Source organism: Ruditapes philippinarum, unplaced genomic scaffold (assembly GCF_026571515.1).
Source record: "Ruditapes philippinarum isolate M1 unplaced genomic scaffold, ASM2657151v2 ctg58_1_1_1_1, whole genome shotgun sequence".
Taxonomy (NCBI): domain Eukaryota; kingdom Metazoa; phylum Mollusca; class Bivalvia; order Venerida; family Veneridae; genus Ruditapes; species Ruditapes philippinarum.
In genome coordinates this window covers 486,825-550,566 of record NW_026857083.1, presented here as the reverse complement: position 1 = coordinate 550,566, position 63,742 = coordinate 486,825, and the positions used below count along the sequence as shown (strand labels likewise).

General features: G+C 30.2%; 1 protein-coding gene and 1 long non-coding RNA gene across 2 annotated transcripts; one reads left to right on the top strand and one right to left on the bottom strand.

The window, feature by feature from the left end:
- Positions 1–3,293: 3,293 nt before the first annotated feature.
- On the bottom strand, positions 3,294–40,409 carry LOC132748715 (phosphatidylinositol 3,4,5-trisphosphate 3-phosphatase TPTE2-like; the record flags this gene model as incomplete). The annotated part of the gene is given in 12 exon segments (XM_060738327.1): positions 3,294–3,399; positions 3,942–4,022; positions 4,542–4,692; positions 5,288–5,369; positions 5,913–5,973; positions 6,710–6,774; positions 7,548–7,714; positions 8,235–8,333; positions 10,854–11,057; positions 11,839–11,983; positions 14,040–14,357; positions 40,205–40,409. Coding segments are annotated over 11 exon segments (1,441 nt in total), but the record flags the coding sequence as incomplete, so codon positions are not given.
- An 11,053-nt stretch (positions 40,410–51,462) lies between these two features.
- On the top strand, positions 51,463–52,808 carry LOC132748714 (uncharacterized). The gene is made up of 4 exons (XR_009628309.1): positions 51,463–51,594; positions 52,160–52,237; positions 52,405–52,504; positions 52,723–52,808. It is a non-coding gene; the product is annotated as an uncharacterized LOC132748714 (long non-coding RNA).
- Positions 52,809–63,742: the final 10,934 nt, after the last annotated feature.

Genomic DNA, 63,742 nt, shown 5'->3' with positions numbered 1-63,742 from the left:
CCAATTTTGACCCCAGGGCTTTTATTTGAACAAAAACTTGGTAGACACTCATTAGAAGATGTTTCATGCCAAATATCTAAGCCCTAGCTCTTTGAGTTCTTTAAAAGAAGATTTTTTAAGTTTTTACTATATGCATAAAGGGAAAATCAATGACCCCCCAGGGCGGGGCCAATTTTCACACCACGGCTTTTATTTGAACAAACTTGGTAGACACCCATTAGAACATGTTTCATGCTAAATATCTTAGCTCTAGCTCTTTGGGTTCTTTAAAAGAAGATTTTTTAAGTTTTTACTATATGCATATAGGGAAAATCAATGACCCCCCGGGGCGGGGCCAATTTTGACCCCAGGGCTTTTATTTGAACAAACTTGGTAGACACTCACTAGAAGATGTTTCATGCCAAATATCTAAGCTCTATCTCTTATGGTTTTTTAAAAGAAGATATTTAAAGTTTTTTCTTTCGGTTGCCATGGCAACCAGAGTTTTGCATGGAATTAAATTCTTTGAACAATTTTTAAAGGTGACCACCAAAGGAACATTCCTGTGAAGTTTGGATGAAATTGGCTTAGTGGTTTATGAGGAGATGTCATTTAAAGTTAAAGTTTACGGACGGACGGACGGACGCTGGACGAAAAGCGATCACAAAAGCTCACCCGTCACTTTGTGACAGGTGAGCTAAAAATAGTATTTTTTAAGAAAATTAAGAAAAATTCTATATTCAAGGGGAGATAAATCTAAAAATATTGGTGCAAAAGTTATGAACCTTGTCACATAAGATGAAGTTGATGATAAGGAATATCAATTGAAGTTTGAAGTTGATAACTTAAGAAATCAAAAAGTTATAGTGAAAAATATTTTACTGCACCAAAACTTTAATCTGAAATCTGGACGCGGACGCCAACGGGAGTAGGACAACTCTGCATATACTTTGTATAGTCGAGCTAAAAAACTGAAGAAAACTAGAAATGTGTCCATAGGACACGGATGCCCCCACACGCCACTGTTCTGTCAATCTTATGACTCTAGGTCAAATATTTTTTGGACTACATGTGCCACAAGTTGAAAACTAAAAATCAACAAAGGACCATAATTCTGTTAAATTTGGTCGCAGCAAAAATTCCTTCCTTTACTACCATTATACTACATAGTGTATAATGAAAAAATCAACAAAGGGCCATAATTCTGTTAAATTTGGTTGCAGCAAAAATTCCTTCCTTTACTGCCATCTACACATTAAGGTTGTTCATCCCTGGAAGTTTAAGCAAAATCTGCCATCCGGTTTAAGAGGAGTTGCATTCACAAAATTTCTACATAGTATATAGTGAAAAAATCAACAAAGGACCATAATTCTGTTAAATTTGGCCGCAGCAAAAATTCCTTCCTTTACTACCATCTACACCTTAAGGTTGTTCATCCCTGTAAGTTTCAGCAAAATCTGCCATCCGGTTTAAGAGGAGTTGCGTTCACAAAATTTCTACATAGTATATAGTGAAAAAATAAACAAAGGGCCATAATTCTGTTAAATTTTGTCGCAGCAAAAATTCCTTCCTTTACTACCATCTACACATTAAGGTTGTTCATCCCTGTAAGTTTAAGCAAAATCTGCCATCCGGTTTAAGAGGATTTTCGTTCACAAAATTTCTACATAGTATCTAGTGAAAAAATCAACAAAGGGCCATAATTCTGTTAAATTTGGTCGCAGCGAAAATTCCTTCCTTTACTACCATCTACACATTAAGGTTGTTCATCCCTGTAAGTTTAAGCAAAATCTGCCATCCGGTTTAAGAGCAGTTGCGTTCACAAGATTTCGGGACGTACGTACGGACTGACGGACGGACGGACAAGTGCAACGCTATATGCTCCCACATTGTGGGGGCATAACAAGAAATGTGTCCATAGGACACGGATGCCCCCACACGCCACTGTTCTGTCAATCTTATGACTTTAGGTCAAATATTTTTTGGACTACATGTGCCACAAGTTGAAAACTAAAAATCAACAAAGGGCCATAATTCTGTTAAATTTGGTCGCAGCAAAAATTCCTTCCTTAACTACCATCTGCACATTAAGGTTGTTCATCCCTGGAAGTTTAAGCAAAATCTGCCATCCGGTTTAAGAGATGTTGCGTTCACAAAATTTCTACATAGTATATAGTGAAAAAATCAACAAAGGGCCATAATTCTGTTAAATTTGGTTGCAGCAAAAAAATACCTTCCTTTACTACCATCTACACATTAAGTTTGTTCATCCCTGGAAGTTTAAGCAAAATCTGCCATCCGGTTTAAGAGGAGTTGTGTTCACAAAATTTCTACAGAGTATATAGTAAAAAAATCAACAAAGGGCCATAATTCTGTTAAATTTGGTCACAGCGAAAATTCCTTCCTTTACTGCCATCTACACATTAAGGTTGTTCATCCCTGGAAGTTTAAGCAAAATCTGCCATCCGGTTCAAGAGGAGTTGCGTTCACAAGATTTAGGGACGTACGGACGTTCTAACAGGAGAGTAATAATGTGGCTACTCTATTGTTCTTTTTAGCCACACAAAAGAAAATAGCCACATAAAAGCATTACGGAATGAATGACATCAAAGAGAAAGAACAGTTACCTATTGTCCCTCTAGCCACATAATTACTGTCCTGTGAGTGCGGACAGACGTACAGACAGACGTTCCAACATTTTGGGTTTAGGGGCTATTTTCTTTGTTATTTTCTTTGTTTTCTTAAGGGCTACTAGCCCATAAACCCTTTGATCACGGAATGAACCTATTGTTCTCTTTTGTTCTCCTTACTGTTATATAGCCCCTAAACCCAAAATGTTTGCTTGGACGTACGGACGGATGTACTCACAAAATGGTACTTATGTGACTTTTCCTTTAATCTTTTTGGCCATTTTTAGTCACACAAGGCTTAAAAAAAGACACACAAGTAAAAACGAAATGAATAGGACCAAAGAGAATTTACTGTTACCCATTGTTCTCAAAGTCACACAAGTACCTCTGGGTTCATACGGACAGACGGCTGTCCTACCAACTTTTGATATTTAAGAGGCAAATCAGCTCATAAACTACACCTGGACGCAAGTCCATAAGCTGAATTTAGCTCATAAAAACATAAAATTGCTCACAATATGAATTTTATGAGTTTTTGTTCTTTATTTAACTACCGAATGAAGCTCATAAATATCAAATGTTTGCTCGGACAGACGGACAAGTGCAATGCTATATGCTCCCACTTTGTGGGGGCATAAAAAAACAGCATTTAATGAACATAAATTACTTATTGACGTACCATACCTTTTATTGCATGAATTCGGACATTTGTAATTCGGATAAATTTTTCCTTTGGAAGAACACCGTTATATTTATTTCTGACTTCACCAAAATATCCAACATACCGACTCTGAAAATATAATTATCAAACATCAAATCAGTATACAAAGGATTCATATAAATATGACATACAATAGTGCAATTGAACCGGAAAAAAATTTTTGCACGAATTATGATAAATTTAAAATACAATGTCATTGCAATATCAAAATAATTTCCTTCTTTGCCCAGTGTTAACTTTGTAGAAAGTTTTACGAAGTTTTCAAAGTATACCAGCATATTACCTAACCGACTTTCCTGGATAACTGACCAGTAATTACCAATTTCTCTACAAATGACTGACTGCTAATTCCACATGATTTCTGAATCAGCCGTGAGGGACAAATGACCGTTAGACTCAGTGTCCAAGATCAAAGAAATTAGAAGTTGCTAAAGAATTGAACCATCAAGCCTTGGATTACTAATCCGATGGTCTCCCTATTGAGCCTGCCGAACCTTTACTTATGGAAAAAAACCTTTTCTTCACTAAAGGTTTACCACATATCAAAGTATGGACAATTTAAGTGTTAATCATTTAACAAAAGAAATAACTGGGAAAGTTAAAGGACCTACCTGACTTGGTGTCTCAACTCCCTGGAATGTTTTACCATGATCCAGATCTGTACGTCTGTCACCAAAATAATCTAAACTATCCTGCAACATTTATAAATCATTGTCAGTAAATATGTTAAAATTTGCTTAAAATAACTGGAATATAATTATGAAGGCATGTATATTCTTATATTTATAAAACACTTGTGATATTTTATAGATGATGATAAAGAAATAAGTTTAGTAATACATCATATAGTAAGTAATCAACATAACACACTTATAGTTGTGTTGGAAAAAAATATTTGATAAGAATCACTAAACAAAATTTCTGTTAAACAATGACTGAATAATTATTTGACAAATTTTGGAGTAAAGATTGAGTTTTTTGTGTTTTTAATGTAAATTGGCCCCTTTGGTTCAAAATGTGTCATCATTTCCTCACACAGGAAACTTTACACTAATTGGTAAGTTCTGTTTGGTTTTAGGAACAGATTCGAAAGAGTTTCTATAAACTTTTAGTTCCAAACTCAATCAAACTAAAATGAATCTAACAATGGCAGACTCTCTGCCAAGCAGGGGGCAATATAAATTATCAATATAAGAAAAAGCTTGTTTTACCTGAGCTTCTTCAAACTGTCCACACTCGACAAGCCAAGTACAGATCAACGTTCCTGTACGCCCTTTACCACCTTTACAATGAATGGCGACTACATTCTCAGGATCCTCAGATAAATATTCATGCATGCTCTCACAGAACCGCAACATCTCCCTATAAATATCAAATGTATTAATATACCTCATATTATTTATTATAAAACCTTATGTGATATCAAAGGGTAAAAATTCATATTGTCATACATTACACAATATATTTACTATTTACTGGTATGTGAAGTCAGAGGGTAACAGTCAGTAATGTCACATGGCAATATCACTTCTGGGCCCTCCCATACTCAGTAGCAGGCAACACTAAAAATACTGGACTGACCAGTGTTGTTTTCAAAGTAATGAAATATTGAATTGACATAGGTCATTTACAAAGAAGTACAATATTGGACTGACCCGATTCCCTCACACAGTAAAGAACGATCAGACTAAGATTGGATTGACCCGAGTAATTCACAAAGTAATGCATAATTGTCCTGACATAAGTCATTAACAATGACATAAAATATTGGACTGACTGGAGTCATTCATAAAGCAATAAAATATTGGACTGACATAGGTCATCAACAATGTAAAATATTGGACTGACATGGGTTATTAACAACAATGTAAAATATTAGGTAGACATGGGTCATTTAACTAATACAATATTGAACTCATCCGAGTCATTTAAGAAAAATTTGAAATATTGTACTGACCTGAGTGTTGGCACATTGTGATCATCAATATAAATTCTCTCTACACTATCATCAAAATATGAAGTATCATAATCACGTTCACCTGTAAGTTAACAAACAATTTCACATGGTGAGCTTTATACTTTAACAATTTTAACACGACAATATTTTATATACCAACAATTACATATCAAGCAGTATTATTATTCATCAGCAAATGTAACATGACAATCTTTTACAAAATTAAGCAGGGTGACAAGTTATATCCTACATTACAGTTAAACAAATCCTTTTAGATCATAAAGATGTCAACACTTCACAAAATAAAGTTGCAATGAATGTGTAACAAACAGCTTTTCTGCAATATCAATGTGTAATCTAATGAATAATCAGTAAAAATTTTATTATATGCAGTTATGTAACATTTTAAACTTCTAAAATTGTTCACTGGACCTGTCCATTACTGATTAAAAAACAAACATATTCAGGATATCAAGCTGAAAACTTGAAACTGGTCAGCCAACAGTATAAAGTCTGGTCAGACTGCATGGTAGAGCAGACTGGCCTGGCTTTATACTGGTGGCAAAGGCTAATCTTTTCAGTTCAAACAGTTTAATAAAACTTAGAAAGGAAAATGACAACTTACTACATGCGTTGTAAAGCTTAAAATGACCTTTATGTTTTGCTTGAAAAAATTTAGAAACCTCCTGCAAGATAAAAAAGAAAGAGTATAAATATCAATAATAAAAATATTGAATGACATACTTTAATACTCTACAAAATTTATGCTGTCTGGCACCTTGTTCCCACAGAACAAATCCAGAACATTTCTTTTTTCAGCTATATGAAAATTTTCTTCATCACTTCTTTACCTGCTCAATTTGTACACTGGATTTGTACTTTGAATACTCTGTTCAAAGTTTAAGGGATTTCTTTATCAAAATACTAAAATTGAGTTACAAACAGTATAGGGCCTGGTTGGATGACATAGGTTTGCAGGCTGGCTTGACTCTATACTGGTGGCAAATGGTAATCAATTTCTGTTCCACAGGTTGAGTGTTAACATTTATAATATCAAGATAATACTTGCATCACAAAAATTCTTTAATTAACAGTGCTAAATTTCTTAACAGCATTTTGATATCATTTAAATATGAAGGAGAAATGGCATTACAGACATATTTAAAAACATCTAAACGTCACTGATATTGAGAGAATTAAAATGGAAGCTCTCTCATTTCTGGGGAATAGTTTGTATGACTTGATTGAATGTCTTCAATGGTTAATGAAATATTAAGTTGTATTCCTAACTATAAACGATTTCAAATCATATGCCAACAACTGAGTGATTAAGATGAACTAACAAGTCTTTGTTTATCTAATAATTCATGTTCAGCTAATAATTGCTATAAAAGCATGAAGAAAGAAATCTTTTCCACTTACTCTAATATTATTTCTATACATAGACTGTACACCGGACGATGGAAATGACATGGCAATTACCCTTTCTGAAAACAAAACAAGAAATAAACTTAATAATCAGTTTCATATAAAAAATTTCATAAAATTTGAATGTCATCTCTTGTGTTTAATGTCAAATATTCATGTAATGATCAAGTGGCAATTTTCATGGAGGCAGATCTCCGTTGCTCTCCCGAACATAATTTTTTACACTCAAGATACATAACACTGGTAGGACAACCAATCATTTGTTTAAGCTAGTTATACTTGTGCTCACAATTCAATAACAATAATATTACAATATAGATTTGTCAATTCAAATATTTTTTTGGAAATAGAGGAAACCTGAAGAGTAATATATAAAAAATATGTCCATGGATTAAAAATACTAGTAAGTATATAAATTGTAATATTTTCATTTTTTTTTAAGTTTATAAAGCTATATTTTTGCGATCTGAGGACTGTAAAATTATTATTTCCGTTATGATTAAAATTATTATAGAATACCTAGAACAAAAGAAATGTGTCAGTATATTTTATTTAAAGAGAGTGGGCATGCAGGAAAATCATCATCTAATTTACTTAAAATAGCAGCTGAATATTTTGTTCCAGGACATTTTACTCTGTTTACGTATAATATTCATATATATCAAATTACATAGACATTCTATGTTACAAATCTTTCAGTAAATGACAATAACGTCATGAAAACAAAATAATTTTCCTGTTTTAAAATTTTATAAAATATTTTATCAGATATAGCTTTATACACTTTAAGTCCATTTTACTATATAAAAGTTACAATCAATATGAAAATTACCCATAATATAACAGAGATCAAGGTCAAAACCATCTTTTACATATCTACGTTTGTTCTGAGACACGATCCTACGAGACGCTATAGCTAAATGTTTCCTCTGTTGAGATATTAAGTAAATGCCGCGGACAATTCGTAAAATTCTTATGCCTCGACCTATCACCCCTAATCTGGAAAAAAGAAAAAAATCTTGTCTAACAATGTTAACATATATATGATATCTACAATGATGTAGTAATGTTTTAATCCTGATTTATTCATAAAAATATTAGCTAAAATCTTTAAATGTTTTTCACAAAGTTAAATTCTAGACATAAATAGAATACTTATTATATAAAAGGAAATAATACATGAAAGTAAAATTAAGTAAAATTGACTGTAATAGTAGTTATACTTTTGATATCTGCTAATAAACAAGTGATGTGCCTAGGCCTAGGTGAGTACAAAAACTCTCCAGATTCTTTGATTAGGGAGCTGATAATATAATATGCTTAACAATGAATATCTTATTAAAGATGTATAATACAATAACTAAAAAAGTCAAAGCTGTTCGGACATAACTGATCAGATTATGCTATATTATATGAATAGAAAAATAGATTATGTAACTGGAAAAGAAAACATACAGTCACAATAAAGTATTAAGCACTGTCACCCTGGCATGTGAGGAAAGTGTAAACAAAAATATACCTTGGTACTGAGGTGTTACTAAGGACAAGGTCAATGACAAAGGTTGCTATGACAACTATCATATCAAGTATATCCATCCAGCAGTGAAAGAATAACTCTCTGAAATAAACAATGGTGAAAACATGCAAGTAAATAATGGTTGTATAACAGATAAGTAAATGTCCAGTGAAAAAAAAGGATGGGTAAACGTCCGGTGAATATACATTTATTCAATGGCAAGGTAGGTGAATATCTGGTGATGCAGATGTTGAGGTGCATTTTTTTAAATATCAGGCCATGCAGGAAAAATGGGCCCAAGGGAGAATTGGATGGCCAATTATTGGAAAATAAAATTTGGAGAAAAAAAATTAATCCTAAGCTTGCTAGCAGCATCTGAATATTCCCATGCAATCTATGCAGACCAAGATCAGCTGGCACTTACATGCCTTCTGATCATGGTCTGCACTGTTTGCCATTCAGTCAATACATATTTTGTTATTTTCCCTAAAAGCGATGAATGGTTACGTCTAGATTGAAAGATTGACCTGTCTGATTAAGATATAGAAAAAAAATCAAACTATGGCAGATGTTGAATAATAACTCAAAATCTTGCTGTCAGTGACAACAAGAATCCAGATACCAAGTAAAACAAATATAACCTACAAATTATGGTATATATATATTTGCTTTTTTTTATTTGACATATTCACTGTGGTGAAAATGCTTCCCTTGGATTTGAAACTGAAACTTGTGAACACAAAATCAAAATATGGGTCATAAAGGATTGAGTGAATGTGTGTAAACCATGCTCGGGTCATGTGTATACCTCGCATATTCACCCTTGGATACCAGAAGATCAAGTATAAATGTACCCAGTATAATGATCATGTCTATAATATCCACCCAATGGTGGAAAAACAGTTTTCTGCAATATACACACAACAGAAAAAAGATTTATCTGTTAATACTTTTACAACAATATCAAAATTAATCGGCCAAAAATTTAGGGCCTATACAAACTGGCAGTAAAAAGTAACCACTTCCAGTAACAGATGTGTTATGCTTAAAATGACTTAAGAATGAAACAAAAATTAATATTCTTGAATAATATTTGCATAATTTAATCTTTCAAGGTCGTTTAGTGAATTCCAAGCTTTACTGGTCCATGAAGACTTCAGGTGGTTGTACATCTACTCCCTACTATACTGGTCCAGGCAAACTTCAGATGGTCGCACATTTATCATTTCAAATACAACCTCAGGCACATAAGTAGACCCACCTACATTGTACCTTCTGTAATTTTAGCTGGATAGTTTTCTTATATGAGAGAATATGATGCCCTAGCAGGTTTCAAATTCAGACAAATGACTGAAAGTCTAAAACCTTAACCAATCTACTGCAGATGTCCAAAATTTCAAAATTATGACAGTGTTTTTCTTTATAATTATGGATCTGGGAGTGCAGTCTATTGCCAGCTCTTAGATTATAAGGCAGAAAATATACACAAGCACATACTCTTGAAATTATTTCACAGCAATTCTTAAACTTTCAGCATTTCTGGACAAAGCATGTATCACATAGACAAAAAAAGCCTTAAAAATCCCTGACATTCACACAGCTTTATCAACTTACAACTCAAGCCATTTATTATTGCTGTAGGAAATCATCTTAGTATGATTAACTGAAAACTGCAAATCTCCTCCTATCAAAATAATCAACCAATTTGATGCTTTTAAAAATATCATCACCTTAAATGTTACATTAATAATAATTTACCTTCATTAAAAACAAAGAGTACAATTTTTAGATAAAAAAAATTCTTATTTTTACTTGTGCTTTGCGCATTTGAAAAATATTTAAACATTCTAACTTCTTAAAGGAACTCCACTGAGGTCCAAAAGCCTAAAACATGAAGTTTAAATTTCTTATAAAGCTCTGCCAGGCCACTTTAAACATAAAAGTATTCAAAAGAAAAAGAATTATCAGAGAAATAAACTGAAAATCATATTTGTGTACTATTATTAGCCACATACATGTATTTGTGAAAAGCATTGCAAGGCTTTTCAACTTTGTGTAATTTTCATAAAATAATTATTCTGGTTAGATGGAGGGAGCGAATGATCTGAAATTTTGCACACAAGTTATTGTCATTGACCTGCATCAAATGAAATAATAATCTCGAAAACAATGTCAAGGAAACTCAGTGGAGTCCCTTTAAGAGAGATATTACACCAGTGTTTTTTTTCTTTATATAACTACTACCCTAAAACGGTACCATTCCCAATTGAAAATAGACATTAAAATTTCCAATGTTAAATTCCCAAAATGGCTGTTCAAAATGCCCACAAGGCCAAGTGATTTTTCTAAAATCATTTAAATCCAACATATTCATATAAATCACCACTCAATAGTTCTATTTTGACAGTAGAAGCTATTAGCTATCTTTATTCATGATGTCTAATCTCATTTGAAGCTGAAAAAATGCATTAAAAAATTCCCAATTTTAGTCAAAATAACGCATTTTTTCCCAATCAGTCTGGTACCGGCACCATTCCCAAAGTAGAGAAAAAAAAACGCTGTACACTAAAAACAAATAAAAAATCCTTTATAATCACAAAGAGAAATAGAAATTATACAAACCCTTTATAGAATATTCTAGCGATAAGTTCGAGGACAAAGTAACCAATGATGATTTGTGAGGCGTGATCGAGATGTTTGATGTGACCGTCACTATTCATAGAGAGATCTATGATGACCAGTATAAACTCGACCAGAATCAGCAGTATCGTGAATATCCTGAACGCCATATGTTCTACCACTACCTTTACCATTAACTGTGCTCGACTGAAAAATACATTATCAATGTACACAGTATAATCTCATAATGACCAAAAATAATATACAGTATAGAATATAGTTTTATTTGTTATTTTATAAACGTCAATTTTTTCTGAAGAAGGCAAAACGTTGAAAGCTAAAAAGAAAAGCGTTTGTTTTTATTGAACTGATTATATGCATATATAAGAACAAACAATAATAGCCTTGAATCACTGTTAAAATCCAAACAACTTAAACTGGAAAAGTTTACCCTCAACTCTTCAGATATTGTTTTAAAAAATCAATTGTTGTATTTTTTCAAGTGTATGTGCTTATATATATTTAAAGGGTGACTGAAACATACAGTTGGTTTATACAGAATTAATTTTACTTTGATTGTGTAGGAAGCTTATAGAAACACTCTCACATCTGTTCCTGGAACCAACCAGTACTGAGCAATAAGTGTAAAATTTCTTGCTCAAGAAAACAACGGCTCAAAACCTACAGGGTTTGAACCCACACTGATACTGATACTTAAGCTACTAGTTTGACGTGCTAACTATTCGGCCATGCCACCACTTTAAACAAACATTTGAGGAAATCTTATCTTTATATAAACAAGATACCAAAAAACATAACAACTGACACATTATGTACATGTAAAGATGTTCAGACGGACCAAAGTTCACATATTGTCTCAGAGAAAAATTCAAGATTTACAATATTTTAAATAGGCAGCAAGTCTCTTATTCAAGCTAGATATTTACATTAGTTAAATCTTTCTTGTATGTTACTGAATTTATCTTACTGTAGTCGACTTTCTGGTTGGGTTCTTGGTTTATTAAGTTCGTGTTCATCATCAATGAGTCCCATGTTAGGATATAATCTCTCAATGTAGCTTCCTGTCACCGAGACATCGTCCCCATCATCATTGTTGTCCATCTCTATATATACTGTAATATTAATAATATTATATGTTATTATATCAACTCCTTATTGTGCATCATCGGTTACCCATAGTATATACTGTATAAGTGGTTAAGTTAGTGACATGGAAGTATTGGCGAATTTCGCGAACTGACGAAAATCGCTCAAACTTTCTCTAGCATAAATATCAACCAACCTGTCATTAAGTTCTGCCCTTCTTTGATTCGCTTATATTTCCTTATGCGAAATGTCTGGATTTAAAATCTGCTAACTTTTCGACACATGGAAATATCCACTTGCACAGTATTCTTTAAATTCTGCATAACATAATGTAGAATGCATTGAATATACACCCTGGGTAACCGATGAAGCTTATTGTGTTACATCAGACATTCTGTAAAGTTTCAAGTTAAGGTTGTGGACTTGAAACTTCCATGCAAATGCTTCACTAGAAATTTTACTACAAACAATTTATGGTTAATAAAAGCCTGTCAGCTTAAGTCTTAACTATTTGTGACAAACGTTACAATGAGACAGAAAATGTGAAGCCTGACCGGGACTCAAACCCAGGACCCTGAGAATACTGTACTGGGACTCTTCCAACTGAGCTATCCAGGCATGTACACATCTTCTACCCTATAGAGTGAACAGTTCTAAACCATGGCAATAAATTTGCTGACATGCTTGCTATGAGAATATACTGTAAATTTTCAGAATAACTAATGAAGGATCACAAACTTGTTTGTTACTTAATAATAATATAGTATGCATTCTTTTGAAACAAATGACTAAAATCAATCAATTCATTTACTGACTGAAAAATCATTTTAATTTATCATGTAAGAAAGAGTGAAAAACAAAAGGACAAATTTTTTCTTAAAATCTATGTTACAGTTATAGGCCTTGGAGAGAGTCCTATTATGCTCTCAAAGAAGGGTATAAAATTTCAATAGAATAATTATGAAAATATCTGAGATGGTATGCAAACCTACATGTAAATTCTAAGTCGAAAAAGGGGCATAATTCTGTCAAAATGCTTGATACAGTTACCTTCTCCTGTCTATAGGTTGAGGTCATGATGGTGAACAAGTGTGCAAAGTTTCAAAGCCATATGTCAATGGACTTTGAAAATATTTGAGGTATTACAAAAACTTTAACATAAGTGGTTATGCCGACGCTCGGGTGACTACAATAGCTCTACTTATTCTTATCAAATAGTCAAGCTAAAAAGTGCTATTTACTTAAACAAATTGCTTTTAGGTCCACAGTTGTCCTTTGGGAATAAACTTACCAGGAAGTTTTTTATCAATATGATATAATGGCAAGAAAGACTTAAGTGATGTTTTTATTAAAAATACTCCCATGGGATATATATATTCAGCTCATATATGACACCACATATTACAGCTGACATGAAAGAATAAAAAATATTGATGTATCATTGACATTTTTCTGTTGATCAATTATTGGCAAAGAAAAAGTTTCGAACTGTGAATAATAAATAAAATATTAAAAAGAAATTATGAAAATCAACAGAAAACAGTTACAGAAGCAGTTGCAGTCAAAACTGTATGTCTAAAAATACGTTGTCTTCAAGAAATAGACATATTTATAGCAGTGATGACAAAGAATGGAAAACAAAAACAATATGAATCAGAAGTGGGCATTTATAAAAATGCACATCACAATTGTTTGAACAGAAAATATATGTTTCTGAAATCATATATTAAAGTCAATTATACTTATAGACAAATACATTTTTGAATTAGTTTAAACATATTTATTTAAGCTTGACTGCGATAAATCACTTTTGAGTTCGCTTCCTGGAACCAATCAGTACTGGTGTCATATGAAGAAGCAAAGTTTAGAGCTTGATCCCTGTGTTGAGAGGCAGACACCTTAACCACTAGGCCACTGTTCCCCTTAGACAAGTAATCATGTAATTAAATGTATCCATATATCAGTCTACAGCCAATATGCTTTTCACTGAAGTTCTACTGGTCATTGATATGCATGTACCCCACTAGAAACATACAATGTCTATCTTATCATCAAATAACATGAATTTTAATGCAGCCTTACCTTTTACATGATCTTGCGGTGATTTTTCATCATTGTACTTGGTCAGATCACCATATCTTTCGTTATCGTCTAAATCACAAACAAGAGGTGAGCTGGATCTATTTGCTTCATCATTCTCAACTTCTATACTGTCATTTAATGTATTATCCTTATTTACATCCTTATCTGCAACTTCAGTTTTACCATTGACCATTTCTATCTTTGTTTCTCCACCAGTTTTATCCATATTTTTATCGTTAGTCTCAGGCAAATCTTTACCATTTGCCTTTACTTCATCCATAGTTTTAATTTAGTGTCTTGACATGATGTTACTTAAGTCTGAAAAAGAAAACATGTCTATTTATAGAACAATCTTCTTCATTATCTGTTTTAAATAATCCCTTGAAAATTGTAAAATTTGAATAATAATTTTAAGCCCATGAAATGTAACAAACATACAACTGGTTTTGTGTATAACCCCTCTTCTTTTTGGACTGGTACTAAAATTATTACCTTCATCAAAAATACACTCTTTTTCTTTAAAAAACAATAGCCTTAAGGCTTAAGGCATATCATAGTTTTAAATAAGACAGGTATATCACAAATAGACCTGTCATAGACCTGACAATAAATACCTACATTGAAAATGTATTTATTTAGTAGAATATCCTTTTGTTATTTTATTCACAAAAATATTATTTGGCAAAACAAAGAACAGTAACTATATAGTCTTGTCCAACAAAAAATATTATTTTTCAACATAAAACATGTTGCAGTATATACATTATGATTTATACATTTATCCACCATTTGAATTTTAATCTAGAAGTTTGCCATGTGTGAAAATTCAAATCCATCACATACCAACATTGTTTTCATGTAGATCACAACAAATAGAGAACAAAGATGGGGATTTCACAACATTTTATGTTTTTTCATAATAGTATTAGCATTATTTGGATTACCCATAAATAAGAATAATAATAAGAATAAGTAAATTTAATCAGTTGTGATAAACATGTATATTATAAATTTGTGATTTCAGTTGCATTTATATTGTAAAGTATTATTTTGTTAACCCCTTATGTATTTTATTGATACCTGGGTGAATAAAGATATTTGAATTGAATTGCTATTTGACATACATGTTAAATCACGTTTCACAAACAGTCATATGAATTTGGTTCTAGTAACAAAATATTTTTTGAATTTTTCATTAGGAGGGACTTACATGTAGCAGCACATGCAGAAAATAATTTCCTAAGTGCTTAAAAGTCAACCCCTTGCAGTCAATGAATTGAGCACTGGCCCAGTGGCCCATGGCCAGTGTAAATTACTTCGGGCCAGTGTAAATTTTAAGAAAATTTAGTTAAATATATATTAGAACAAATTCAAAACTGGAATTTGGGCCAGTAAATTCAAAATCTTAAATTCATTCCATAATATTACAAAACAACATATTTTACCATTATATAAATTTTTAGTATTTCATTAAATATACTTTATACCTTCAATTAAATTAGTAAGTTTTGATGTTTGAAGAATGGCATTTTTTCTCTCTGAAAATACTAATTGAGTTTACTTCAAACATTGTTAAAATAATTGTAATTTCTATGGGAAAAAAAATCAACATTATACATTTGTGATTAGTCATAAAAAAGAAAATATTGTTTTGAAAACTTTTAAAGCCAGTACTACAAATAAAAGCTGAAAAATCTGCTTTAGCTTATCGTCGTCGATTTATTCAGGGAATATACATATACACATACAATTTAATCACATATATCAACTAGCATATATATAAAAACACACACATAAATGCAACAAAAATAATTATAAGATTAATTAATGAATATGATCTATGTAACCCTAGGATAGCCCATTAAGCTAAAAGCTTATTTCCAATGGGGTCCATTTTCTGTAAAATTATTACATTAACTTACATAATAATAAATGAGTTATAAAGAAGTTAAAATAAATGACAATTTTCAACAATCAAGACACATTTTTCACAAACAAAATGCAATAAATTTCGTTTAAACTAAAACATATCAAGTACACATAAACATGTTACAAAACCTTATCATAAGTTACACATCAATTTAATAATAAATAAACACACTATTCACTTGTTTATCATTTTCATTACTTAAAAAAAGTTTTACTTTCGTTTTAAATGTTTGGATATTGTCAATTGATCTAATGTTGTCTGGTAAAGAATTCCAGTCTTTTATGGCATTGTAGAAAAATGTATTTTTAACATAAGAATCATTTTGAGGCAAAACAAAATTAAAATTACTAGATCATTATTATTGGCACAGTTCCTCATCATTACAGTTTGCATAAACTTATGCCCACACCAAAAAATTTTCTATGAACACTGATGCAGGGCACCTTTGTTTTTTTTTAGAAAATTTTAATCAGTTTTAAGACAATGTCATTTAAATAATTATAATCTGTAAATAACGCAAAATCTATAAATTTCTGTTAGAAAAAACTCTTGCAAAAAAGGAGATCTTAATTCTTATATGGGGAAGTCAAAGACTGGGATCGCGATGCAGGTCTGGGCTTTGGCTTGCCGGGCTAATAAGACTACATGAGTATATTTAAAAGAAAACTAAATAAAAAACAATAAAAGAATATATAGAATTCTATACCCATCAATAAAATTTTCAGAGTCGGGCGCCAACATTTTCAAGGTAACTTAATGATTATAGGCGGGTTATTCTTATAATGAACAATTGCAACTTATTAATAATAATCATCGGCTATTTTGAGTGAAAACAGAATCTGTGCATGAAATACCAAATGACACCTTTGAAACAGAAAAAGGAACGATTATTTAACCGACTTCCCCGTTCATAGGCTTTGTTAGATCTATATATTATATCATATTATTATATATGGTCAAACATCATTCATGAAATTATTTAGAAAAAAACCTTTATTTTTTGTGAAAATGTAATTCAACATGAACTGACCAATCAATCTCTTCAAATTATTATTGCAAAATAAATTATGCCATAGGACAGTGTATACATGTACAGTGTCAATTGGCTAACTGTACAGTATGTAACTAATATACAACTAGAACATTTTGGGAAACAATTGTGCCTTGCATGGTGAGCTTTTTCCAAATAAATAAATAATGTAAATGCATTATTCAACTCAAAGGGGTACGGCTCATTGAATGTTCACAAAATATGTATTTGATGGTAGAAAACATTTATCCTAAGTCAGAAATGAATTCTAAGTCCATTCCCATTACACTATATACTAATATATAGTATTGTCCTTGATTCGACTTGGACAGTGATAAAAATTCATGAAAATAACACAAATTAATTATTTTAAACTAGTTCATCTGTTAATTCTACTCACATTCTACAAATATTTGCCTTTAATCTTGATGAGAAATATGAAAGTCCATATCTAATATAAGGTTTAATAGCTTATAGTAAATATTTTAAATTTAAAAGACAAAAGTTGGCTATAGATGTATCCTGGTATGTTGAAATAATTTACAAACATTGATATCATAAATGACATTGTGAAATACTAGCATCTCAAAACGTTATCAGTAACTTTATTACAACCTATGTATTTCGTAATCATGGATCAAAAATTAAGATTTTTTTTTTTGTATACTGGTTGAAGAGATAACTCCGACACATAGATAAACCCGACACTTGGTTTAATTTTTTTATTTATCTTTTCTTGTCAACAAACAAGCACATGGTCACCTACTGACCTAGTAATAAAGGAGAAGGACAGACTGTGATGAGATTTTTAAATTTGGTAAACTTTTAAATGTGTTTATGTTGACCACAATTTTTTGTTACAAAAACAGCCACAAAACGTTCTTTTTACTTAACTTCCAGACGGTAGTTAAGAATTGTCTTGAACACAGGGTAGTGACTTGGGAAAATTTCTTTAAAAATTTGTTAAATTATCAATAAGGCATGGTTAAAGCGTATAAAATGTTAAAATAAATGACTAATTCTAATTTTCAAGCTAGTATTTACTTTAAAATTAAAGTGTCGACTTTATCTACTGTCCAGGGTTAAAAAGACCATGTTTCGGATACCTTATTCAAGACCTTAAGAAAGTACCAGTTTCCATTTCAAGAAAGGAAATTTGCACATGATTATAAATGTTTGAACCTAACTTTGTTTAGGTGGGTAAAAATTTGAAATATACACAAAAATAAAAAAGATATTTAGAAAAAATAGTGATTTAGTGATGGAGTTATCTCTCCAACCAGTAATTTTGTAACGATTTTAAATAATTTTGATCTTCCCAGTTTCCAGCATCAGTTCATGTCTTTTATCTTCTTTAATATAAAAGGATCACATCAAAATTTTACGCATTTTTTTAGTAAACGGTTTGCGCAACTTTAATGAACATCAATTTAAAGTTATTCATTTTGAAAAGTAACTTACAAATTTTATTGTTTACTTTTTCCCAAACTCGTAAAAACCTCCTTCGTAGAGCGCACGCCTAACAGGTCAGATAACTCTCGCATCCTAACCCAAAGCAATTAAATTGCCAAAAAGTGCTACGGGCTATTCATTTTTTTTTTTTCATTAAAGCTAGACTGTAAAGCATTTGCAACGCATAACATCTCTTTTGAGTCAGTGGGTTCTTATTCATAGAAAATTAAAAATGATTATAGGCTAATTCTTTTTTTTTTCTTTTTTTTTGGCTTAAAATAAAAAAATGAACATTCAATACCACGTACATATACAGCGCGATTAATATGGAATATAAACTGAATTATCTGTTATTTCAAGATGCGCATTTCTATAAAGTTTCATCGATTCTTCTTCATATTAAAACATAAACAACAAAAAAACTCTCACAAAATATAACAATTAAATATCATATAGACTGATGTTTTATATTAAATAAAAAGTAAATTTTTGTACCATCTGTCTGTTTATAAATTAATTAAAAGCTATTATATGTTCAAACCCATATTCAAAATGAGGAAGCTATCCAAGTAGCATACGGAACGTCGGGTGGTGTTTCTACTCAGGTGGCCTGAAATGGGCCTAATGCACGGAGTTGCACTCCACCAGTAAAGCTAGAAAGCCACCATATTACATCTACCGTGTTGGTTTGATGTTAAACCTAGCAACAACAACACCCCACCCTCATCCTAAAAAAACTTTTCAATTATATCTGGCAAATTCTACCTTTCATATATAAACATCCACGAGTTTACTCATGAAATTATAGTATTAACTAAACAGCAAATTCTGATATGAGAGAGATATATGATAGAGATAATAACTCTTCGTGATCAATATAGTTCCCCAGAGTAATTGTACTTTCACTTACTGTTGTGAAAAAGATCATTCTCGGAGCTTCATCGAATGGTTTTCTACAATACAGTTTTTAGTGGCCAAATAAAAAATAAAACAAAACATAGATAAAAAATAGGGACATTCTGAATTACTATTTAACATTTTAAAAGCCTGATGGCGGCAAAAGATCCTATACCCATCCGACCAGTTCACACCAATATCAGCCGGCGCACACTTGCCTTCTGATCATGGTCTGCACTGTTCGCTATTCAGTTATTGCATCTTTTGAAAATGTCACCTTAAAATGATAAATAATGGTATCCATAAAGATAAAAAGTTTTTTTAGTAAAAAAAATATGTTTCACTGCAATTGTGGACTTTATTATTGCAGTTCAGCAATTTTGTAAAGGTTGATATAGAATTTATACATGTATGTTTAATTGTTAACTTTAAAGTGTTATAATAAAACAGTATAATTGTATATGTGAATTATTTATATCTAAAATTGGACATAGCTTCTAAAACTCCATAATAATAGGTACACAAGCCCCCCCCCCCCCCGCCCATCCCCCCCCAAAAAAAAAAAAAAAAAAAAAAAAACTCGTCATTTTTTTCATATGTCTTTTTTATGCGCTCAGTATTTTACAGATTTTAAATAATAAATAATTGTCCATAAAGATGAGCAGTATATTTTGGTTCCTTTGCGGTATGACACCTTTATTACAATTCATTTCACATATAACGCTATTCTCGTCGGGTGACATGCAACTTTCACGTTCTAAATCTACTATTATAACATAATAAAACACATGTTTGCCTTTTCTTTAAAAGGAAAACAAATCATTTCTGAGCCATTATGTGCCTTTAAACTAAAGTGCAATTAATAATAATCATAGCAATAGCAATATTACTTTATTATTTACGGAATGATTAAATGAAAGCAGAATTGTATAGAAGATTATTCGAGGCAGTGTCATTTTCTGAAACGCTCTCCAAGACCATTGTAAGCAGGATGTTTCCAAAACACTTTCGATCAATACTCCCATTGGTGTATTGCATGACTTCTGTATGCCCTATGGCAATAGCGCTAATCAAACATAACCTGAAATCTCCCCATGGCAATTACGGGGAAATTGGAAACATAAGAAACATGAGAAAATGTTTGCATTATTTATTAAATGCATATTCAACATATCTCAACATCGTTCTTCGATCTATTGCTAATGAAAATGTCACACTAACAGAATACCAGAGATTTCAATGTGAGGAATTGTGAAGTAATCGACGTTGATTTTTTCTGCAAGAATTCTGATAATAACCTGTACTTATATAATGAACTGAAAAGCCGAATAAACTACATATGTATAAGCTACAGTACATGTAATTGTATAGCAAAAATACAAATGTATACCCAAAAAGAAAAGAAAACAAGAACGAGAATTATGTCAGTTATTGGAAATCGCATTTCCAGTCAAAAAATAAATCTATAGGACTGCAACGGCAGCCGATTGGCTTCGATGGTCATTGCGCAGATTGTAATGCTAAAAAATTCAATACCTAAACAAACTAGACCATTTTTCACTCTTGTCCCCTGTAGATGGGGTTGACAGTATGATGTTTATTTACTAAGATGCAGAAAATATCACATAGTTACAAAAATGTATATCAAAAGATCTATTTAAGTCTACGTGCTAGTCAACGCAGCTTGGAGTGAGATATTAAATGATAATTCGTTTTTATATACCGGTAGTTATAAAAAGCCAACGCTACATTATTTTATGCGATATTTGAAATAAAATTCATAACTACTTATTAATTATTGCAGTTACAACCACTAACGCCTGGAAGATCTCCGTGGAATTAATATACAAATTGGAAACATGTCAAACTGTTGATATTATTAACTAAGTACCTATGTAATGACACGCTTTTCTCATTAGTTTTCTCCAGATAGCCTTATGATGGCACGGCATTTAATAATTTTCTATAATGTACCAAAGTCAGACTGAAGCATCAAACATCGGCTAAAAGACACTAATTGCACTTGTTATTATTTCGTAAAACATTGTTAGCAAATCAAATCTATTTAGTTTGTTCTTGGAATAAATTATTACAGATATTTCTTATAATTAACGCCAGTTACATTAAACAAAGAAGACTACTATTTGTTTGGTTACATACGAACATTTTCCTGAAAAGAGAACGCTAATTAAGTGCTAGACCAAATTTTCTTTTCCTGTATTAAAATCTTTTCCCTAATTTTAGTCCTGTATAAAAGTTAAAATGGCCACATATCAATTACCCTGACAAATTATTCAACTTTACATTAAAAACATATGGAACATTGAAATAGTATTTTGGGTTTGGTAATGGTGATTTCAAGTTAAAGTAATATTGATTTTTACAATTAATGCAGCATTCCTCTAGATTCATTCTAATTTTCATCAAAAGAATCAAAATAAAAAAGAAATGCAGTTAAAATTAAAATATTCTGAAATAAACAAAGATAATGATTTACACATTGCAAGCAGCACTTGCAATTCACATAAATTACCAAAAAGATATCAAAATTAGCAAAATATCCTTTCCTGCGTTATAGTATGGCGATAAATACTGCATGCAAAGTCTGTCCTTAATCGCATATAACATGTAAATTATTACTTGAATTCTTAAATCGTTTTCTAAAATTCTTAGTACGTTTTTCTGTCCTTTTTTCAAATTTAATTTTCTTGAAATATTTTTGGCTCATCTGGAGTCACGCAGCTTTAAAAACGGTATGATTTCATCTTTTTAAACATAGTTTATCCCTCGGAAGCTAATAAACAAATGGGACGTCAAAATTAATCTGTTATTTGACATTCTAATATACCATTTCACATTATTGCATTTGGATATCATAAATTTACGTCATTATGTTTTAACTTGAGGTAGGAATGTGTGTAAATGTTTACATGTATCCGTTTATATATATGTATACAACATGGTATTGAATGGTATATAATTTGACATGTATGCACAATAACAATAAAATTCAAGCCTTGACATCAATATTGAAACTCAATGACTCTTAAGGGCCTCACATTTCAAATGTTATGAATGTTGGATGCACATAATGCAAATTGCTGCACATATTGCAAATCTTAAAGGCTTTTTTTTCAACATTACTAAAATTAAAAAAATAAACAAATATTCTACTCATCTGTTTTTACCAACATAACCTATTTAGCTAAAGGATGTTTTGTTACGTGGAGTTTAGTCGTGAGAACGTTTTGACCTCCTATCTTCAAAATGTCTTTCATATTCAATACTGTGGCAAGTATTCCAAAATATTTTATGAATAAACTAAAACATTTCAAAGTTCTTCTCAAACATTGTACAGTTGTAATAAAACACAGTCCTCTAAAATAGCTCAGATATTGCCTTGAAATGCTACGTAAATTTCTATTACTGAATTTAAACTATATAAAGTTACCTTGTCGTTTAAAGACATTATTCCTTTTAAACTAATTCTATAGTAGTTGCAATATTGACACAATTTGTAATTTATGCTTCAGTTTAGCATGAAAACAGTTAAACCATTTTCTGTTTGAATAAGTGTCCTTTGCATAAACAATCAATGCATATAATCATATCATTTTCACATTTCTGAAAAAGAAATTTAACCTACTTCTATAATAGTACTTTTCATTTACACACCAGTTAAAAATATAGCTATGACCATATCATTTTGCATTCCTTTGCCTTTAAACATTCTCAAATAGCCATTCGTTTACAATAGTCCAACAATAGTCATTCAATATAGCGATGATAGTATTGGACAATGATTTAGTACAATGTTCCGAATACTTCAAGTATTGAGTTCAAAATTATAAAATTTAAGCTATAGTAGTGTCAATATTATGGTTTTTATAATATATAACTATATAAAAGCGGATATGTACTGGTTGGTTAAGATCAGTCGCATTTAGCTTGATTGAGTTATTGACTACATGTATATATGTATATAATAACTTAAGTGTATGTGATTTAAGGGAAAAAAAGACAACACAAGTGTAGTACGTACAGGTTACGTTGCCCATTCTTGTATTATATATAAATCATAAATGTACGGTTAAATATATTTTGTACGAATTTACAGATATCATTAACGTTCATTCTTAATTATAAGCTCAATGAAAGGAATTCATACACCATGTATATTTTTGCTGGTTATTCTACAAAAAGGTTGGTTTTAGTTTTAAGTACATTTGTATTTGACATTCTTCCCCGAATAAATGAAATGTTCATGATTATGTGCCTCATTCAATCAGAAAATGAATTAAAGGTAAAGAAAAGCAATCAATTCCAAATTTTGTCACAAAAGTCTAAAAGAAAAAGTACCAAAAAGCAACTGCAAGTACTTTTTACTTGGTTTTCTGTTTTTTTACGCCGATCTTACTGTATTTTTTGTCGTATCTGTGCGGTCGATCCACTTTCAAATAAGTACATGTATTTAGTAACTACAAATTTCTCCGCAAGTGACCGACTACACATCCTTCATGATTTCTGAATCAGCGGCGAAAGACAAATAACCATGAAACTAAATCCCATTACTTATGGCGGTTTCTGTAGCCAACGTATGTAATACTACGTTCAAACGTTTACACTAATAATTTAAAAACTATCGCATCATATTACTCGAGCGTTATTTAAGAACTTTAATGATACGGTCACATACGTTTCCTTTGTTTTCATTTTTATCTAATATATATATGAACTTTGTCCAAATATTAGTTCTCCATATGTGTGTGAGTTTTCATTGGCAATGATATGTGGCATGTTAACTTAGAAATACTCAAATGGTATTGATTTTTTATCGGCACCTGTAACAGCGTTGACATTTGTAGCTTGCATCATTTCTTTATGTTCTACTCTAGAAAGACCTAATTACGAGATAATGATCCGAATATATCCCATGGTAATCAGAAGCTAATTGGAAACATGTGAAGACACGTGAACATTATTCACTTAATTCATTATTAACGACCTAGTGCAGCAGAATCAGCCTTAATAATCAAGGCATTATAACTTGTACTGGATGTTTTGCGTTATCAGCGTCTCCTAATTGCTCAGAGAAATGTTGTAAAAGAAGCACCAAAAATGTTTTAATTAGCGAATATTTAAAGGAGCAATATAATGGTTTCTGTCATTGAAAAAAAAATGGGGGTACATTAATTATGATTAAATAATGTAAGAAATACTGCAAACGAAGCATTATATTTGAAACACTGTTATACATGTAATCGAATATGCAGAAACGTAATCTTTGTATCATAGTTTTGGGACCTTTCTGTTGAAAATGTTTCAGAGTTAAATCGTATACATATACATGCATAGTGCGTTAACTGGAGTGCAGGTATTATTTACCCGCACCCTAGAGCATACCCATTGATTGGTTCATTTTTGGTGGGGTTTACTTATTGTGACGGCAGGGAAAGGGAAAGCGACAGATATATCATATTCAGATGCTCGTTCATTGGCCACTTTTTTCTGGTGTTTCATACTGTGACATCCGGAACGTGTTTTCATGTTTGACTATGATACAAAAGAGAAAGAACATCAAAACACTCGGAAATCTGATTTATACTCGGGGGCTATACGCCCCCTCGTTCAAATCAGATAGCCTCGTGTTTCGATGCTCTTTCTATTACTTAATGCACTTTGTACCATGAACAATGCATAGGGAAATATTATAACCCGATAAACTGGTAAACTTACAGGATAGACAAATATAATAATATAAACATAGAGATATATTATCAAAGAACAGGGAAATATTTTGTCGAAGCAAAGATGAATATTATAATCGAAACGTAGAGAAACATTATAATCGAAACTGCAAAGGAAAAGATTATCGAAGCGTAGAGAACTGCTATAATCGGAGCACAGGGAAATGCTGTAATCGAACTATAGGGAAAAGTGTAATCGAAGAACAGAGAAATGCTTAATCGAAATACAGGGAAATGGTGTAATCGAAGCACATGGGAACTCGTAATCGAAGCACAGGGAAAACTTTAATCGAATCACAGGGAAAATTAAAGCACAAGAAAAATATTATAATCGAAGCATAGAGAAATACTGTAATCGAAACATAGTGGAAATTATAATCGAAGAACAAGGGTATATTATAATCGAAGCATAGATAAATATTATAATCGAAGCACAAGGATATGTTGTAAATGAAACACAGGAAAATATTGTAAACGAAAATAAGGAAGTATTGTAATCGAAGCATAGGGAAATGGAAATATTGTAACATAGAGAAATGTTGTAATAGAAACATAAGCTAGGAAATATTATAATTGGAACACTGGGAAATATTATTTTCGAGTCATGGGACAGCGATGTAATTGAGTTGGAGTGAAAACACCACAATTGAGGTCTGTGGAAACGATATCATCGAATCGTGTGGAATCATTTGGGACTATATCAAGAGATTGAGATTTTTATATAATCGAATCAGGGAAGAAACACACACATAAACGTAAATATGGAGTCAATCGAATAATGGGGAAGCGATATAATCAAATCACTGGAAAATAGTTCTATTGAGGCATATGTAAATAGATTTGTTCGTTACTGCTAAGCGAAATAAGAGAGCTTCTATAAAGCACCTTGTACCATAGACAAAATATTCTATTGGAGGAAAGGTCAAACAGCGTTCATTTGATGGTAAAGATATTAACATTCAATCTATAGTGAAAATGAATACATTTTGGTTGATGGTGCCGTACTAGCCACATAATTATCATGACATTAACAAATATATATTTTTCATATAAGTGACCTCAATTAACTGTACATCAATAAGAGGCATACATTTACATGTAATTTCATTGTAGAATCTATGTAGAATCTATTTACATCTACATTCGTTTATGATTTGCTGAACAAAATAATGATATAATGACATTGAGATCATTTCAAAATAATTTATTTTCGAGGACGAACATAATATTCATTTAACTTCGAATATAACTTAGTAATATTGATCAAATTTCAAAAATAATATTGATTAAGTCGATCATAATATTCATTTAATATCGAATATAATACTGATCCAATATCGAAAATATTATTGATTTGATGAATCATAATATTTATTTAACACATACTTAGTATTGATTTAAGTGAACTCATTATGTGACTTTTTTAATTATAGAATAATATAATATTGGTTAAATTACGAACACAATGCATTTACTAGATTAATATTGCGCACATTATATTGATACAATTTTGAACACAGCACTGGCTGAATGTCAAACATGATATTGACTTAATGACATTGATCAGTGTCATTGATATTAATTATGGGTCAACTTTTCTTAGACAGATTTAAAGGAAGGAGAACGTTCGTGAAAAATATTAAAACATATACCCGTAAAAAGTATAGACATGAACCATGCTTGAAGGCTTTTAATGATAAGATATTTGTAGTGACAAATGTTTTAATCCTTATATATAATTCCTTTGCAAGCAGTTGTTTTGTTTACATCTGCCTACAACTTTCAATAACTATTTAAATGCTTATTGGGAAAAAAGAAACGATATTAAATAATGTCATAAACTAAACAGAAATTTTTAGAAAAAAATACTAGTATACTCTTAAAACGTATAAATCTTACTTTTTTGCATAGGAAATAATTCTAACACAAACTTTGCTCGCTCTATATAATTCCAAATTACAACCCCGACTAGCCTTTAATCCAATTTAGTCTTTAATGAACTATAAACGGTATACCTAAACTAAATTTCCTTTCTAAAAAATGTTAACCATCCGAGCACCATCTTTCTATAAATATATTCCAAACTACAACCTCAATTATCCTTTAATCCATAAACCAGTTAGTAATACTACTCACTATATCACTAACAACAAAATCAATATGAGTTCCTCTTACTTTTATTGTCCAGAGAGGTCCTAGGATCCGATACAACTCAAATTCTCTCACTCAATAATATAACACAATGGTTTCGAGAATCATGATGGAGGGAAAACCTTCAAATTATTAATAGAATGGCTAATTAAATATACAGAACTCGAGAATCACTCTGAATGCATGAGATTTTTAACCAGCAGAATGGTATTGGAAATAGTTTCGATAGAAGGCTAATAAAAGGTTAAGAACTCAAAAGTCACATCCAATGCACGAGATTATTTAGCTAGCAAAATGGAGCAGAGAGTCAAAATGGAGGCCATGTTTTAAGTTATTTAGCGATCGAAGCTAATTAAATCTCTATTATCGTGTTATTAAAGCATGTATAATATATACATGTATATGATATTATTTCACTTGTAAACAGAAGTTTCACGCAGCATTCCATATGCAAAAACACATTCACTGTCTATTGTTCAAACCATTAGTTTTGCATGTCTGTTATGCTTTTTTCTTCTGGTCACACGCTGTGATGCATTCAAATAGCTGTCTAGAGCTACAGCAGACATTACCTGTACACTCTGGGTTTAGAAACATTTTATAAAAGTATTTTCTGTTTTATTGTCCGTACTGCTAACTTATATCAATTACTAGTAACTTAATGATAGTGCAACCAATTGTTTGGTTTATATGGACTTCCTTGTCATGAATTTTCCCATACGCAGCATTTCTTGGGCGCAGGAATTCAATAAATCTAAAAGAATTTTCAGACATAAAATGAATTTTACATAGAGAAATCAGAAAAAGGAGAAAAAAAATGTAAATTCAAATAATATCTGTTTCGAAACATCTATAAAACTCAGTCTAACTCATCAATACAATGGTCACACAGTTTAAATAGGAGACATCCTATTTCGTCATAAAACACAATGTACTTGATTTAATCGACATATTTTTTCAATTTAAAAAATCATTATTTATATAATGTTTCAAGTTTGCTCTTATCCACATGTAACAGTCATTTTTTCAATAGATGGATCTAAAAGGGAAAAATGGAATCCCTAAAGAACGCCCGAAAATACAATGTATGGCAGGCTTAGTATGTTTGAGTCTGTTCATCATCATGGAATCAAATCGTGTTTGTCTCAACCTAACAATGCAGCCAATGATTATATTCAATAACAAAACTAAAAGAGTGTCAGGAAAAGTATGAAAGCCTTGATATTTACAAGTAGATTATTTACAGATGGAAATGGAAGTTCGATAAAACAGTGACAATAGAAATAGAATGTGTAACACAGCATCTGATTTCATATCGCTATTTAATTTATATTAGTCGAGTTTATTGACTGTTGATCAGTGATTGTAAATATCGGGAACATGGCTGTGAACAATATTTACATTATTCATTGAATGCAAATTTAACGACCATACGAGACATGATCATTTTCCAATTCATAGCAATTGTTAAGCTAAAAGTTAATTGGGATTTTTATTGCGCTGTTGTTTTTCTTTAATAAAATGCAAATAATATTTGTATTGTACAAAGCACGTTGCAAAATAATATGTCTTACGGACTGTCCCATGATAACAGTTTCTAAAATTATCAAAGTTGTCCGAAAACAATTACATTGTATTATCTCTTTTAAAATGTGAAACCTTTTTCAATTGTTGGTCCAATATGCAAAAGTTATCCTTAGTATTTGATCCTAAAATTCTTAAATGGACTTCAAGAAAATAATTTTCAAAACAAGTACTGACTGAATAGCGGAAAGTGCGGGCCATGATGCTAAGGGTGCACCGTCTGATCTTGGTCTGCACTGGTTTGCATTGGCAGAAGTTTTGTCGCAAGCAAGCAAAGAAGAATTGATATACATACATTTCTTCCATAGTATACAAAAACGTTATATTATCAACTGTAAAGAATAACCTGTAACATTTCTATACAGGCATTTCATATTCGATTAAAAAATCATTTTCAATATATACCTCACAAATATAATATATATTTAAAATATTTCCAGCACTACATCTTGAATCTTATTCTAAATCGTTTGTACTTGCTGCCTTCTAGTTCGTGCTCCACTCCGTCACATAACTCACTATATTATATAAAATCAATATTGAGTTCCTCTTTCTCTCTGGTAGAATTCAAAGTGCTAATAATAGTATCCGATACAGAGTAGTTTTTCTCTCCAAACCTCCCAGCATTACCATTATACTTAATCAAAAAGTTCAACTGGAAGAACTACAATCATTGTATCATAAATATTATTATACAACAACAATGTACAAACTGCGAAACTGACTTGATTCAATACTTTTTTGTTTTAATTACTTATACGGCTTATTATACATTTAAAGTACATGTACTTTTATTGAAGCATTTTACAAGAGGACAAGCAAAAAAAAATAAGAAAGCCTTTTACGGAGTTCACAAGAAACCACAATGAGATCCAAAAGCCATAATAATAATAATAATATATATATTTTACATAGATCAACAGAGTCACTTTAAACGAAAATTTCATTGAGTACATATTTAGACTTAAAGTGCAAATTTGTGCGTTTAGGAAGCACGAGTAACATATACATATGATCAACTTTTTTTACAAACTTTGACAATTGGGAATAAATTACAGCGAAAACCTACACATTGGAATTGTGAAGACTTACTAATGAAAATATATATCGCGACAGAGTAACAGAGAGAAAATATAATGAATTAAACGGAAATGGAAACAAACATTGTCACTTTGAAGGACCAACCTATTTCAAGATTTTCAGAGGGCGTACAAGATGTTGCACTTTTACATTATTTCTCATTAACAGACTGAATCAAACCGAATATAGAAAATAAGAATCCCTAGAGAAAGCCCAAAACTGCAAAATTAAAAGACTCGGTTTGATTGAGCCTGTTCATGGAAGACACTGTCAAGTGCAAACTACTGTCTGCAATTTTCATATACATGTAATATTTCCGAGGGGTCATCCCTTCTCCAGATTTCTATATTTTAAACTAATTCATTGGATATGAGACAAATCAATTGTGCCGTTTTCGACTTTCTGTAGAGATTCTTATTTTCTCTTTCTCATATTCAAAACTGCCAGTGGTTATTCCAGAGATTTCAATACCAAACATAAAAGCTCTATCATTAAAGGTGTAGCTCAAGTTTAAAGGCAAAATTTAAAAACAATCATAATAAGATTTATATAAAGCAGCGCTGAGTAGTTGACCCCTGCAATGGACATTGGATTCTTTCATGTGATACATCTATTCAGCTAGCTTACGAACGTCGGTGGTTCTACTCAGGTGTCAATTATGCACCTAAGGCTTTTAAAGTAAATCTGTTAAGTCGCCATATGTTATTTTTACGGCTTGTGTTACGTAACAACTACCAAACAATCAATAGAAATCTTTGCACAGTCTTAGAAAATGATAACACATACGTTTTAAACCAAAACAGGAATAGCGCTAATGCTTCCTTGTCGGCAATTAAGCACCTGCAAAGGCGCTCGCCCCTTGTCCTACCGGCTCAAGCATTTATTGGTCTCCGTGCTTCTAGAGATGATAAGAATAAAATTTGATCCAAACTAAGAGGTGTATGTCCATAATAAATTTATTTCATTTAATTTTAGAAGATTTGGCCACCTGTCATAAAAGGCCAGACGTTGTTTCATAAAAGCATTCCTATATACCATGATAATGTAGAATTCATTATAGAAACTTCTACTTACAGAATATAATGATGCTTTAACGACATACATTAACTTTGATGTTTCCCTCTGACTTTGAGGATGACACGATAACTGTTTATAAATTATCATTCCTGACAGTATTTGAATTCTTGTACAAGATCATCAAGTTTCCATGCAATGGATGATAGAAAAAAAGTAATGAAATTTGATACAGCAAATGCTTGTAGTGTCATTAATGTGTCGTTAAGTAAAATGATACTGTTTGATAATGGTAATGGAAAGAAACACATTTGAAAGAAACTGTTTAGAAACAGTAGGTCGTAAAGAAACATTATGCCATAAGAATAATTATTGTTGCAAAAATTATTGCTATATTGCATCAAATTAAGAAAATTGAGAAAAAGGTATAACAAGAGCCACCGCCGGGCGGGGGCAACGCTCGACTTTTTACTTTTTCTAAACGCAAACATAGAAAGGTTTGAACATATATTGATGTTTCCTTTTTATAAATTTAGTTGGTCTGTCTTGTCACATTAGTTTTGTTTATATATTTTGTATATATATGAATAGAAACATTAAGCATATTTCTAAAAATAGCAACAGTACGCAATTTCTAAAAATAGCAACAATGACGCAATTTCTAAAAATAGCAACAATGACGCAATTTCTAAAAATAGAAAAAATGACGCAATTTCTAAAAATAGAAAAAAATGACGCAATTTCTAAAAATAGAAACAATGACGCAATTTCTAATAATAGAAAAAAAATTGACGCAATTTCTAAAAATAGCAACAATGACGCAATTTCTAAAAATAGAAAAAAATGACGCAATTACTAAAAATAGCAACAATGACGCAATTTCTAAAAGTAGAAAAAATGACGCAATTTCTAAAAATAGAAAAAAAAATGACGCAATTTCTAATAATAGAAAAAAAAATGACGCAATTTCTAAAAATAGAAACAATGACGCAATTCTAAAAATAGAAAAAAATGACGCAATTTCTAAAATAGAACAAATGACGCAATTTCTAAAAATAGAAAAAAATGACGCAATTACTAAAAATAGCAACAATGACGCAATTTCTAAAATAGAAAAAATGACGCAATTTCTAAAAATAGAACAAAAATGACGCAATTCCTAAAAATAGCAACAATGACACAATTTCTAAAAATAGAAAAAAATGACGCAATTTCTAAAAATAGAAAAAAATGACGCAATTACTAAAAATAGCAACAATGACGCAATTTCTAAAATAGAAAAAATGACGCAATTTCTAAAAATAGAACAAAAATGACGCAATTTCTAAAAATAGCAACAATGACACAATTTCTAAAAATAGAAAAAATGACGCAAATTCTAAAAATAGCAACAATGACGCAATTTCTAAAAATAGAAAAACATGACGCAATTTCTAAAAATAGAAAAAATGACGCAATTTCTAAAAATAGAAAAACATGACGCAATTTCTAAAAAAAGAAAAAAAATGAAGCAATTTCTAAAAAAAGAAAAAAATGACGCAATTTCTAAAAATAGAAAAACATGACGCAATTTCTAAAAATAGAAAAAAATGACGCAATTTCTAAAAATAGAAAAACATGACGCAATTTCTAAAAATAGAAAAAAATGACGCAATTTCTAAAAATAGAAAAACATGACGCAATTTCTAAAAATAGAAACAATGAAGCAATTTCTAAAAATAGAAACAATGACGCAATTTCTAAAAATAGAAAAAAAAATGACGCAAATTCTAAAAATAGCAACAATGACGCAATTTCTAAAAATAGAAAAAAATGACGCAATTATATACATGTATATATATTGTATATATATATATATATATATATATATATATATATATATTATATATATATATTTGATATATTTTTTTCTATTTGATATATATATATATATATTTGATATATATATATATCTATATATGTATATATTATATATACATGCATATATATATATATATACACACACACATTATATATATATTTTATATATAATACATATACTATGCATACACACACACCGATAAATGCACAATCTGAGAAAATTCAGTAATATAACTTTCAAGGTCAAGGTTATTAAAGAGCCCAAGCAAATTTGGGTTTGATAAACAACAAGGTCTGGTCCTTAAGAATGTTCTGTTTAATATGAAGTTTATCCCTTCAAAAATAGCAAAGTTACAGTCAGTTACTGCCAAAACAATGAAAATTTCAATAATTTGACCTTCAAAGGCAATGTCATTAATGAGTGAAGGTCAAGGTCTTTCGGTATATTTTTAACAGTTATCTTGAAGATTATTATGTTCAAGTTTGAAGACAATCCATTCAAAAAATAACAAAGTTACAGCCAATAATAGCCAAAAAAAAATGAAAATTTCAATAATTTGACCTTCAAAGTCAAGGTCATTGATGAGTGAATGTCAAGGTCTGACTGGTTATTTTTAAGGGATATCCTTGAAGATTATTATGTTCAAGTTTGAAGACAATCCATTCAAAAATAACAAAGTAACAGCCAATAACAGCATGAACAAGCAAAAATTGGACTTTTAACCTTGAAGGTCAAGGTCATTTATGGATGAAGGTCAAGGTTAGTGTGGTCTACTGAAAGGTCTTGTCCCAAGGGTTGTTGTGGCCAAGTATGAAGACAATACACCAAGAAATAAAAAAGTTATGATCCAGGTACAAGTTTTCGGACGGCAACGGCAACGGCAACGGCAACGGAGACGGCAACGGCAACGCCGACCTGACTATAACAATACCTCTACTTTTTTTTTCAAAAAAAAAAAGTCGAGCTAAAAACGAAAAAAGGCTTCAAATATTAAACATTTTTTGGGATTGTGACTTTTTTTTTTAGGGGGGGTTTTGGGGGTTAAAAATATTTTATTTTTTTTCCAGCTCGAGTGCGAAGAAAAGTTCCTATTTTTAAATCACTTTACCGCTTACCAAAAACAAAACCAGTAGTTTTTGTCATATAAAAAAAACATCCCCTTTAAATTTGGGTTTTTGGGGTCGAACCAATGTTTTCCCAAGGGGGGTTTAAAAAGGGGCGACCCCTTTTAAAAAAAACTTGGCCACCGCTCCACTTGGGGTGGGAGCGGGGAGGGGGGGGGCTATGCAATATGTATCCCTTACATCATTTGACTTATGAACGTTAAAGGTACACACCTTAATCAATGTTAAACATGATTATATTTGTTCTTATGATTAAATCAAATCACACAAGAATTCCTTAAACATACATATGGACAAAACTTACGACATACGATCTTAACTAATGACAACTTTAGTACAATCCCGTCGCTATCTGTTCGCTAGTACCAAAGATTGTGACAGCGAAAATGAATATATGATTATAAAACAGTTTACATTGTTGAAAAACTCATACAATACGTTTTGCACGACTAAATTAATTGTGTAATAATACATAAAGAAGAAGAGAACAAAAATTGGCAAACTTACTCTTGAATTGTTTATTTTTTTTCCCAAAAATACAGAATTTTAAAAAAGGGGTTAAATTAAAAAACCTCGGGTTAATCTTTCCCCAAAATTTAAAGAGAAAAAAAACCGCAAACTTTTTAAAAACTTTTTAATTTCCCAAAAACTCAAAAAGGGTTTTTAGGGTTTATCCCTTTTGTAATTTTTAAACAGTTTTAAATTTTTTGGCGAATTGAAAATTTTTTAAAAAAATTTTTTTCCCAAAATTTAAAAATTTCTTTTTTAAATTTTTCACCCCCATAAAAACCAAATAAAAAGCAAAAAAAAAACCCAAAAGGGGGCCTTAAATTTAAATTTTTGAATCAATAGGGGGTTAAAAAGGGAACCGGGGGTGCTTTAGGAAAATGCATTTAAAAGTTTTTTTAAAAATCTTTTCCCCTATTTTTTTTTTTAAAAAAAAGTGTCAACTCAACAAGACGACTCTTTAATTTGATACTACTTCATCTACTTCTGCTACTGCTACTACTGTTTTCTTTTTCCCTTAACCTTAACGGGCACTTTCAACTGCTTTTTGTTTTTGTGCTGCGATTTGTTGCTACAAAACTACTGCAAACCTACTATAACTAGGGCCTATTAAAATTTTCCTTTGGGGGGGGCGGGGGCTGCTACTCTGCAAATTTTGGCTGCTACGGGCCACAAACTCCCACAAAAACCGCGGGCCGCTGCCCACTGCTATTTGCCATTTGCTATTTGGTTGCAAACGGGTTTGCTTTTTGCTTTTTGCAAACTCCCACAAACTAACCCCCAAACCAAACAAAATGACTACCTTTTTTTTCCGTTTGCCCTTTTAAAAATTTTTCGGGGTTAAGAAAAAACAAAAAAATAGTTTTACTTGCTTAAAAAAAAAATTTTTAAAACGACGTATAAAGGGAAGTTTTTTGGGGGTTTTTGTGGATTTTAAAACCTTTTGCAATAAAAAAATTTTTTTTATTATTTTTAGCTGCTATAAATGAACTTTTTCAAAACTTAAAAAAAACCCTTTTTTAAAAACCCTTTCCTGCGGCTTTTTTTTTTTCCCCTTTTAAAAACCTTTTTTTCCCAAAGAAAAAAAAACGTGGCAAAAACTGGTTAAACCCCCCCGTTCTTTTTGTAGTCAGTATTTTATTTTAAAACTTCGAGCCCTTTTAAAAAGATTTTTAGTCGGGGAAAAGGGGCCTTTTTAAACCTTTAAAATTGCTAGAAATAAGGAAAAAGGGTTTAGGGGGGAGCCCATAATGGTGTTAAGGAGGTGTTAAGAGGTGTTTTATTATACAATGCATCATGTATATTCGTTTACCGAATGCTGAACCAGTATAGATTTATTGCAACAAATACTTGCTTGTTTATATCATTTCATGATACTCAATGTTATAACGTCATATATAGCTTCTGTATCAATATACAAGGTTTTTATACAGGTTTGTGATTGTTAAGAATCTTGTCCAAAATTTAAATGTTTTTTCATCGAGTGCAATGAACAAGAACGTTTTGTTTTTCTGAAACTATTTGAAAACCTATAAACACAACAATCTAGAAACTACATATTTACGATATTTTAAACGGTTTATTACTACATGTTTTCCGTTCATAAATCATTCCCATAAAATACAAATTAACTCACCTACATGCTTTGGTGCACTGACTGCAAGATAAACATATATCTAAAAAAATTTTTTATTTTCGTTAAAAAACTAAAATTGGGGGCAGGGGCAATAAAAACCCACTGATTTTTCCCTGGCAATATTTTATAATATTTTCTCAAAAAACCTGGGCATGTAGGCTAAAAAACTACTTTATGTTTCCCCTTTTTCCAAAAAAAATTTGGTGTATTAAAACACAAAAAAAAATTCTTAAACTATTTTTGGGATAAAATATAAAATTTTAACTTTTTGCTGGTGTTTAAATTTGAAAAAAGATTTTAATTTGAAAATGCGGCATGAAATATTAAGAAAATTAAAATTTAATAAAAAATTTATTAAAAAATTAAAAATCAAACTTCTTTAAAATAGTATAATTGTTGACATACAATCATTATAATACTGTTGCGTTCATGAATTCATATTAACCTATTTTATGTCAACATTTAAATTTGTTGTATTTTTGCCTGATGAAATTAAAAAAGATGAATTTAACCGATTGTCCTTATTTAATTTGAAAATGAAAACGATCATTGGTAATTTCAGAGATTTAAAACATTAATTTAATCATCTGGTAGGCACCGGTCTGGCTTAGAGGTCGGACGAATAAATTAATCAAAAACATTTTTGAGTATGCTTTCTGACAAGGATCTCAATTTAATAAGCAAAACTCTATACATCATTTCTATATTATGAACTTCCGAAATGTCATAACAAATACTCAATCATATTACATCATATTCATCAATAAATTTATAGATCTCAATATATATCACACAGGTGGGATTTGATGAAGTTTTTTTTTTTTTTTGTAGAACAGGTAAAATCATTACATTTTACCATGATAGTTATAAATATTGATTTGAGATAAAGATATATTTGTGCCATGTCTGTAACATTTAAACATCTTCCAACACATAGACATTTTCCAGAATGATTTTATGGAACAGCAAATCATCATAATATCTATTAATTTGTATAGTCTATACAAAAATATGAATTTACATAATTTTCATTATTCCGTCTCCACTTATTACAGTTTTTGAATAGCCATTTGAATAATTAAATTCTACAGAATTATATAGAACAAGCCATTTTTGTTTGCGCAGACTGTCACGACAAGCTTGACAAGTTTCAACAAGGAGGTGGAATTTAATTTGTCATTCTGTTAAACACGATCAATAATTGTCAGACTTGGTTAAATAACATGATCCAAATAAAATAGTGTTTTCTTTCAGAATTATTTTTCTGGAAATTTTATTTGTTTTTTTTTTTATCAAAAAAATGCCAAAGCACTTGGGATTTTAAAAAGTATATTTAAAGATACATGTAATGTTAATTTTAATTTTTTTTCTAAAAATAAGAAAAAATTAAAAGATGGTTTAAAAAGACAGACATTAAACTTTGATGTTGTTCTCCCGGGCATTATGGAAAGGACAGTGATTTTGGGCGTAATTATCATTCCCCGAAAATATCTGAATTATTTTCCAAAAAAAGATTTTACCAAACTCCAAAGCAATTTAAAATTTTGAAAAAAGGGAAAAAATTTAAAAATTTGGGTTAAAAAAGAAAAAAGAAAAATGTGTCCCTTAAATTTTGCATTTAAAGGGAAAAAAGGAAATGTTTTAAAAAAAATTTAAAATTTATTTGAAACAAAAACATGAAAAATGGAAAAAATATAATTTAAAATTTTTTTGGATAATATTTCAATTTTTTTATATGAAAACTTCTGCTCCCGTTAAATGAAATTTCAAAAACATTCTGAATTTAATTAAAAACATATCTTTTGTGACGTCTAAAAATTTTTTTTATTTGAAAAGTGCACAAAAATAATTTTCACCGGAACTTGTACAAAGGCCCATGTAAAAATTTTTGTGGGACAAAAATCCCTTTAAAAAAAAAAAAATATGGCCGATCCATTTAAAAAAATTTTGAGCTAAGGGACCCAAAAAATTTTGATTTAAAAAAATTTTTCGGGGGGGTTAAAAATTAGTTTCAACCCTTTCATATAATTAAAATTATTCAGACAAACCCCCTGTTGATTTTAATAAAAAACCCAAAAATACTTACTTTTTGATTTTTTTGGGATTGAATATATTGTTTTTTTTTTAATTTAAAAATAACCCCCAAAAGGAAAAAGTACTGTTTTCAACTGAAACAGGGTTAGAAGGGTTTAAAAATATATAAATTATCCTCAAAAACCCCATACCCAAAACCATAGATGGTACCTGCTTTTTTATTATGGCAAATCTGACACTTTCACATTTGTAAAATATTCAAAGGGAAATACCTGAGTTGATCAAACCAAAGGGTTTAAAATTACAAACTCTATAAACAAAAAAGTAGTTGAAATGAAAGATGTATATTTCAAGAATTTTGGCAAATTTAAAAACCCAAAAACCCGATTTTTTTTTCGGGCTTAAAAAGGGGCAACCCAAAGAATAATTAATCAATGGGTTGCTTAAAAAAAATTGAAAAAAACTTTTAATTCAAAACCCTTTTGATTTGGAAATTTCCCCCCTCTTTTTTAAAAATTTAAAAGGTTTTTAAAAAAAAGACGATAAGATATTTTATAAAACTAAACATTTATAAAAACTGTTAAGAATATAAAAAAATGCATCTACGTTATAAACAAAAACAATTTACAAAACACGATCATGCTTTATTCGTTAAAAATAGTATAGTTTGACAAACAAATGATGAGAAAAGTATGTAAACCCCCAAACATGGCGATGGATTTTATGAAAAATGTTTGCCAATGAAAATTTTGAACCTTGAAAAAAAAACAATATAAAAACATATTTTTTTTTCATTTCGATCCAAAGAAATTGAGTCACCGAAAGATTATCCTTGCATGATGTATTACTATATTTTTCCTTTTAGAGTAAACTATAAACACTATTTATATTTGTGTTTGAAAACTTTCAACAAATGAGCATAACAAAGACTACACATTTTATCATGTCAATTCGATCAAAGATTCATTTAATCTAATAAATTGGCCGACAGAATAATTTATCAAACCGATAGATATATACTATATTATAAAATATGTCTAATGTGGCAAATTCTCATACTTGATTAAAACAGTCAAACATCATTTTATGAAACTTGCAACGTTAAATAACAATAAAAAACTTTTTTAACATGACTGTTTGTAATGGTGAAAAGCTCGAAACATGTATAATGTTCATATATAAATAAAACAGGACCACTTTTCGTTTGCCAAGTCAAGTCATTTAATAAAATTCTGGAACGTAAACTGATTTTTTATATAATTTATAGCAATGAATGGTTTATGTGGGAGAGATCCGAGCACTTACAATACAGTTGTTGCATTTTGAAGTGAAAAAATGTCGTAATGGAGTTGTTGGAACGTAGATACATATATGGGGTTATTTCTATAAAGAGGTTCAAGACAGTTACTGAAAGCTATATAGTAAAGTGTTTTGTCTGCCTTCCCACTTTTGTCTACGACAAAGCAAGAAATAGTTCATTACTACTGGGAGTATTCACTTAGTTAATAAAACAATAAAACGTTAACTATCAAATACTCATATGTACGAATTATTTCAGTAAGTTAAAGTCCTTTATACAATCTAGTTTCATCTACTTCCTTTTGACTCACTCAAAAGCAATAGTTGACCACTACCAGGTGTACTGACTGACGATTCAGTTCATAAAAACGTAAATGGAAATAAATATGCATGACATACACTCATATTACGACGACAGGCTGCTGACTTTAATTGCACTCTGTGCACAAGTGTAAACAGATATATTACAAATATAATAATGATAAATATGTTATAATAAATAAGATATCATTCTGTTCTTAGTCGTAATCTTTAACTGAATCCTAATGGCCTTATCCTTATTCACCATTACTATAGCTGTTCAACGACATATAAAACCTGGCTACTTAATTAATTAACAATATGTTGTACATAACGTGACAAGGAAAGTGTGAGTCACAACAGTATGTTTAAAAGATGTATGTACACAATGAAGCATGTATATTCGACAAATAACACATTTACCCTATGGTTAACAAATATAGGATAAGTATTGCAAAACCAAAAATAGTTGTGTTTCTCATGACAAAATAACCAATATATTAACATATAAAATCATACCTGTTTGAAAATCCTTCGTACTTTAGAAAACTGTCCTTAAATTGGAATGTAAACACTAAATATAATCAGTGAGTAGCCTCCCAAAATATTTCAATAAACTAACTGCACTATAAACAAATATTTGTTATAAATTGCTTGTAAAATGTTTTAGTTATAGTTCTAAAATGTTATCGCCTAACATATTTTGTAAAACTATTCACGCCGAATATATAATTTACCACGTATGCATATAACATGTTTTATTTACATCAATAGTGAATGAACTGGCTGCATGATAAACAGATATAATCTATAAAAGATAATTTTAGTTATACCTTCATTGGAAATGCAATAACCCACTTTACTTATGCTAGCATTATATGATAGTTCTCATGTAAACCCCAGGCATATAGGCTGTACTGGTTATGTGTCATTGAAGTATTTTTTGTTTAATTAGGAGTGTAAATAACGAAAATAACCTGAACTTTCATTACATCTATGTTTCATTCAAAGTTAAATTCCAGTTGAAAAAAGTACATTTTGTGTAAAAGAATAAATACCACCTAAGCGGTGCTAGGGGCGTGATAGATAGCATTTTAACAGTGATTTTAACAGCCAGTCGATGAAGTGAATAAAAATGTAAATAAATACCATAACCTATACAAGAATGACAATCGTATTATTATTATTATTATTATTATTTTAATCAAATAATTGAAATTTCATGCATAGAAGTAATTATGTTTAATTGTTTAATTGATGAAATATCAGATTCTGAGAAATTGATCGTCTGCTCTATGATAATCAACGTGGACAATAGCCTTATTTATTTGAAAGCCATCTACAATTTCACCTCAATAGCATCACGCGACTTGATGTCCCACGATAAACATTAATGTATGACACAAGTAAGTTAGTTCACACTTGCCAATGTCAGATTGCCCGTTATTTATTAATAATATATTACAATGCAGTATTATTTAAATTGTATTACTAAGTCTGAGTGTTGTACAGGCAATCAAAACTTTGCTTTGTGTAATTGGACCAAGCAATAAAAAATTATACGACCAATATATCTGGCAATTTTCATATTTTTTGTTGCAAATGCTCGTGTTAAAGTAATATTAGGAGTTTCAAATCCTACAAAAAGGAAACTTTTTTTTATTTGTACAAGCTAAAGAACTTAAATGCGAAATTTAGTAAACGAAATATTAAAAGTATTATTTGCTAATTAAAGTTGTACGTAAACAATTTCAAGTCAATGCGTTTGTAAGTAAACATTTTCTAGTTTTTGCATTTAAAAGTAAACATTTTTATCATTTTTAAATCAATGCATTTGTATTTTACATTTTTTAAGTCAATGAATTTATAGCACTTGAAGTTTACATTAACAGCACGTTAATAAACAGCTTAACGTAATTTTGTTTCTTCTGGATTGAATATCTCACCACTCTTTTCCGACAACAAAACAGCGGTAATTAATCAAAGCTATCAGAAAAAGAAATCGTCAATGAAAAAAGTTCATAAAAACTAAACAATTAGCTTTATAAATGTCCTAAGAAGCATTATTCTTTTTGACATTTATATAATGTCGCGCATCAATTGTAATGTATATGAAGTGAACAAAAACGACGATAATTTTCAAGGTTAGAACAAAGATGACGCTAAAGTTGAACAAAGTTTAAACTGATGTAAAACAAGATCTTGTAAACGTTTTACACCACAGGTCATCTAAATACATCTTGTAGTTAATATTGACACGTTGAGTTTTGCATGAAGAACAAAAGCAAGCATTTACGTGTTCATCTATCTTAAAGTATATACTCGTATCCAAACATCTTGCTACATTATTATTTTGTCACTTTCAACAACACCGGGACAACGGCATTTGCACCCGCGAGAGTAAACACTGATGTCATAGAATTTAATATATAAATCATCTCAACAAGCTACCTTTTGACTAACATATCTTAAAATAAAACTGTAAACGAATCATTATATTTTTCATGTCATATATGTAAGCACACGTCTACGGTTATCTCGAATATGCATAAGCAACCAACTTTCTTTACTGCACCTATTCTAGGAGCCGATTAAGAAATCTATGACCACAAGGCGATATAAGTACATATACATTATATTATAATACATGGCGACATCAATAGTGATGTCTTCAAAATGTAATTACTGCTCTATCAAGCATAGATATTTTCTATCTTGTTTTTTGGCAGAGAAAGAATGTCTTCCCATAGATTGTCTTGAAAACTTTCTTTACATATTCATGAATGGCGGCGTTTTAGCTTCGAGTCAATTGTAGTAAATTTGTTATGAAATCTGAATAATAGAAACACAAGATGCTCTGAGATTGGATTCCTTTTACCATGCCGTGCAAATAAGGGACGAAGTAAGTGATTCAAAATTTTGAAAATGTACCGAAAGTTGTATATATGCCCCATGCTGACCTTTTCATTAAACATATAAGATTTAAATGTTTTTGTTGACAGACCACTACATGGTGTGTGATTTATATTATTTGAGATTTTCGGTACTTTATTTGAAACTCAAATGTGTTACAATAGAAAAAACGGAATCCGTTAAAGAACGCCCAAAACGGCAAAACTGAAAAAAAATGTTGCAGACTCTGTCTAATTGAGCATGTTCATGGTCAGTGGATGTAAATGCAAGCTACTGTCCACAAACTCAACTTTATATAAAACTCTGGGACAAATTAGATTCCACCAAAGTTAAGAAAACAAAAACTTAAAGCTGTAAAGTAACATACTTTGTTTAATTGCGTCTGTTCAATTTAAATATTGGAAAGTGAAAGACACGTCCCCTATCACATATTTAAGCTGCATTCAACTCTTCCCAACGCTTAATGATACCGAAGAGCAATACAATACAATGAGTTGAAGTATGGGACAATATTTTCCAACCAAAGGTTAGAAATGTTTTGCAGAAAGACGATACACTAAGAAGCTGTAACATATAGATGTCAATTTACAGACATCACTAATGTTAAAACAAATGTCTTTAACTCAGCCTCAAGAATATTGGATATATAATACATTTTGTTGAAAGGACAATTATGTACGGACCTAATCTTACTATTATCTTGTGAGAAGAACAATATTCATCTGGCAATTACAATTTTATGAATAATGTTTGTTATTTTGAATAATATTTCATCAAATACATAATGTAATGTTTGCTGAATAAATTATTTCAGTCATTTTATAAACTGAGAAGGCGATTTGTCCAGCTAGATTCAGTTAACTAAAACAAACTACGCGATACTTTCAAATCGCCTAAAGACTGTTATACGCCTACCAGTATAAAAAGATACCAAAAATGTATAATAAAAAACCCATTTAACTGTACAATTTTTGGTGGAATATGTTCAAAAACTGTTACAAACGGAAGTTATAAATACATTTTGAATTTTGTGCTACATGACAAAATGGAAATAAACTAAAATCAACGGTAAAAGCGATTGTTGAGTGACTTAAGTGCACATAATGCTCTAAGTTTGCATGGCCTTGTATAATACATATTTTTTTACGTTGGTTTGTTTGATTTAAACTTTATTTAAGTTATTAATTAACAGTATGAAATACGAATCTTGTTTTAGAATTATCAGCGTGTATACCCTGACAAATGACAAGCACTCTGGATGCAAAATCTGTATGAGTAATATAATAAAATATTGATATAAAAACAGTACGTGCATTTCAATCGGTAGAATATTCATATAAATTGTATTGTCAATCAACGTAAAGAGATTTGACGATGTAAAGTAGGTGGAGATTCTTATTAAAAATTAAGATATCAACTATTTATTATACAATCAACGTGCTTTTATTTCGGAAATACATCTTGATTAATTGAAAGATATTCCTGAGAGAGACAGAATCCACGTTCAATGTATCTTTTGTATCATAGTTTGGAGACCTTTCTGTTGAAAATGTGTCAGGGTTAAATCGTATAGTTAAACATGCACAGTGCGTTAACTGGAGTGCGGGTATTAGTTACCCGCACTCCAGAGCATGCCCATTGATTGGCTCATTATTGACATTCAAATATAATACTCATACATTATCTATTTAATTATATTAATGCTATTACGAACGACAAAAAAAGAAAAGAAACTTACATCGCAAGGTCAAGATGATAATATGTATTTATCCAGGTCCAAAATTCCGTTGCCAATTTGATATATATCAGAGAATATGTTATTCCAAAATTATGATTCAAGAAAATCAGACGTTTTTACATCAACCTTATATGACCATATATTTGTCGTTTGCCTGACAAAACCCACATGAACATAATTACCACATCCGCGACTGTCATCATTGCCATACAGATGTGACAATAGATCACTAATGTAGCCGACAATATATAACAAGCTCTTCATTTATATTATGTACAGCATATAAACCAAATCAGACTCATTCAAGCAACGTCCAACTCAACTTGATCGTTAGTTTTCATAAATAAATTAAAAAAAACTTTAATACCTAATAGTTTCTATAATATATAAATGTATGCTTTTCTTAATCATATATATTATGTTTTTTAATAACTTAAAATGTATGTTTTTTCTATAAGAACTTAATTTAAGCTTTCTTTTAAAGCAGATAAATACATGCATGTTTTTTCTGTAACACATTATTCTATGTTGTTCTTTGATAACAACATAAATGATTCATTTTTCTCTTACACAATAATATATGCTTTACTTTCAATAAAATATAAATATTTTTATGTGAGGCAATAAAATCTATTTATAGGTAAAACAACGTTCTAATATGTTTGTCTTTGCCAGAATACTCCTGGAAAAAGTGTCCGTCTGTTTTACGTCATATGTGTTGGCATTTAACATAATACAGGTGTCAGCGTCTGGGAAATATCAGGTTATGATATTTCTATCAAAAGAATATTGATTTCTTAATTTATGATGGATAAATCCACAATGCAATAGTGCACATACATTAAGTGAAAATAACCAATCATACCTATAAGCCTATTCTTTTGTCTCTTAATAAATCCTTGTAAATATCGGGAACCTGTGAATATATTTACATCATTCATTAAACGCATATTCAACGACAATATTGTCGTCATTATATAATTCAAACTATAATTGTTTAAAATATAGGAACCATTCTGCATCACAACTAAAGTGACAACTTTTAAAAGGTGCAAATAATTTATCTACAGCGATACTTGCTTGGTTGAAGGAGCTATAGTATTTTGAGAGTACGATGCATTTGTGTCCTGTCTATATCATTAACATATGTTACAACACAAAGAAAATTTGCAATAAACAACATTGTATGGGAAAACTGTTCTTCATAATATCTATTGATTTGTATAGTCAATACAAAAATATGAGTTTTTCTTGATTTTCATTATTCTATATCTGCTTAATTCAGTTTTAGATAGCCATTTCAATAATTGAATTTTACATAATTATATAGAACGAGCCATTTTTTGTTTGCACGAGACTGTCAGGACAAGCTTGACAAGTTTCAGGAATCTAATTAATTTTGTCAGTCTGTAAAACACGATCAATTATTGTCGGACTTAATGAAATAACATGTCCGAAATAAAAATAGTGTTTTATATTAAAATTATTTGTCTGGAACATGTATTTGTTTAAATTTTATCGTAAAATGCCATGCACTGCATTATAAAAGTATATCCAAAGATACTGGATGATGTAATGTTAATTATAGATGCTTCTACTTAGAAGAAGATAATGGTGGTTTAACGACAGACATTAACTTTGATGTTTTTCTCTGACATTATGGATGGCACAGTGATTTTGTCGTAATTATCATTCCTGAAAGTATCTGAATTATTTCAGAAGATCACCAAATCTACATGCAATAAATGGTGAAAAAGGAATAATTAAATTTGATACAGGCAATGATTGTAGTGTCATAAATTTCGCATTAGGTAAAATGACATGTTTTATTAAGATAACTTTAAATATTCAAATTCAAGGTCAAATATAAATATAGAGGAAATATATATTTTGCTTCCTTAACACTTTTAGTTCTATATGTATTTTCTGCGCAGGTATCGTGAAATTTTATAAATCCTACATCAATCATATGTGACGTCTTAAACCTTATTTAGCATAGCGCACAAAAGTACTTTCACATGAACATGTACACACCTATTATAATGCAATGTAAATTATTTATGTACATATAATTTAAAGGTATGGAACTATGCATCTTGTATTGTTAGCTACTACATAGATCTGTATTGAATCTTTCCAACTTAGTTTCAACTATACATATAATTAAATTATATATGACATATACTTAAACTACTTACTATGATTTGCCCAGATAAATATATAGTTAATCCAGACTACGCTCAGAAACTAGAGCAATAGGACTTAATGTCTCAAATGAGTCAGTTTTTTAACCATGTGAGCTTAATGATAAATAATTATCCTACACCAAATCCACAGATGGCATAACTTGTAAGTTATCTGCTTTATTATGGCAAATCTGACACTACAAACTTGTAAATTATTCACGTGTACAACATGAGATGAATTAACCAACGTTAAAGTTAAATGTCTAAATCAATATATAGTAGTTGAAATGAATGATGCATATGCAAGATATGTCAAATTTAAATCCCACACTGAGCTTGTTTTGTTTTAAAATCGTCAACAAACTAATACCTTATAACTGATAGCTAAACATTGACCACTTTATGAACCTTCAATCCGATGGACTTCTCATCTTTTGAGATATTGCCTTATATTGTTTGTATTTTTGTTTGAAAACTTTACACAGAAGACTACACATTTTATCATGTCAAATCGATCAAAGATTTATTAAATCTAAATAAATTGACCGGTAGAATAATTTATTAAACCGATAGATATATACGAGTACAACGTTATAAAATGTGTCTAATGTGGCAAAATTTCTGTACTTGATTAAAACAGTCAAACATTAATTCGTGAAACTTCTAACGTTTAACAACAATAAGTAACTTTTTATCATTCACTTTATAATCATGAAAAGGTAGAAACATGTATAATGTTCTTTTATAATTAAAACAGGACCACTTTTCGTTTGCCAAGTCAAGTCAATAAAAGAATCTCGGGAACGTAAACTGACTTTCTAATAATTTATATCAATGCATGGTTTCTGTGAGGGAGATCCAAGTACTTATATTAGAGCTGTTGCAAAATGAAAAAAGTCGTAATGGAACGTAATTAAATCTGGAAGTTATTGTAATAAAGAAATAAAAGTTCTTTATTGATTATTATTGAAAGCAATATAATAAAGTGTTAAAATGTTTTTTCTACCTAATTTTGTCTACGCAAAATAACGAAATGGTTAATTACTACTGCGAATAATCATTGATGAGAAAGAATGGCAATTAATATGTAGAAAATACACATATTGCGGCGACGTGCTACTGACTTTAATTGCTTTAAACAGATATATTACAAATATGATAATGATAAATATGATATAATAAATAAGATATAATTCTGTTCTTAGTCGTAATCTTTAACTAAATCCTGTATAATGGCCTTATCCTTATTCACCATTTCTTTACTTGTTCAACGACATATAAAAAACCTGGCTACTTAATTAACAATATGTTGTACAGAACGTGACAAGGAAAGTGTGAGTCACAACATTATGTTTAAAAGATGTATGTACACAATGTAGCATGTATATTCGACAAATAACACATTTACCCTATGGTTAACAAATATAGATAGATAGATATAATTTATTGACGTATACATGTTTGTACATAGTCACAATAAGAAACACGTAATACATAAATCATAAGTCATGGTACGATCATATTGAAAACAAACATTGTTTAAGGAAAGTATATATGGAGAATGTTCTTAAATCCATATTTAAACAATACAAAGTTGGCATTACTCTTACTAAAAAAATGCAAAAATGACTTTCATATATTTAATATGTAGTGAATCAACGATTAAAATTACATGATAAATACCATACTGTCGCTTTTTAATGAGCAAAATTATCATGCGCATACTGGTAAAAATAGTCTTTAAATGGTAATATTAATAAGGTCATATCGACGCTTAGTAGCAAAGATGATGTATTTAGCAAGTCCAATTAATTCGGATTTATTTTTTGACTTCAAAAGCTGCAAAAATTTAAACATACTCGGCCTTCTGTAAAAATATGGCTTAAAGAACTCCCTACGTAATGCAGTATAACAATTGCAAATGATAATAAAATGAAATTCATCATCAATTTCTTGAAGATTACACAATTGGCATTTTCTTCCTGAACGAGGATGTCTTTAGAACCATATTTCTTTGCCTCTATCTTTATGAGAATATAACCTAATACGAGATAAATTTTGTATGTTGTCTAATTAATTATTTAGATAAAATGCAGATCGAAATTTGTCAATCAAATGTACATACAGACTAGATAATAGTGGACTAGACTGAATGTCTGCATTTACCTTTTGTTTATAAAACAATCAACTAATCTACGTTTGAATATTTCAACAAACTCTTTTGGGCTGTATTGCAATGGGTTGAGCCATACATCTGTGAATCCATATTCATTTAAAATAGAATGAACCTTAGCTGCCCAGGAGTTATATCCATTATCATGAAGACTTATTGATGAATAAAAAGCAGACTTTAAGATATTATTATTTGAATGAAGAATATGTAACCAGAATCTTATTATTTGAACATATCTTTGAACATAAAGAGGATATCGGCCTAACTCCGAATAAACTGCTGCAGTACATGTACTGTGTTTTACGCCTAACAATGACTTGCAGAATTTCAAGTGAATCCTTTCTATATCCTTAGATTTTGTAAAACCCCATATTGCACAAGAATAATTTAGTGTTGAGGAAACAAACGCATCAAAGAGTTGGAGTGAAACGGAAGGGGTCACATCATATTTGTTAATATTACGAAGTAAAACATTTTGGGCTTTCATAGCTTTTCCTATAGCATACTGATTATGAAGTTGAAAAGACCCCGTATAATTAAAGACTACACCCAAATAGTTGAAGTTATCAACAGTCTCTAATAAAGTATTGTCGTATGACCATTTTTCATTTTCTCTGATGCTTCCCCTCTTCCTAAAAACCATTGTTTTAGTTTTATCTGTGTTGACCTCTAGGCCCCATTTATCACAATAAAGCTTTAAATTATTTAGATTCGATTGCAATTCTTCAATTGACTTTCCAAATATGACCATATCGTCGGCAAAAAGTAAAATAATCATACATATATCATAAAAAGTGAAACCCTTATCGTTATTACTATCATCATTCCTTAAGTATTGTTCCAGATCTTCCAGAAATAAAGCAAACAAAATCGGTGAATTATTTTGGCCCTGTCTTAGACCAATAGAAATATCAAAAAAGTCTGACAAAGTATTACAGTGCTTAACACAGAAGACACCGAAGAGTACATATCTCTAAAAATCCTGATCAATTTTACCATCTAGTCCGAGATTAAAAGTTATACCAAAGAGCATTACGATAGATTGAATCGAAGGCTTTTTATGTCAATAAAACAACAATAAAGACGTAAATTTTTGGGATAGTATTCGTTCCACTAAGAGTGCAAAACAAAATTGCATCAACGGTGCTTACACCTGAACGAAAACCGAATTGTGCGTCAGATTGTATATTGTTATCACGCGCCCAATTTTCAACCCGTTTTGTTAATACCTTTGTAAATAATTTACCAAAATTGCTAATTAATGTTATTCCTCTATAATTATTAGGTACCCTCTTATTTCCCTTTTTATATAATGGTACGATGTAACCATAAGACCATACTTTTGGGAAATGACCGGAATTAAATATAGTGTTAAAACAGTCAGTGATATGACCGATAAGTATGTCGGACGTCTCAATGAAAAACTCATTTAATAAATTATCGGCAGGACATGGTGCCTTATTTCGCTTAAGATCTTTAATTGCCATTAGTATTTCATTAGACGTAATAGGCGTATTCAGGCATTCAAAAGATGGGTTATTTATATTAAAGTCTGTTTCAGAGATAAAACTTTCTGCATCTTCTATACGTGTAGATCTTATATCATTGAACAAGCTAGAAAAATATTCACGAAATTCTTCAGGTTTTACATCGTTTGAACAATTTTCAAGTTTTGGCTTAAAATGATTCCAAAATTGCTTTGGTTTTGATTTACGAAGTTCGCATAATTCGCGCGACTTTTTAGTCTTAAACACTCTTTTTTTTCTTGCGCATTAAAAGTTTATAAGAACGTTTACGCTCTAAAAGTAATTGTCTGTTATCTATTGATTTGTTTCCATTAAATGAATTAAGCGCTAAAATATACAGTTTCTTTGATTCTACACACTCGCGATCAAACCACTCTATATTACATGATGTATCATGCATATTGCATGATATCCGCGAATGTTTAAAGTACGGTTCGGCCACTTCTTCAATCAACGAGGAAAAACCCTCAACTAAATTATCAATAGAAAGGCTCTCCGATGTACCGTTACTAAGTAGAAGTGCATTAAACTCGGGAAGCTTTGAAATGATATCACGTCTAAAGTTTATCTTGTGATCATCTGACCATTTATAAAATGTATACTCCGAGGTATTTTCATAATCATTTATATTTTGACTACTTATCAAAGAATTAATATCAATTTCAAAGAAGAGTGGTGCACGGTCACTGTATTCGTTAAACGGTAACAGTTGAAATGTATTAATCCGCTTAAAATCTTTATCATTCAAAACCAAATAGTCAATTGTAGTACATGATCGTTGGTTAAAAAATGTGAACGAACTGGTATCACCAATTCTACCCCAGCAGGCACACGACGTTGTTTCAACGTTGAAACAACGTTGAAATATGGTCGTGACGTTGTTCAACTATGGACGACCATACGGATATATTGCCAATGTATATACAACGTTGATTCAATGTTGTTTATGGTCGAAGTTTTACATTTAGTTTAATCATTATATAAACCTTTATACCACTAATTTTGTGTTATTATTCCAGTTTATTGAATTAGTCTGTAAGTGATTTTTGTCAGGAAACTTGCGTTACAATCTTTTTCCGTATATTCAAAATTAGCGCTTAAACAAATAAAGTTGGAAATAATTTTTCACTTTATATTAACGCTTTAAATGTTAGTTAATATGTTTTGTTGTTTTTTGTTGTTTTATTTTTTAGTTCTTTATGAATAATATTAATTAATAAATTGATATTAGTCAAAACTAACGATGGTCAGGGGAAGTAATTGTTGAAGTCTATGATTTTGTTTGTTTGTCTATGATTATCGTTCGTGCAAATGGTGGCGCTGTTTGGAAAATTTGAAAACAACACGATTCGCAATTTATTTGGATTTCGAAGGTATTACCGTAATCATGGTAATGTTTTACTTTAGTTTACTGATTATTTTCTAAGATATTATTATTTATATTTAAAATTCTACTTTAATTTACTTTATGAAATAAATGAGAGATGAAAACACATGATTGAGTTTATTTGACACGTTTTCGCGACCTAATTGAATGATTTGGGTTCGGTAGGCCTTGTTAGCATGAAGTTATTGATGTCCTTGGCAATTTATAATTTTACAAACCTTGTCTTTCTTTAATTTATTTTTCATATTATTAAACATTTGTCTGTACTATATCCTAATTAGAATTTAATCAATTATAAAATTGAATTTGAAACCTATTAAGTAGTTCGGCCCACACAATTTACGTCCCAAGACAATATATATATAACTATGTCTATGTTTATATTTTAGTGATAGTATTATACAGTGTTAATTAGTTTGAAAAAAAAATACATTATTATTAAGTTAAATAGAAAACAAAGTTGAGTGTTAAACTTTAAAGTTGAATAGTCGTAAATTTATAGGGAATAATAAATCTATTTCTATTTTATTATATATTATTTTATATTCTAGATCCTGGTCCTGGCTGAAATTTAGAGTATTGCAGCTGTAGTCTGTATACCATACACTCAACATGAAAAGGAATGTCAGGTTTGTTAAATTGAAATTAATTCTTATTAATTTATATATTTGAATTTATTTACAATACAAATTATAAATTTTTCACCTACTGGATATTTATCTTGTCTTAAAATATATTATTTCTGAATATTCCTGTAACATTATTAATATAAAATATACATGTTTGTTGATTTCAGGATGCTGCATAAAATGGTCTTAGCTAGAGCCTAGAATGTTAATTTCTTGGGACTATGCTGCAAGGAACTGACGGGGAGCAGTTTTTCTTACCAATCATAGGTGAGACTTTTAAATAGCTTCTTTTTAAAAAGATTTTGTTGTCTTATATACAGTATTTGCTGTCAATATGAAACTTAGCTATGTTTCAATTTCTATGCTCTTTTATGGTGTAAATCTATGAGAAAAGCATTTTAAGATAAAAACAAATCACTAAGTTGAGTAATTATATGTATAATTTGAGATTGACCAAGTCAACAACTTCTTATTTTTATTTGCAGAAGCAGTAAGAGACAGCCAAAGAAGTACTCGAACACCTGAATTTATGCTGCACTTGAACTGTATTTTTTTAATAAAATATCTGGAGTATTTAATATTGTCTTGATATTTTGTTAAACTTGGTAACTTTGCTTTATATCCAAAAACTAAAGTATGGTGGGTTTTCAACGTTGAAATGACATTGAAACTTCAACGTTGTACCAACGTTGAAGCTGCAACGTTGTATCAACGTTGAATTTTCAACGTTAACTTTCAAATCCGAATATAAATCCAACATTTTTTCAACGTTGAAATCTGACCATAATTCAACGTTGAAACAACGTTGATGTGCCTGCTGGGACCGTTAGCTATTCGCAATGATGTGGACTTACAAAAATCAAGCATACGAAACCCCCATATATAACCACGCATTAAAAGGATAAGTATTTCAAAACCAAAAATAGTTGTGTTTCTCATGTCAAAATAACCAATATATTAACATTTTTCTGTACAAGTGATATCAGCAATCGATATATAAATCATACCTGTTTGAAAATCCTTCGTACTTTAGAAAACTGTCCTCTAATTGGAATGTAACCACCAAAAATAATCAGTGAGTAGCCTTCAAAAAATATTTCAATAAACTAACTGCACTATAAACAAATATTTGTTATAAATTGTTTGTAAAATGTTTTAGTTATACTTCTAAAATATTATCGCCTAACAAAGTTTGTAACCATTCACGCCGAATATACAATTTACCACGTATGCATATAACATGTTTTATTTACATCAATAGTGAATGAACTGGCTGCAAGATAAACAGATATAATCTATAAAAGATTATTTTTGTTATACCTACATTGGAAATGCAATAACCCACTTACTTATGCTAGCATTAAATGATAGTTCTCATGTAAACCCCAGGCATATAGGCTGTACTGGTTATGTGTCATTGAAGTATTTTTTTTTTAATTAGGAGTGTAAATAACGAAAATAACCTGAACTTTCATTACATCTATGTTTCATTCAAAGTTTAATTCCAGTTGAAAAAAGTACATTTTGTGTAAAAGAATAAATACCACTTAAGCGGTGCTAGGGGCGTGATAGATGGTGCATTTTAACAGTATCGCTTCTCAACAGGTGATTTTAACAGACAGCTGATATACTGAATAAAATGTAAATAAATACCATAAACTATACAAGAATGACAATCATATTAATTTTTTTTTGCCATTTTAATCAAATTATTAAAATTTCATGAATAGAAGTAGTAATGTTTATTTGATGAAATATTAGATTCTGAGAAATTGATCGTCTGATATGTGATAATTAACGATGACCTCGCCTTTTCCATTTGAAAACTTTTCAATGAAAAGCCATCTACAATTTCATCATATTAGCGTCATGCGACTTGATGTCCCACGATAAGCATGAATGTATGACACCAGTAAGTTAATTCACACTTACTAATGTCAGATTGTCCGTTATTTATTAATTATATATAACAATTCAGTATTGTTCAAATTGATTTACTGAGTGCTGTATAGGCAATCAAAACTGTTTCACTGATTGCTTTGTGTAATTGGATCAAACAATAAAAATGTATCGACAAATTGGTCTGGCAAATTTCATCTTTTTTGTTGCAAATATTTGTATTTTAGAATATTAGGAATGTATATATAACATAGAATAAAAGTTTTTTTATTTGTACTAAAGTAAAGAACTAAAATTGCGAAATTTTGAAAACGAATATTAAATGTTTTACTATAGTCTGTCCCATCAAATTTGAACATTCCATTTTTTATTTAATATAATAGTAAAATCATTTAAATTAATGTCATCCTAACCCTGACGTCAATATCTCTAGGCATGTTTTTCATTTTTTTCATAAAGTCAGTAATATTGTCAAAATATTAAAATTACACTTTTTCCCGTTGACTTACGGTTTAACCTGACGTGACGTCCATTTCAAAATGGCGGCGCCCATATAGACGTCATTTAGGGTTCGTCTCACAATTACGGTGAAATGTACTCGTTAATTATAAAAAATTTGATTATATTTATTTACTTACTGATCAATAGCTAAATGTTATCATTAAAATGAAAAATGAGAACAAAGTTGGTGTCAAAAAGGCAATTTTACTAGCAAACTATTATTAAAATAATCAAAATCATTTAAAGCTAAAATATCGCTAACCGCTTTATAAATTCTTACACACATCAATTAATAACCATGATAAACTGTCGTATTTTTTAAGATAAAAAAGAACAATGAAGTGATTTGATTAGATAGCTTTCCAATAAAGTGCGTATCTTACCGCAGCATGTCGTAGGGAGCGGGAACACTAGCTAGAATATGATAAACAATATCAACAAGGAAAGGCGGCGTTCAATGAACGTAAACCCCACATGGCCCAGCTAGAAGACTATAAAAAATGGTTCTTTGCTAATTAATGTTTAATTTACACAATTCTTTAGTTGTCTGAATTCTGTCCATTAGTATGTATCACTTCTATTCAAAAATAATTAAATTGACCAGGTTCGATGGGATACAAAAATATGTTACCCTTCTTATTTCGGGTGCGATGTCCGTGCGCTAAAACTTTCCGTAGGTTTCAACTTTCACAAAAAATCGCCAACAAATACTACATTATCATGTAAATCTGACAAGAAATATATAGAAAGGAAAACTGATTCACTATATGTTCAGTATTGCTTTGCTTGTTACCACAGTGTCTACTTTAAGTAACTCCCTGGCTAATGAGAGAACACAGACTTGCGTTCGAGGAAAATGTTAAATTATAAGAATATAATATCATGCTTTCTAGTTTTAGCAATCAAACGTAGGCCTATACACTTTAAGTTTGTAAATACAAATTTAACTTCCCGTGTCACAATTCAACAAAATGTCAGTGATTTCACTGATTTGATATTATTAAGAATTGGAGTGTTCAATAAGCGACAATAAGTGTGTTTTTTTTAGACTCAAAGTGTTACATATAATTATTATGTTAATATGAAGGGGAGATCGAGTCAAAGAGAAACACCGAGTGACTTTCTCAATAATTTTAGCCTTCCTAAAATTTAAAAATATTCAGTGAAAATACAATAGATCTAGCATATTTTTCGCGGGAGAAAAATACGGCATATTGTATATTTTGTAGCTAAAATAGTAGGATTTACAGAAGTCATGAAAAACGATATTATATGTAGGGAAATTATTTCTGAGAAATATGTAAAATAGTTTAAAACATAAAATCAAAACGAATGTAATATGTAATTAATGGAAGAAGTATTGTACTGTTGTAGATTCATGTCAATAAGTGTGTTTAAAATTATCTAGATGATCTAAATGTTATCAAAAGTTTTATTATTCATATATGAATTGAAGGTGTATTTTTACAGTTAAGTTGCAAAATCTGGGTATACAAAAATTATTTTAAATTTCATCAAGACAAATTCATCTCAACGCTTAAAATTATCTGTTTGAGGTTACATAATTCCTAGCCGCTCTCTGTCAATGCCGCAAAACTGGAATCGCGAGGCATTTTTGTTACGTCATATATTTCGTAAATTGTTGTTGACGTAATAAAGTTTCGTCTGGAATCATCAAGATTAAATAAGCATCGTGATGTTGACAACTAAAATTGATGGGCCGTTCTTGAATTATGGATTTGGAACATAATGAATTATGATGTGTTTCATTTACATATTTCATTTGCTAACCCAGATAACTCCACAAATTGAACAATGTTTTAATAATGAGACGGATTAACAGTTTAAAAAATCTGGATCATCATAAGTGACAAGTGTAGGAGTCATGTCATTTAGGAGTTTCGAAGTAGAAAAAATCGGATCTACGGAACTGGATAGATACTGGCAATGAAGGAATCTTCAGATGGGACGTTTATAAATATCTATTCCGAAATTCATAGGAATTCTATTCAGCTTAAAAGTAAGTGTAATTTCGAGATATTTTATCCATTTGACTCGGTGTTCTTGTTGCTTATTTTTCATTTTTTTAAAGTTTTTCATCATGCATTGCAACTAAACTGTTACATCTTGTAGATCCAGCTTTGTAAAATAATCATGAAACGACCCCGAGAACCTCATGTATATTTTAGAAACATAACACGTGTTTTCTCCCGTTCATCTTCAAATGAAGAGTACTTCGGCAATGGCTACGGAAAATAAACAACAGAGATTTTCCATAGAGAAATCAAAATTTGCTTTCACAAGAAAAGTAGACATTTTAGAGTAAAATCCTGAAAAATCTCGAGGGTGACTTTTTTTTAGTTTACAAAAATAGTTAAATTTTCATTCAACCTCGTTTTGTTAATTCACACCAGGCAAAAGTTCATTTCCATTTTTAATGGGACAGACTATAGTAATTGCAAGTCATTGCATTTATAGCCAACATTTTCAAGTCAATGCATTTGTAAGTAAACATTTTTAAGTCAATGTATTCCTAACAAGTTTATAATAAAAAAAACAGCTACAGTAATAATGTTTATTCTGAATATCTTACTTTTCCATCAACAAAACAACAGGTAATTAATCAAAACTATTAGAAAAAGAAATCGTCAGTACAAAAGGTTCATTTAAACAAAAACAAATTGCTTAATAAATGTCTGAAGAAGTCTTATAGTTTGGACATTTATATAATGTCGCGCATTAATTATAATGAATATAAAGTGACAAAAATTCATGATAAAGTTCAAGGTTAGAAAAAAGGTGACACTAAAGTTTAAGGTTGATGTAAAAACGATCATTACCACGTTTTACACCAGAAGTCATTTATTTGATACATCTTGTTTTAAACATTGATACGGTGAGTTGTTTATGAAGAACAACAGCAAGCATTTACGTGTTCACCTCTTTCGGAACCAAACATCTTGCCACACTATTATTTTGTCACTTTCAGCAACACCAAAAACAAATGCATTTACATCTGAGAGTAAAGAATAAGGTAATATATGATTTCGTGTGAAAAATCTACCTTTTGACAAACGTATCCTAACAAACAAACAAATCATCATAATTTTCATGTCATTTATGTATGCACATGTTAACGTTCTCTCGTATATGTCATATATTTTTAAAAAATGCTAAGTTGCGTAACCAACAAACTGCAGTTATTCTAGGAGTCGATTCATAAATCTATAACTATACTCAGTAAGGCTATATTTGTACATTTACAATATATTATAAGACACGGCGGTATCAATAGTGATGTCTTCAAAATGTAATTACTGCTCATTCAAGAATAGATATTTTCTATCTTGTTTTTTGGCAGAGAATAAGGTCTTTCTATAGATTGTCTTGATAACTTTCTTTACATATTCATGATTGGCGGCGTTTTAGCTTCGAGCCATTTGTGGTAAATTTGTTATGGAATCTGAATAATGGAAACACAAGATGCTCTGAGATTGGAGGTCCTTTTCATCATGTCGTGCAAACGAGGGGTGAAATAAGTGATACACGATTTTGATAATGTACCGAAGCTATATGATTTAAATGTCTTTGTTGACAAAACACTCAATATTGTGTGATTTATATTATTTGAGATTTACTTTACCTTATTTGAAACTCAAAATATATCCCCACCCCAAAAAGGAAGTCATCAAGGATGCCCAAATCGACAAAATTGTAAATGTTGCAGGCTCGGTCGGATCGAACATGTTCATGGACGGTAGTGGCAAATGCAAGATACTCAATTTTATATTTAAATTAAGAAGAGAGATCGAGCTCGAAGAAAATAATAGCTACGAGTACAAGTCGCAGACTTGTTTTTTTTGTGTCTATTCATACTTGATATTGGAAAATAAACGTCACGCCGTCTAGCACCGTTTCAAGCTGTATTAAATCCTTCATAATGCTTAATGATCTCGAAGAACCATAAAATATTACAAAATTGAGAAAAGTTTGGGACATTATCTTTCAAGCAAATGTTTTGTAGAATGACGATACATTTACGAGAAGCAGAAATATGTAAATGTCAATGTGCAGACGGCATCACTAATGTTTAAACAAATGTCTTTAACCCATCCACATGATTGTTGCATATAAAATACCATATCGCTCGAAGGACAATCATTTACGGACCTAATCTAACTATTATTTTGAGACAAGAACAATATAGATCTGATAATTACATTTTTTATGAATAATGTTAGATTTCATCAATATGCCACAATGTTTGGTGAATAAATGTTTTGTCATTAATTAGACTGAGAAGGCGATTTTTCTTGCTGGAGATTTAAACTAAATTATGTTGAATTACACAATACTTTCAAATCGCTTAAAACAGAAATACGCATACCAGTATATCAGTATTGACTAATTGATTCCTAGTAAAATGTAAATATTGAAGGTCACGCATACACGACATGAATGAAAACGACACTTGTTTATGACTTCAGTACATGCAAATTATAGTGAAATTCAACATTAAGATATCGGAAGCAATTAAAGATCAATGTTCGTACAATTCTGAAAGGACACCAAAAATGCTTAGAAACCTCATTTGACTGTGCAACTTGGTGGAATTTGTTCAAAAACTGTTAAAAGTGGAAGTTTTAAATACATGTTGAAGCCTGCTACATTGCAAGATGTAAATAGATTTAAAGCAAAAGTAAAAACAATTGTTTAGTGACTTATGTGCACATTCTGCTCTAATATTTTGCATTGTCTTGTATGATATTTAGTTCTTTGCGTTGGTTTGTTTGATTTAAATTTTATTTAAGTTATTAATTAACAGTATGAAATACGAATCTTGTTTCAGAATCAATAGCTTGTATACCCTGAAAATTGAAAAGCATTCTGGATGAAAAAAACTGTATGAGTAACATATTAATATAAAAGCATTGCTTGCATTTCCGTCGGTAGAATACTCAAATAAATTGCATTGTCAATTTAAAATGTAAAGTAGGCGCAGATTCTTATTAAAATTAAAATATAAACTATTCATGATACAACCAATGTGCTATTATTTCTAGTTAAATTGAAAGTTACACCTTAGAGAGTATAGAATCAACGTTCAGTATATCTCTAAGGACCTTGTGCATCAATGGAAAACTGAACAAACAGAAAAATGTTTGTTTTGATAAATAATTTATAGAACAAGCAGAGAATTATATTTGGTATCCATTTGCATCAAAATATCATTTTAGCAGGACAATATCGGTGACTCTTCGTATGATATGATAAATTATAACAATAGTTTATTCATGTACCAGTTTCATATGACCTTTGGAAATAACGAATTTTTGGTTACATATTTATATCAATAAGCATTGATTAAAGTATTATCTCCCTTTTCATGGATTTTTTATTAGATAAACCTCACTGGTATTTTTTATTTGAAAATAATAGAAATGACAGTTACAAAGAAACGAACAAAATTAGTTGGTGAATAAAAACTTGCAGACATATTATAATAATACTTGATAATAAAAAACTCATTATGAGTTCATTTCTTCGTGACGTATTCATTTTATCGTTTTCTAATGATCAACATATCCTAACTTTAGGGAAACGAAACAAATAAAAAACATTATATTTGGTTCAAAGGATCGAAAGTCGTAAAAGGATATTAGGATTATATTTTAATTGATCATCTGAAAATGAAGCATCATTTCCTACAAATAGCACAATAGAATGCGCTCCTTACATTTTCAACTTAACTAGTGTACAAGAAAAGTAATTATGTCACCATTTCGATATAAACCTACAGTATAACCTATTCAAAGCTACACCTTTTAAAAGCTAAGTATGTTAACTTATTCTGTAATATTTTTTTCCAACCAGTTAACGCCGACACGCATATAAATCTGATATAAATCAATTTAACAAAGACTGTGGCTACGGTACAGAGGTCAACATGCCGGTAAATAATACAAAATTTGGCATGCTTGTCTAATCAAATAATAAATTTTGTTTTATTGCGAAGAATTCGTATGACTTGTTAATATATGTTTTATAAATGTTGCTTCACATAGATAAATAATAAGAAAAATATTCAAAATTGTAAATATAAAAATGCTTTTTGAATAAAAGAAATGTGTCACATAAGAATAAATTAACATGTCAATCGACATACAATTAATATAAAGAACAGGTTAAGAAATTATAGTATCATAAAAATAAATCATAATCAGAGCTTGAAATATACATCGATTGATTCAAAATTGAAATTTTCATTTCCTTATTAATTTTTCAAAATACATTATATATGTTTTTCATTTTTCTACGTTTTGAATGAAATCAAACTATTTAAATAGCATGCAAAATACTTTACATACTTTACGATTTACCAAATTGCAGCGAGTACATCAGGTCACTTACATCGTCTACTAATACATCAACGATCTTTAAGATATTTGCACACTTGTGAAGCATTTTATAGATTAGCGAATCAATTTCTTTATATTTGAAATTTTTGCTCTGTCTAAATCAAAGTTTTACCAAATTGCAGCGAAAAAAAGACAAATTATGCATCGCAAATCATAAAAAGACTTCGCTCTTGAACAGTTGTTTTAGATAAGCAAATTAATTTCTTTGTATTTGAACTCATTGCTCTGTGTTAGTCTGTCATATATTTTGTCTGACATGACAGTCAAATATAATACTCATACATAATCTATTTAATTATATTAATGCTGTTACGAACGACAAAAAAAGAAAACAAACTTACATTGCAAGGTCAAGATGATAATATGTATTTATCAAGGTTCAAAATTCCGTTGCAAATTTGATATATATCAGAGAATATGTTATTCCAAAATTTTGATTACAGAAAATCAGACGTTTTTAAATCAACCTTATAGATCCAAATATTTGTCGTTTGTATGACAAAACCCACATCAACATAATTACCACATCTGCGACTGTCATCATCACCATACAGATATGACAATAGATCACTAATGTAGCCAACAACATGTAACAAACTCTTCAACTCACAATCTCTCTTATATTATGTACAGTATATAAACCAAATCAGAGTCATTCAAGCTACACCAAACTCAATTTGATCGTTAGTTTTCATAAATAAATTTAAAAAAAAACTTTAATTCCAAACAGTTTCTATAATATATAAATTTATGCTTTTCTTAATCATATATATTATGCTTTTTAATTACTTAAAATGTATGTTTTTTTCTATAAGAACTTAATTTAAGCTTTCCTTTAACGCAGATAAATACATGCATGTTTTTTTCTGTAACACATAATTCTATGTTGTTCTTTGATAACAACATAAATGCTTCATTTTTCTCTTACACAATAATATAGGCTTTACTTTCAATAAAATATAAATATTTTATGTGAGTTTTATGATTGGCAATAAAATCTATTTATAGGTAAAACAACGTCCTCATTATATTTGTTTGTCTTTGCCAGGAAACTGTTGGAAAAAGTGCCCGTCTGTTTTACGTCATATGTGTTGACATTTAACATAATACAGGTGTCAGCGTCTGGAAAATATCAGGATGATATATCTATCAAAAGAATATTAATTTCTTAATTTATGATGGATAAATCCACAAAGCAGTAGTGCACATACATTAAGTGAAAATAACCAAACATACCTATAAGCCTATTCTTTTAACTGATTATAAATCCTTGTAAATATCGTGGAACCTGTGAACATATTTACATCATTCATTAAATGCATATTCAACGACAATATTGTCGTCATTATATAATTCAAACTATATATAATTGTTTAAAATATAGGAACCATTCTGCATCACAACTAAAGTGACAACTTTTAAAAGGTGCAAATAATTTATCTACAGCGATACTTGCTTGGTTGAAGGAGCTATACTATTTTGACAGTACGATGCATTTGTGTTCTGTCTGTATCATTAACATATGTTACAACACATAGAAATTTTGCAATAAACAACATTGTATGGGAAAACTATTCTTCATAATATCTATCGATTTGTATAGTCAATACAAAAATATGAGTTTTTCTTGATTTTCATTATTCTATCTCTGCTTAATTCTGTTTTAGATAGCCATTTCAATAATTGAATTTTACATAATTATATTGAACGAGCCATTTTTTTGTTTGCACGAGACTGTCAGGACAAGCTTGACAAGTTTCAGGAATCTAATTTGTCAGTCTGTAAAACACGATCAATTATTGTCGGACTTTATTAAATAACATGTCCCAAATAAAAATAGTGTTTTATTTCTGAATTATTTGTCTGGAACATGTATTTGTTTAAATTTTATCGTAAAATGCCATGCACTGCATTATTAAAGTATATATCCAAAGATACTGGATAATGTTATGTTAATTAAAGATGCTTCTACTTAGAAGAAGGTAATGGTGCTTTAACGACAGACATTAACTTTGATGTGTTTCTCTGACATTAAGGATTGCACGGTGATTTTGACTTAATTACTCCTGAAATTATTCGAATTATTTCAAAAGATCATTAAATCTCCATGCAATAAATTGTGAAAAAGAATAATTAAATTTGATACAGAAAATGATAATAGTGTCATTAATTACGCATAAGGTAAAATTAGATGTTTCAAATATTCCAAATTCATTTTTAAACACATATAATAATGGAAATATATAATTATTTTGTTTGGATAAAACATCTGCTCAGGTATCGTGAAATTTTTATAAATCCTATATCAATCATATGTGACGTCTTAAACCTTATTTAGCATAGCGCACAAAAGTACTTTCACATGAACATCTACACACCTTTTATAATGCGATGTAAATTATTTGTGTACATATAATTTAAAGGCATGGAACTATGCATCTTATATTGTTAGCTACTACAAAGATCTGTATTGAATCTTTCCAACTTAGTTTCAACTATACATATAATTAAATTATATATGACATATACTTAAACTACTTACTATGATTTGCCAAGATAAATATATAGTTAATCCAGACTACGCTCAGAAACTAGAGCAATAGGACTTAATGTCTCAAATGAATCAGTCTTTTTAAGCTTAACTATGCGAGCTTAATGATAAATAATTATCCTACACCAAATCCAC